Source organism: Neolamprologus multifasciatus, chromosome 4 (genome assembly GCF_963576455.1).
Source record: "Neolamprologus multifasciatus chromosome 4, fNeoMul1.2, whole genome shotgun sequence".
NCBI lineage: Eukaryota > Metazoa > Chordata > Actinopteri > Cichliformes > Cichlidae > Neolamprologus > Neolamprologus multifasciatus.
Genome location: NC_140442.1, coordinates 13,136,887 through 13,197,902, shown reverse-complemented (window position 1 = coordinate 13,197,902; position 61,016 = coordinate 13,136,887). Strand labels below are relative to the sequence as shown.

Below are 61,016 nucleotides of genomic sequence, written 5' to 3'. Positions count from 1 at the left end.
GACCCCAACATCTGCCAGCTGATTGATGACGTGCTAAGATAGTCAGAAATATGCGATAGTCACTTGAGACCACAGCAGAAACATCCAGAATGAGGTGGACTATTAAAAATAAAAACCATAGCTTTTTCCTAATTAGTGCCTATAAGTTAGGATTATGTCATAACCTGTTTTGGCATCTTAACTTCTCCATCACAGTGCACTTTAGGCTGAGCGGGGACACTAATTCAAGCAGATGTTAGCTGTTTTCCCCCTTCACACGACAATCTTTTGTGTAGCATTATGTAAGCCATCATCAAAAGAGTACTTTCTTAAAAAGCGTGTCTTTAGCTTGGCTGACAATCCCCCTCTACTGCACAACACTGGGCCACTGCCTGCAGTCTACTGGCATTGAGCTTTCTCGTCCTGGCGTGAAATCATAGGCCTCTGCCTGACACACTAGAGGCAGAATAGGCTGCTCAAAGTAAGCTTTTGTTGAACTGCACTGTTGACACTCGTGTTTTTTTTTTCTTTTAAAGCAATCAGAAAGATTCTACAAAATGAAGGAATCCTGTTCATCACGCACCCATTAAGGGTCACTGCCTTCCCAAAAATGTGCATTCACGGCAGTGTAATTACATAAGGACGTTTACACAAGCAGTAACTGCGGTGTTACTGCCACAGGCATACTTCAAGAGCAAAATGCAATGTCCTCGACTGAAAACTGCCCACACTAGGACGCAAGAGACGTTTAAGCAGAGTCAGAGGTGATTGAATTTTTTCCTCTGAGCAAAAACACTTAACAATAGATGTATGCAGTTGTCTCTCTTGCCTCAATTAAATTATATCCTGCACTTTACAGCATAAAGTGCAGGACGGACGTCTTGGTGACAATTGCATCAGTCGGCTTCTTTATCTCATGCAAGAGTGCATGGCTGCACAAACAAGTGTCTAAAGTGGAATTCTTACTAACATGCAAGTAAAAATTTAGATGCTTGTGGATCATACAGGCCCATTAAAGTGTACAGTGTACTGGAAGACAGATCTACAAAGAGACAATACTGGAAAACAAACAAACAAACAAAAACCCAACAAAACTCTTGACTGGACTCTTTCTGAAGCCTTGACTTTCACCAAGACCAAATTTACAAATGGACAACTTTTGCTTTTCCATTACTTTAAACTACCGAGTGAAACCTTAAACTCACTGAATGCTTGACATCGCCAATCAAGTGAGCAGCATTTTCCTTGTAGATAAAGAATCTTGTGTTTTGTAAACCAGTCGCTCACTGCTGGCAATTGTATGGAATTTAGGTTTAAGGCAAACAGTTCTAGGCTGCGTCCATCTTTGACAGACTGTTTGATTAGATGTCACTCCAAACAACTTTCTAACTTGTAACGTCTGACTCAGATTTAAACTTCAGAGCTGTGCCGTAATGCCTGCATTACCCTTGGAAAGTTTTATTGGTAAACGTGCAGGAATAATGACATGAAAGTTAGTTACTGAACAATAAAGCATTTATTTATTTATTTTTTTGTCTGTCCGTAGTTCAAGTTTGTCATTCCCACCCAGTGAAGAGGTGGCAAATAGAGTGAAGGAATAAGAGGTAGAGCAAGTGTTCCATTCTCATTGTGATCAGCGTAAAAGCTCACTTTTACACACCAAGGGAATGGCCATGCAAAGAAGGCCGAAAAAAACGAAAGAAAAAAAAACCCCACAGCAGCTTCTTTGTGGTGTTGCTAGCTTTTCCCTTATTCACAATCATAAATACTCCTAATTCACTGACTTAAAAGGTAGCACTACAGTGTAAACCAGAGGGGCAGCGAGTACTAGCCATGAACTGAGGCCCGGCAGTTATCGCCACCATCAATACCATCACCATCTCAGTCTCTTAACACTTGGGGGTGGGGAAACTGCCACATAACAAGTGCCTCTTGCTGTGTGCACATGGAGCTCTGCATAGGATGGTCTGAGAGAAACAATGATGGCTGCCCGCCATGGACTTAAAAAAAAAAATTCGGATCTTGGTCCAGTACTCATGAAGATGACCAGGGGGAGGGGGGAACAAGGAGGGGGGGGGGGGGGGTTGTCATCTTTGAGTACTGATAGGAGAGCGCAGAAACCTGAGTGGTGGAGCACATCAGTCCTGGCCCAGTCAGCTTGCCCTGTGAGTTTTGTGTGCATGCGTGTCACACTGCATTAAAACGAACTAATCCAACCACTCTACCATTCATCTACACCGGGACAGGTTGGGACAGTGTCATCTTACATTTAAAAACAAAACAAAACAAAAAAAGATATTTACATCTTCCAAACATAAATTATTTCCCTAACATACTGCCTGTGTAAGGCATAGAAAGATCTCTAAAACAAAAACAACCAGAATCAATAAGATAAGAAGGAACTGAGAGGAGGAGGGAGTGGGGTTAAAAGGGTGGTTGGGGGGGGGGGGGGGGGGGACGACAAAACAAAACACAGGAAAGAACAAATGAAAAAAAGAACACAAATTATTTAATGCAATAAGTCATGAGAACGATTTGCAAAATGGCACATAGAAGCCGAAGCTGTGAGCTTGATTAGGCAAACCCCTGAACACCACCAGGCAGTAACAATGGCAGCACAGGAGCCAAGTCTGTAATACCCAAAAAAACCACAATGCGGGGAGGGCCCACTGCATGGATCAGATCTGTGCGACTCGACTTATCCAGAATATGACCTTTGACATTTCTTGCGTTTTGTCTCAGCTCCGGAGCCTCCCACACAGTCTGGCCCACAACAACTGGAGCCTCCGCACTGATCAATCACACGTGGGCAGCAATCAGGTCAGACCTGATCCGAGCTGACCAGTAAGGCCCTAGTGTGGTAAAATTCACACTTTTCAATGAGCTACAGTATTGAAACGGATACAAACGGATATGCAAATATAGCTTTCAGTACAAGAACAGCATACACATTAACTGATGGTTTTGCAGATATAATTGAAAGTATGCATAAAATATGTGTCACAAACAAATAAAGGCTGGCTCTGTCTGCTTTAGAGAGAGAGTTAAAATAAGGATTTTTTGGAGGGGGACTGAACAAGATAAGAACAACAAATGAGTGGGGTGAGTTCATATTTTGTCGTACTGCATAACTGCTCACACAGGAAGCTTGGGAAGAGTGAATTAAAACCTCTCCAGTTGACCGTACAAGTTCATATCACCACTGCTGTCCAACTCCAGTGCTGTTGGGCTGCTGTCAGTCTTTGGGTCACCCCCTTTGTTGTGTGTGGGTGCATGAGTCTGTCATTCCAGTGAGATTTCACAAAAAGGTAGGCCATAGGTTCGTTTGCTGAGAGGTCCCGCCTATCCCCGATGAGGCGGAGCCTGGAGTGACCCCATCAGTCATCCAGGATGACCTTGACGAAACTGGCCACGTCTGTCTCTTTGGAGTCATGCAGGGTGAAAAATGGATGTTTCTGCATAAAAAAAATTATATATATACATATAAATAGAAAAGAAATAATGTTTCAGAATGGCAGGAAAACATTCTACTTACAGGTCTCTTGTTATTTACATGTTAAATGCACATAATTTAACAGGTTTGTTGGGTTAAAAGAACACGGCTGCCCTCTTGTGGAAAAAAAAGAATGAGACACTGATCTTCATGGCAGGAATGCTAATGGCGGCAAAACTGCTTGTTATATGACAGGTGTTTGGAATTTTTGAGAAAGTGATCAAATATTTACAAACAACTAACCATCAACTCTGTATAAGCCGGTCGTTCATTGGGCTTCTTTCTTAAGCTGTAAAACAAAAGAAATGCAAAAGTGAGAAAAAAAAAAAATTTATACAAAAACTATACAAAAGAAGTACTAAAATATGTGAGCATGGTCTCATGTCCTGTCACACACAGAAACTCTCCACCTCTTTCAGTAAAGAAATGGCAAACACTGACCCCTGCTGGATCTCAGTGTTTACTTCCTGTTTTTTTTTTTTTGTTTTTTTTTTTGTTTTTTTTTTAAAGCACAAGGTATTGATTGCCATCTAAGGTGAAACTCACCACTGAGAGATGAAATCTACAAATTCTGGGGAGAAACGGTCAGCAGGCAACTGTGGAGAAGGTTCATCCACCACCTGTTTGAGCTGTTGGAAGGGAGTTCCCCATGAGTCGTAGGGAAATTTCAAAATGGCCAGTTCAATCTAGGAAGAAAAGAAAGGAAAAATTCAACAAATACTGTACTCATTACAGCTCAACTTCATGATTACATGTTACATGTACTGGTTTACTTTCATGTTTGCAAAAACTCAGCACATTTTGCAAAATTTCTTTCAACAGAATTTGAATTTTGCACAATTGGAAACTTTTATTACGCTCACTGGCCACTTCATTATGTACACCTGTTCAATTGCTCACCAATACAAATATCTAATCAGTCACATGGCATCGGTGCATCCAGGCACGTAAACACTTCAAACCAAGCATCAGAACTGGATGGACATGGCCGTTGGTGCCAGACAGGTTGGTTTGAGTATTTAAGAAAACCCCCCCGATATATGGAGCAAAAAAATAAAAAATAAAAAATCCAGCGAGTTGGAATTCTCTGGATGGCAGAAGCAGAGCTGACAGGAATCCAAGTCAAACTCAAATAACCTCATTATAACCAAGATATGGAGAAGAGCATCTCAACACTTTAAAGTTTGAAGGAGATGGGCTACAGCAGAATAAGACCATAGTGGAGGCCACTCCTGTCAGCTAAGAACAGGGAACTTAGGGAATAATTCACACAGGGACACCAAAATTGAGCAACAGAAGGATTTCTACTTCATCATTCGATGGTGGGGTCAGAATTTGGCATAAGGATCCTAAAAGTGTTGCACTGGATCCCTTTGAATCAACTGAGCAGCATTAAAATGCCACAAACCACCAGAGTATTGCTGCTGACCATTTTTATCCTGTTATGATCTTCTGATGCTTCTTCCAGCAGAATAACTTAACATGTCACAAAGCTCAAACCATCTCAAGTTGGTGGTTGAACAGGACAAATGGCCTCCATAGTCACTAAGTCTCAATCCAACAGAGCATGTTTGGTACGTGGCGGAATGGGAGATTAATTTCAAGGATGCAAAGCTGGCAAACCTGCAATAACTGTGACGCCAACATGTCAAGACGAACATAATTCTCAGAGGAATGTTTCCAGCACTTTGCTGAAAAATTAAAGCAGTTCTGGAGCCAAAAAGGGTCCAAGCCAGTGCTATCAAAGTGTAACTAATAAAGTGGCCAGTGAGTGTAAATGCATTTCATGTAATTATACATGGTTTCATACAACATAAAAAATTGATTTAAAAAAATTTAATCAGCATTTGTCTTGAATTAGACCAATTTTTACTGAGAAGCCTGAAATGTATCCTTCATGTCAGAGCAATCAGACTTAAGAGTGAAAGTAAAAACGAGTTAATAAAAGTTCTGTAAGCCATTTTATATACCAATTGAAACCACCATAAACTACTATTATCAGCCGAATGAAATGGAATCCGTGTGGCTCGGTTATCAAAAGTGTAATGGTCACCGTGACTCAGCATTAGCTGGTAGCATTGTATCTCACCAAATGGTTAGTTACACAAATCAACCCGAGGCAGCCTGCCATTGTTTGCATATTTGTTCTCATGATTTCTGACAAGAAAATCGAATTTATCATTTTATTTTTGTGACATATTAACTGCTCTGATTGACAGGACAATGGACAGATGATTAGTGATTGAGTGTGGTGGGTGCCATCTGTGTGACTGGTGTGGATCCAAAATAAACTCGAAGCAGCAGAGCACATAAAAGCGTTCATCATCTAACAGAAAAAGGACGGTTTGCAACCTTTAAAAGTGGTTTTATCCGCATGCGAGTAAAAAGGTAAGTCAGTGGATGCTACGAGGCAGCACTACTTTTTGAAAACATTTCTTTGCGTGGAGGTAGAAAAAATTCACATTTCTATGTACAGCTCTGCTCACCATTGTGATACCGAGGCTCCATATGTCCGACTTGACGCTGTAGCCTTTCTGGTTGAGGTCAGGGTTGATCCGCTCAGGCTGAAAAAGAAAACATTAGGAACAGATAAGTGGTACAAATATTTGATCGTTACTTTTCTATTTTTTTTAATAAACAAATTTAAAAAATGAATCTCAAAGTCAGACATGAATTAGAATCATTGAACATTCTGAAGAATCCAAAATAGGAAAACCTTCAAGACCATTTAAAATAATGCTCTGGTTTTGTGAGCTGACATTTCAGGGAGGATGTCTGTAAGCTTAGACTGTTGGGCAGCAGAGGCTCTGACAGTCCTCACTCACCGCCATGTAGGGCTTGCAGCCTGCATCCATCGTTTTAGCCACTGAATCCACCAGGTGGCCACTAATGCCAAAGTCGCACATCTTCACTTGGCCCAAGGTGTTGATCAAAACATTGGAGGGCTTTACATCTGGTGAGAAACATTGTTAAGAGTGTAAGAGAGCACATACAAGATTAAAAATGATGAGAAAAATCTGTACATTTGTGATTTGATCTTTTGATTACCTCTGTGTATCACTGACAGGTTACGGTGCAGATGTTCTAATGCCTTTACAATCTGTAGAATAAATAACAAAATTTCAGAAAAAGTATATATATATATATATATATATATATATATATATATATATATATATATATATATATTTATTATGTGTTATGCTAGGACAAAAGGATATGGTGCTTTGCAAATGATTCATACCTAACATTTATTTGAACATAAAACATATCTGATATGGAAAATTTAAAAACAGGAGGTTGCGTTATGCTCATTTACAATTTGATGCAAACAAGTTTGAAAGCAAGTTGTGCATTCTCCCGCTGTGCTGCATAACTTTTAATAGTAGTGTTTGGTCAGTGTGTGTGTGTTGTGGAAACAAAGAGACCAAATTGCGTAGTTCTAAAAACAATAATGTCACAATAATGTAACAGTTCAGTGCCACATTTATTGTGTTTATGTTTTTATAATTCAACAAAGTTTCTCATGAGTCTTTTTAAAAGCTTCCTGGAGTTTTGCATAGCCCGTGCAGTGATTTCCACCACATAATCATGTCTATTTTCAATGCAACACTGTCCTTTGCATAAACTTTATTACTTTTAAACTTCTCAGTTTTTTTAAAAGGCTTCACAGCAATCAAACGAGGCTTATGCTCTGCAAAAAAAAAATTATTCAAATTTGCTGTTTAAACCATTTTCTTACTGTTGTATTTTTGGGGTTTTGCACACATTAAAGTTACAATTTTTTTTCCAAATCGTACACATGCAGAAATGTAAAATGTTTGCAGAACTGGAGGGACTTGTGAGAATTTTCTGACAAACGCTTATCAGAGCATCCATACTGAGCATCTCAAACTGTAGCTCTGCCTGACTGGCGACCTCAATGTGATGGCAAGATTCTAGAAAGTCTCTACGCCCAGCTGCTGTTCACCAGCAAAACCACAAACTGTCATTCTACTTATCTTCCTCTTAAGAAGAAAGTAAGCATTTGTTCTACAGAAAAGGAAAGTGAGCTACTCCTTTAAAGTATTTGCATGCACATGTGCATCCACCTAATCTTAGTGATACTGGCTTTAAAATGTCGAGGACGTGACTTACTGCTACCGTGATCTTGCCCAAGATGTCCTCGGGAATAGTTCTGCCCTTCTCAATAACTTTCTTATAGAACTTATCCAAAGATGTGTCCATCAGTTCCATGCAGATCCAAACATCACCCTAAAAAAACCCAAAAAGATGATCGACCATTAATAAGGTGAGAAACACACAGTGCACAGCACAGTCATACACGAATGACGTTTAAACACTGGCTTCACCTCTCTGAATAGGGCGCCATAGAAAGTCACAGTGTAGGAGCAGTCCACGGTCCTCATGGAAATGTCCAGGTCCATCAGCAGCCTCTTCTGCTCCAGAGTGTTGACTGTGGCACGGATCCTCTGGTGACACAAATATCATAGATTTGCAGTTTCAGCACCATTCAATTTAGCTTTATTTACACAGCGCCAAGGCTCCACAACAGTCACCTAAAGGTGCTTTACATTAAGGTAAAGACCCAACAGTGTCTGACAGAAAATCCCAACAATCCAACAAGACTCGCTACAAGCAAGCACTCTGAAATGGTGGGAAGGAAAATGTCCCTTCTAACAGGACGAAACCTTCAGAAGAACCAGGCACAGGGAGGGGTAGCCATTGACTGTGACTGGTTGGAGGATGAGGGGAAAAGAGATGGGACAAAACCCAAACTCAGGGAGACAGAAGGCAAAACTGCAATGGCATGCTGCAGTGGTGCATAAACACAGGTAAGTGGAGAAGTGCTCAGTACATCACATGAAGTCCTGCAGCAGGCTGACTCTATACCAGCATACATAAGGGATGGTTAAGGGTCACTTGATCAAGACCTAATTATAAAGCTTTATCAAAAAGGAAATTTTTCAACTCCAACCTTAAAAATAGAGAGCGTGTCCATCTCCCGAATCCAAACTGGGAGCTGGATCCATAGGAGAAGGGCCAGATAGCTGAAAGCTCTGCCTCCCATTCTACTTTTAGAAAAGTAAGCCTGCAGTCTCAAAGCAAAGTGCTCTGTTGGGGTAACATGATACTATGAGGTCTTTAAGATATGACACGGCCTGATTATTCAAGACCTAAGGAGAAGGATTTCAAATTCAATTCTTGATTTAACAAGGAGCCAATGAAGGGAAGCTAATATGGGAGAAATCTGTAATAAATGCATGAACAAGGGCAGGTATAGCTTAAATCAAATTGTCCATGGCGCTCTTTATATCTACATTGCCCCTCAAACATTGAGTCACTGAGTTGGAAGGCTCCAAGTGTTTACAAGCTGAGGTCATATACCGGATACACCTATCATTTATATTAGCATTTTAAAAACACAGTGCATTTACAGAGATGATACATCAGGTAGCCAGAGTAGTAGCTTTGCTGCCTACCTTGACAGCCATGATAACACCACTGGGCACATGTTTCATCTTGTCCACCACACCATATGCTCCCCTCCCCAGCTCTTCAATCTGCTCCAAGTCATCTGCCTTCACGACAAAGTTCTAGACCAAGAAGTGAAAAGTTGTGATATTGCATGTATTTAGCTCAGGAAAAATCAATAAAATTGCATGTTTCTGAGGAACACAGAGCCAGCTTTACCCGATCTCCAATTGTGACAGAAGTTATGGAGCCAAGATCTCGAGGGGGCCTGCAGGAAAACAACAAATAAATAAGCAACAGCAATTCTATGCTTAGTTGTAATGTAACTGAGATTTATCAATCCATTTGAGCCAACTTTGAGAAGCATGGCTCACTATCTCAATATTTAAAAATAGCCTTACGCTGTTACTTCTGGTGGTGGCGTTGCAAAAACTTCTTTGGCCAGCTTCAGCCCAGGGCTTTTCTTCTTCCCTTAAAACAAATGAATAAAACATTGCCATCTCAGTACGTGGTGATCAATAAAGCTGTATGCAGTAGAAACCACAGGTTGTATAATTAGCAGTCCTTCCAGTGGAGCAATTATTCATCTCTTCTTGCAAAACTTAAAAGGCTATTTGGCACTGAGTGTAAAGCTGCCATCCTCTGCACAACAAAAGATAAAAATTGAGGTTCAGAATACTTGGTTTCAACTACTGCCTTTTTATTAATAATCCACATTTGCTTATTGATATGGTTTTTTTTTATTCCTTTTCTGTTCTCGTAGTGAAGAGCACTTTAAAAGTCAATCACTTTGCTGTAGCCTTCCGCTTACGCAAACTATAGCAAATGACCTGTTATCTAACTGGAGATTAGGTGTGCCCAAAGCTAAGGCCCTTCCATAGAGAGAAGGTGGACTAAATGACTAATCAGCACTGGTATGATGACTCAAATGAAGCGGGGGTGTGAGGGGGTACAGTGGAATCAAGCCTTCCTTCCTGGCATGTTTTGCGTGTTTAACCAATACAATCCTTCCTTTTTTTCTTTACAAAAACAAATTTGAGTTCTTTGTACATTTTTTTGTTGTGTGGAGAGCAAACTATGGTCCAAACTCTGCAGCTGTGGGAGGTTCCTCTGCTAATTTCCTGACAGCCACCCATTCATAAACACAGTTTACCAGCAGCCTCTGAGACTTCCCACAAGAGGCTGCGAGTCTCTGCCAGAATGACACAGCTACCGAGCTTACGAGGAACAACAAGGGGGGGAAAATAGCTTTTGACTCCTCTTGACACTTGTGTCGAGCATGCTCGCTCTTGTTCCAGGCTTGAGAGGAGAAACAGAAGACCTTGTTGACTTTTATCTGCATGCGCTGGGACTGCGAGGCCACAGTTTCGCCCACTAGGATGTGACGTAATTGTTCTAACCATAGTTCAGAGAAACTAGTTCAATGTGCAAGTAAGTCACCTTCAGTTTTATAAAGGAAAAATAGCAACAATTGGCGAAAACTTTGATTTTTTTAGCTGTCGTTGTTACTTGCTTTCACTGAGTGAGTCACACCACTCCAGTGTGGAGGAAGTATGTCTGGGTAAACCCCTCCTTTGGTAGCTCAAGCTGGAAGGGAAGTGAACTTTCTACAACAATTTTAGATTTCTATAGCCAACCAATGAAACCTAGACACATCCATTTTGTGCTGCAACCCTAAAATAAGCCTGCAGTGTCTGGACAGACTACAGTAGTCTCATGTGGTAGGGAGAGATTGAGTGTGATTTACTCACACATGCTTGGTCAAAAATAGATTTTGCATTTCCTCTGCGTGGGATAAAGCGCGAGCACTCAGTCTTTTGATGACCTGACGAATAAGACAAGTCTGTCCCCATGCAACAAAATTAGGCCAACATTACTGACACATCTCAAATACCGAAGCTGATTTTAAGCTTTCGAATGCATTTAACAATGACCTCCTGCAGCAGACGAAAAACTACCTAAGCAATAAGATATATGTGCATGTTGTAGTTTGAGTTATGTGCAGTGATGTTTCAGTGGCTTTGGAATGTGATCTCCTGTCAGGTAGTCGTCCTTTTTGGGGACACAGCATGTGGTGTGCGGAGTGACCCTGTAGCAACCATAGGGCAATGGGATATGAGTCACAGCCAGTCAGACGGGACACATCCGCTTAAACACTCAAAAACTGTCAGGACCCTTTGGGAAATATGAGGTCATTTCAGTTGGCTCACTTGTTGTCCCTGTTGCAAACTGAGCCTCAGAGGACACAATAGTGCCATGACAATAAACACAGTCAATGTATATCAAGCTGCACGTGGAATTAAAAAAAAATTATGGAAACAGACATTTTCTCAGAAATGCTCTGAGTAGAGAGTGTTTCTAGGGAGGAAAAAATCCTAGTGCTTACCCAGAAACTCATGCCTTTTTCAGAAGTAAACCATAAAAGGAACCATGCCAGTGTCTGCACTAAAGACTTGCTTTATAAGCAAATATTAGAGGTATTCTGCTTTTTTTTTTTTTCATACACAGGAAGATGTTCATTCAGGTCAACCACTACAAACAGCATATTGAATTCTTAGAAATCCAGTGATGTTCAGTGGAAAATACCCAGAGAACAGCAATGCTATACATAATGTGAACAAGAATTTCTGGATTGTGCATGGGATCAAAGTGCCAATAGCTGTGCAGCGAGTCACCATCAGGAAGTTCCAGCCTTAGAGTGGGTCCATATAAAGACAATGATGACTCATGCCCAGATAATCTTCCACACAACCCTATCAGTGTTTTAGAGAGAACCCAATCTCGAAACATGCCTCCACAATGCCATGCAGCACTCTTAGACCCACACCACCACTGACCGGGGAAAGTACAACTCCTTGTAGTGGCCAAAAGAAAGGAAAAAAATCCTTCCACAACCCGCTTTGCACGCAGTAATAAGAGCACAGAACCTGTGTAGCAGCTATCTGCTTGCAGCAAATGAACTGTCAACAGACTGCTGCAAGTCAAAACATGCTATGGTAGGCCAAAGGCTGAGACTGTCTGAATAGCACCCAGCCAATCTAACCCGGCCGTCTCAAAAACACCGAGCACTCCCAGCCTTGGTAACGCTAACGCGATTGTGTAATGACACAAGCGGTCAACTTGAGATGTAAATTGACATCATCAGTATGATCATCATCACGCATTGTATGACGCAGAGGAAGAACCTTGATTTTTTTTCCAAGGTGTGTTTTTTTTTTTTTTTTTGTTGTTTTTTACTGTGTGTGATACTGGCCCTGGCTGCTTAGCCTCGCCGCCTGCTTTAAAAAGCAAAGAATTTCCACAGCGAGGGGGAAAAACTCCACAAACACACGCACAAAAAATACAAAAGGTATTTTCACGGACGCGAGGCTAAAAATACCTTTTGCGCTAACAGACTGACCAAAACAAAAGGAGACGAAAAATAGATGATTCATAAGTCAGGAGAGAGGAGGGGGGTACTAAAAATATAAACACCTGTAATCCCAGTGTGCTCTACTTTACAGAAACACGGGAGGTAAGCGCAGCGTTGTGATTTCCAGCTGAGGGGCAAGTTTGGCGAAAGTCCTTTTTTGTCTTAAAAAAATGCTGTTAGCTAACCACAACACGGGAAGTTAAACGAAGCGACGCGGTGGTATTCTTTTAGCCATAATACTAATCACATAAAGTATAGAGTGGAAGCGCCTTCAATATGTTAGTGATGAATACGCTACCATGAGATACCAGGATGTCAGGGGTGGGTATAACGATAGGAAGCTGAAGAAGAGACATGCTGGCTAGCTTCTTTTCCCTCTTCTCATACATGCAGCTCTCCACCTGGTAAGGTTACATTTCCTATACAAAGCTAGCTAAAATACTTCCCCACAAACTGCCCGTCGGCGTTTCCAATAAATGCACGGCTATTTATTTACTTAAGTATTTTTTTAAAGAGAGCAAAACAAAGACACTTACCTCCTTTGGACAGAGACATTTCCCCTTCGCTTTGATGAGGGGGAAGGGAAGCACAAAGACTTTTGCCTTTTTTTTTTACTCCCTCCCTCCCTGCATTTACTCTTACACCCGCTCAGTATATCGCTGGCTTGTGTTGCAAGAGCTAGCAGCGATTAAAAACGAGTCGCCTCGTCTTCGTGCAAGCTTTGCGCTTCAATCGCCAGCTTTTAAGCTCCAAAATCGGTTATCAGACGAATGCACAACTTTAAATAAAGTCGCAGAGTTCGCGTTAGTTTGCTAACAAAACCTGCAGGGTGGCCAAAGTCTGACAGCTGAAGGTTCCGATGACGTACGTCCGGCCGCGCGCAAAGCATCACGAGGACTGTAGTTTCCAGGCAATTTCCCGGTAATGTAAGATCCCCGACCCCCACCCCCCCAGGAAAAATAAAAGCACAAGAAAATATTACCTTAATTTTAGTTTATCAAAGTTTATTTTGGAAATCCTTACTAGTCACCACATACATTTTTTTTCTAATTGTGTTTTCTCATACAGATTTTTTTATTTGTTCCAGGAGAATCACACATGGACTTTCTTTAAAAGATAGGCAACATTCAAGCGTAACAATAAAAAGAAGAAGAAGAAGAAAAATAAACCCAAATGGCTGCAATTATCCTAAAGTCTCTACAGTCTTGCAAGTCAACTATATTATTCTAAGGAACACTCATAATGGGATTTCACTTCAGTTTCCACTGTTTGGCATGCAAGATCCAAACAGGGGCATATCACAGGAATTAGGTGCCATGTAGTAAATGTTTCTATACAGAGTACTGGATGAGAAAATGCATAAAAGTAAGATCAATAACATTTTATTTTAAAGGAAAACGTCTACTGGCCTATTCAAAAAACATTGAGATTGTATTCGCTTTCTTTTACCTGTTCCCGTTAGAGCTCACTACAGCAGATCATCCACCTCCATCTCATCTTCTCCCTAGCATCCTCCTCTACCACACCAACCCTCTGCATGTCCTTCACTACATCTAGAAATCTTCTCTGTGGTTTTCTCTTTTCCTTCTCTCTGGTAGCTCCATATTAAACATCCTGATGAAGCCACTATCACTCCTCTGTTCTAACCATGTCAGCCTTGCTTCTCTTACTAGATCACATAGATTGAATACATTTAAGGGGAAAACTGCCACACAAAAACAGATAAATGCAGTACAGTAACACTGTTTCTCAATATGGATGAAAACATGAAAAACCCATCATCATTACAGTAATAATCACTGCTGAGCAGTTTATGAGCTGTTATTTTGAGTCCTTTATTTTATGAGACAAATCCTTTTCTTACTAGTTGGAAGACAGGAAAATGCACAAACTAATCAACACTGGAATTGTCGCAGATTTGACACATACACATGTATTGTGATATGAGTGTACTTTGGAATATGTGCATGTGATTGTGTGGGTGGATCACCGATGATGAGGCCTCAGTGAATTCCTGTTTTTACTTCCTGGCAACAAGAAGGGTATGGTAGAGAGGTTTTATTACAATGTGCAGATAGAGGGAGCTGTCAATCAGGTATTCGGATGCACGCCGCTGCAGATCAGCATCCAGCAGAAAATCCCCAGCTTCCTCTGTGCTTTGGTGGAAGTTGTAGACATGCTTGACCACCACTTTTCCCTGCTGCTTTGTCATCACAATCACCGTCTTCTGGAAACTCACGCCGGCAAAGTCAGGGCTTGAAGTGGCTGGTGTTACAATGATGCGAGGTCGACCTCCCTCCGTGCGGGTGGGCTGCATAGCGCCCAGTTCGGTATAAGTTGACCTGGCACTGAGCGGGAGCCACCGAGGTGAGAACAGGGCGTTCCATGTCACTCTCTTACTGGAGTCATGGCCACTGGGTCCAAGCTGGGTCTGGAAGCTGAAGCTCCGGTCATCACGGGTGGGGTTGTTTATGATCCAAGGTGATCCCCAGGCAGAGGACAGGTAGTTACGGGGAGTAAAAATACTGCAGTTGACATCAAAGTACTTGGCAAGCTGGATAGGTGAGGCAGAGTGAAATTGGAAAGCTAGATAGAGGAGATCACGGATTGACTCATAATACTTCACCATGAGGGGGGAATGTTTCTGAAGACGGAAGAGATGCTGAGGGGGGATCATGCCATATCGAACGGCCCTCAGGGCACTCTCCACTGTCATACGAACAGGCTGGTTCTGGTTAATCCATCCCTCCAGTGCCTCGTAGAGTTCCAACTCACTCTGCAGAATGAGGTCAGAACGCTGGAGCAAGGAGAGGAGAAGGTCTTCACTGATGAAGCCCCATTCTCTGCTCTGCAGCACAGAAGACAGGTTCCAGGACAGGTACTGCAGACAGCTGTCCCGCAGGGTTATGTCCCCAATTTGTAGAGCATAGTTGTACCAACCAACCACGTGGCCTGTGGGTGAATCACTGGAGAGATGTTGAGTCATATATTGGGTCAAACCCTCCTGCAAGCCCCACACATGGTACTTGCTGGCCAACTTATGTAGAGAAATAGCCTGATCTAGCCGCAGAGAAATATCACCACAGTACAGATACCTGCAAAGAGATTTTTTGAAAGCATTGTTAAAAGAAAGGAATAATTCTGTGGGGCATACTATATTTTGAATCTTTTTTTCTGCACGCATCTGAGTCACTGAAAAAAGCCCACACTCTCTGATTTTAGACTGCAAGCCTCAAAGAGCAAGTGTAATTTTAGAATAGAGATGGAGATGGAACATTTTACTTATCTGAAAAGAAAGGAAAAATAGGAAACGTGTCTATCTTTTTAGTCATCTCCGATATGACCCAGTAACAAATCAGTCTCAATATATTGTGGCATCTGACAGTCCCGCTCACCTGACAAACTTCTCAAAGATGGCTGCACAGTCAGGCGTCTCCCTCAGAACCACAGAGCTGGTGTTGCGGCTGAGCAGCAGCTCCTCAAACACATCACTCTGCAGGGTAAGAACCAGGCTGTGTGCCTGGATCACCTTCACTTCGTCCGTGTTGATGGTCTCCACACGGAGAGTGACATCACTGCCGTTTCCCAGGGCCAGCAGGGTCTCCATACGATGCACTAAATTCATTGTATGATTTAGCACTGTGGGTCCACTATCCAATGCCACATCATGCTTCAGGGCAGCTGTGGGGAAAAATAGTGCAAGATGGTTTCCACTTGTCAGAAACTCAACAATCACTTGAGTTTTTTTTTTTTTTTTTAGAGAAAATGTATTATTCATCTCTGATTACAGATTGATTATTTCTCTATCTTTTTTCTTACAAGTTAAATCATATTTGACACATCTAGAACTGGAATAGCACACCTCTTTCGACTAAACCACAACTGGCAAAATGCGCCGGGGGAAAAAGCAGACTTGCACATCCTTCTCTACCTCTCTTCTCAATTAATAGGGAGCAAGAGCAACAAGCCAGGTGGCTGACTCAGACAACATCAGATACCAGGTGCACCAAAATGAATCCTGAGTTTGCAGCCCCATTGTAGATGGCTTCTTCTATGGGTCCTCTTGAGCATAAATACAAGTGGCACATACTGGAGAATCATACATGAAAGACTCAGCATGAGAAGTCGCTGATTCCATTCTGCTCTGCCACAGCCATCAGCAGCCTTCTTGGCCTGTTAACTGGGGGTTTAATGAGACACAAGGGGGAGCACACTTGGCTTCCCGGGATGCATCACAGTCTTTATTTCTCCACTGCAATCAAGAGCTCCCACTTCAAAGTAACATTTTTCCAATTAGCCAGCCAGCACTGTGATCCAGCTGAGTATATGGGAGTGTGTATTGACAAATGATTCTGGCATGGTGTGATCAATTGGAAAAATATAAATCCCAAGACCCACAATGGCTGTTACATCTTTTTCCAGAATTTCTTTAGAAAAAGAATAACAAATGTGAAATTCAGTTAAAAGTAGACAACTTAAAAAGTAGTGCCTCTTCTACTAAAGCTTGAAAAAAGCTATCGACGTGAATTGGTTTATACACATTAATAAATAAGGATTAAATGAGTCTGTGTACACACATCAAACAGCAGCATAATGTGGCCTTCGATAACTTTTGTCACAATCAGCCCTTCTTTTAAGGAGTAGGGGAGTTTTCCCTCTCAGCACTTGTACTCTGCTGTACTACTGTGCTGGCACAAAGCCTAGTGGCAAATGGACTTGCCCGTCTTTCACTGCACCCGGCACACAAACAGATGAGGACAGGATGAGTGGAATAGATAAATACCCCTCCATTGCCCTGAGGCTGGGCACGAGCCACACATTCATGATGTGCCCTACTACCCATGACTGTATGGGGGGAGCTGGACTGAAATAGAACAATACAGCTTCCCTTAGAGTGTAGGATGTGGAAAAAAAAAAGATGTAAAGGCAAGAAGACTCTTTAGTAGCAAAATTCAAACTACTGATTTTAATTTGCTATCTTACCTCCGCTAACTGTGACAGAGTGGATCAAGAGTAGCAGGGTGCCCACACAGACCCAGGCAGGAATCTCTTGTTCACATGAGCGTACCATATCTTCTTAGTTATTCCCTCCTTCTCTTCCTTTGTCCTTTTCTCCACTCTTCCGTTCTTCCTGACCCTTGTTCTTCTCACTGCTTTGCCTTTGTCGTATGTGTGTGCAGAAAGGTGTGTTGCCCCGTGTGATGCCCGGCTCCCTGTCCTGGACTCTTTATGTAGGACGCTGGCCTTTCCCCGGCGCATCTCACAACCCCACGGACTCCATTGATTGGTGGAATCTGGCAGGGGCGTTGCTATAGCGACAGCTTTGATTTTGAATTTCTCCCTTTTGGATGTTACATGGCATTGATCCGCAACACCGGGCCAGCCAAGGACTCAGCTTAATGTTTTTTAGTTTAAAAGTCAGTGGGGGTTAGCCACTATTAAGAATCAATAACAACACAGTTTCACATTTTAATGGCACTTAAACTGCAGCAGATCTCTGGGCTGAAAATTTTGTTTTATGGTACCTAAGTTCAGTATAATCAGAGCCGTGTAATTTATCAGTTAATTACTGCAGGTTGCATTGAGACTATCTGTCAAAAGTAATTGAGTTTCTAATGTGTGTGACCAACTGCAGTTAATCAAATTTCGTAATCCATTTATTAGACCATTTTTCAGCTGAGTGCAATTATTTCTTTGATGGCATGTTAATCATACTAATGTGAGGATAATTTCATTGGTGCTGGGTCTGCGCATCAATTTGAGGCAAGCTTTGTCTATCAAACTCAAGTGCCAATCAGGACTTTTTTTGCATGTGCTTTGGAATTTCTGCTCTTCGTCAAAGGGCATGTAAAATAAGCTTTTATGAGATTTCCCAGTGCATCATTAAGTACTTGTAAAACTTTTCCTTGTTCTTCCTTTTCAGGTGCACTCAGTGCACCATAAAATGTGGCGCACTTATTGAGAGTATCTAGTATAAATACCAGCTAGATATGGAGGTAATGGTTCGCTGCTTGCAGGGAACGTACTAACCTCCCATCTATAAATCAATATTAAATGCTATAATGATTCAAAAGTGAGCTAACCACGTGACAGTAGAGAATTACAAAAAACACAGAGTAGGTGGGGTACACCTATATTCAGTAGGTTCTGATGTAAGATAGCAACCATGACAACAATATATAATTCCTTCAATAATATCCCCTGGGTTCAAAGAGATGTTTGCATTCTCATCTAAATTAACCTTTATTTAACACTCAGCTAGTACTGAGCTGCTTGTCAGTGATGGGTCTTTCAATACTGAGATCTCTACTAAACTATTCTTGAAAAATATATAGATTGGGTGTTTTTTTGATCATTGCAAGATCATTAGTTGCGATATTTCAGTGAAATACAACAATGTGATGAGTGTTTTTAATTATGCCCATCTACCTACTTTGGGAAAGACGAGGAGAGCGGCCATTTCAGATGGAACTGGGTTGTGGTGAAGTGCTGAGGGCTGCCAGGCTGCAATAAAAATGTAGGAGAAGAGATGTCCTGTGAGACCCAAACCTGAGCCACTTCTATGAATAACCTGACATGTTCTCAAAGGAGAGCAGTGCAGCTGAGGTGTCCTAATGAGGTCTGCTGCAACAAACTGGACAAGACAATACAGAGAGGGTACAGGATAATATATGGTAGCATCTCATCATCTCAGTCTGTTTTAGCTTTAGACAGAAAATATAGACATCACACTCAGGAGTCTGTGGATCCAAATAATGTTGTTGCATGTAAATATTATGAATATTTTTATGTATTAATTGGGTTTCACTTGGTTTACCAGTTCAGGAACTTGGTATATGCAAGCAGAATTCATCTACAGTAAAGTAGGCCTAAAGCTCTGAAAAGTGCATGTCCTTCATTTAGGTCACATTGCTTTCTCCTTCGATCTAACCTCCTATTAAGAATCTGAGCGGACCAAAATGCAAAAGGATGGATTGACAAACTGCTGGATTTGTGAGAGCACCCCTGGGGACAAGATCCATTGAGAGATCAATGCACCATGGGGGGCTCCATCACGGAGTATAAACAATAAGTTAAGTACAGGCTGGATGCCAGAGCCGGCTTTAGCAAGGTGCCCTGGATGACCTTACCCTTGTTCTAAACAGGGAGGGAAAGCATCAGTTAGCCAGGGTTTCAAACAAGACAGTCATGAATGATCAAGTTAAATGAATGTAAATGCATAAAACTTTCATATGCTTTAATGCACAAAAGTTGACTATTTCTGAGCAAGAATATGAATTACGTCTAAGCAGATAGAGACAAATTCAGAAACAAATGAGATGACTCCACTCAGGCACGTCTGCTGGACCAGATGGGGTGAGTCCCCATGTCCTCAAGGCCTGTGCAGTCTTTTATAAACTGTTCATGATGAGTCTGAGTCTGCAGAGGGTCCCATTACTGTAGAAGACGTCATGCCCATTTCCTGTACCAAAGATGCCACGTCTCAGTGGCCCTCAGGATTACAGACCCGTGGCACTGACTTCCCATGTCGTGAAAACCCTGAAAAGACTTATCCTTGAACAACTCCCACCTATTGTCAGACCACATCAGGATCTGCTTCTGTTCGCTTACCAGCTCCACCTCGGAACTGAGGACACCATCATCTACCTGCTCAATTGTGTCTATGCCCATCTGGACGAGCCGGTGAGTACTGTGAGGATCATGTCTTTCGATTTTTCCAGTGCATTCAATAGTATCAGGCCAACCCTCCTGGGTGATCAGCAGACAGCGATGCAATAAATGCCTCTCTTGTGTCCTGGATTGTTGAGACTTCAGCCACCACAGAGACCTGCCATCTTTAGAAGTTTTCTGATGACTCTGCGGTGGTTGGATGCATTAGTGAGGGTGATGTGATGGAGTACCGGGCTGTGGTGGAGTCCTTTTTGTCATGTGGCGCGAGCAGAATAATCTGCAGTTCAACGTGACAATACCAAAAAAAACTGATTGTGGACTTTAGGAGGACAAGGAAACCTGTGAGCCCTGTTTCATTCTAGGGGGTCGATGTGGACAGTGTGGAGGGCTATAAATACCTCAGAGTACACATAGATAATAAACTAGACAGGGATAAAGCGCCAGTGCACTCTACAGGAATGGAGTCATCTCTATTTTCTGAAGTGGCTGAGGTATTTTAACATTTGTCATGATTTTCTCTGAGGTGGCAGGTTGACTCAATAAATCTGATGTGCAAGGCCAGTAATTTTGTGGGGATAGAGCTGGACTCCCTTAAGGTGATTTCGGAAAGGCGGATGTTGTCCAAGATGAGGACAATGCTTGACAATACCTCCCATCCACTCCATGACTTGCAAAGGAGCAGGTTCAGTGAGAGGCTGAGATTACCCAAATGCAAGACTGAAGAACACAGGAAATCACTCATCCCTGTACAACTCCTCCATCTAATGCACAGTACACAGTACAATAGTTGCAAAGTTTTATAGTTTTCAGTTTAGGGTAAAATGTCAATCATATTTAATCTTGATAATATTCTGGATATTTCTAATTGAGCTATTTGTATATATTAGAGCTATTTCTTATATTTAACTTTGAAATATATTTTATTATTTAATTTAGTTCAGTCTGTTCTGTACTTACTGTAACTATATAATTTCCTTTGGGATTAATAAAGTATTCTGATTCTAATTTCTTATGTCACAGCTCATCCACTTGTGTTTCTTTTATCTGAAAAACGTCACACCTCTACTGTCAACCAATAATTGTGAGCATTTATTGCAGACTTCAGTTTTCTCCTGCTTTGATTATTGTAGCTGATTACGTCCTCCTCCTTAGTTTGTCTTCAATAGGTCCACATTGGTACTTGCCAGTGAAGCCAGTGAGGAGACGCTTACTATTGCACTGAATTAAAAAAAAAAAAAAAACTTTATTACTTTTTAATTTTTTTTATAGTTTATTAAAATTAGAGGAGAAAGAGACTGCTTTTAAAAAAAGAGTGCAAACAGAAACACAACATTGAAAACACGTTTAATCCCCTCCACCCAAAATCATGTTTATGTCTTATAAATTGTCAGATCTGCAACCACTTAATAGTTGAAAACACAGACTATGGCATAAAACACCACTGAATAACTTTCAGGAATGGGGGGAAAAGCTACTGATGGAAGATAAAGGAAAGCAGAGCTTTTTGAAAAACTGACAGTCTAAAAGCTTAAAATCAATTCCTTCACTAATGTGCTTATTTATCTTATGGTTTTTAACTGGCATGTCCTACTGTACAACGGATCAATAGAAAGATCTATTTTGTTGTGTAATCCAATTTGTTTGAAAAACACAGGACTCAACCCGGCCTTGATGCCACCAGGTGGCTCTGCTTACCATACAGTCCCTCCTGTAACTGTAACTGCTCTAAAGTAGCCTAGATATATGGACAATAATAATAATGGTATATTTCAGAAATTTGATATGCAGTATTGGATTTAATCGTCTGAACCAAAATACGAATGTGAGTCATTATATTCCACAATAGGAGCGCAAAATAGGCAACTGTAAACGCTGCTGTATGCGCAGGAGTTGAGTATTTCAAGGCTAATCTCAAAATTGACCTAATTACAAATTACCTGTTAAAGTCATCGACGATCGGCGTGTTTGCATGGGTCATACCACTTCGCATAGCCTGTATACATGAGTGCTCCCTTTGTTTGGATGTAAGCTGCCTGAAATAAATAAGTAGGCCGGGTGCTAATCTCAAAGAATATGCAAAGCTGTAGATACCAGAGGCTGGGGAAGGAGCAGAGTGGTTTGAGGTGAGTCGTTAGAGAACTTTTACAGAATATTAATAATAACTAAAAGAAGCAACTACTTCGTTGGAACTACCTGTGAGGTCACTATAAGATGCCTGAATAAAAGAGGAGTGGCCGATGGAGGTCCGTTTCTGATCCCGCCCGAAAAAAACAACAAAACAAAAGTCAACACCTGACGCACAGAAATTATTGGTCGAATCATCAAGAAGTGTTGTAAAAATGGAGAAGAACTACTACCACCAATAAAAAATTAACTCGTTCGTGCAAGGCAAGTTTCTTTTCGGAGGTCAGTAATCATTATCGGACTGAATCTACCTGTTACCTGTTGGAGAGGCTAGCAGAACAGCTCTCATTGCAATCCTGGTAAGAGACTCGTGTTATTACGCAAAGATACCTGATTGAACCTTCGTTTACTCTTTTTATTTTTTATTTTTATAACATCATAACTGTCTCCCCCTCTAAGTCTCTCCGATTCTGTTATATAAATAATCATAAACAACTTGTTGTCCTTTAAACAGCATGTCCTGTTTTTTTTTTTTGTTTTTTTTTGTTAATTAACTAAGCTAACTCACTGGGTCTAATATAATTATTAAATAAGCAGCAGGACGATGTTCTTATCGCACACAGGCACCTTTATCTGAAATCTTCACAGTCAGAAAGTTCGCATAAAAAGCATATTAACTTTTTAATGTCGTGTCCTTTAATTATTATATTACAGTTACAGTCAGAAGAAGAGAATAAACAATAATTAAGTTGCCGTTCAATAATAGCTGGTTTAAAATGTACACCTACAACTATACATTCTGCTATTAAAATACATATGATTCCTGAATGACACCTGTGTGCGTACTGGAACAGGGATACTGTGTGGAAAAACTCATTAGGTGTCATGGTAAAATGCTGAAATTATGCTTTTCCTAATTAGCTGGTCTTAGCAGGCTATAGAGTGATCGGTGACTAAAGCTCTGTGTAGAATGACTCAGTTTTGTAATTACAGCCAGGGGATGCAGTACATAATTCCAGGATTCTTTAGAGACCTGAATGAATATTTGAATTTACAGTAATTAGTATGGCACATTAAAACTCCATAAAAGAGAAATTAGGTCATTTTCAGATTGAAACTCCAGTGGAATGGCACAGCTGTGTATGCATGGCACTATTTAACTTGCTCACACAGTAATATTACTGTGTGAGCAATATTAATCTATTACAGTAATATTACTTGCAATTTAAACCAATAGTTTGTTTTGTAATAATCAGGGATGTTATTAATCAAATCTGTAACTTCAATATTAACATGTATGTTGAAGTAATCAAATTATTTTTGTTTCTTTTTTTTTGGTTGCAGCATTTAAACGAAAATCTGCAGTGAAGCGATGGACCCAACTAGTGCTCCAAAAGGATGTGGTGGTGATGTGAGCTCCATATATTATAATCTGTGTGACCTGACAGCAGTATGGGGCATCGTAGTGGAAGCTGTTGCTGCTGTTGGTGTGCTGACTGCCTTTATCTTGTTCGTCATTCTCATGGCTAGCTTACCGTTTGTGACAGACAAGAAGAGAAAGGGTATGGTGGGCCTGCAGGCCAGCATTTTAGTTTTCACACTGGGTCTGTTTGGACTTAGTTTTGCCTTTATTGTGGAGCAGTATTCTACTACCTGTGCTGCACGGAGGTACCTGTTTGGAGTACTGTTCTCAGGCTGTCTGGCCTGCCTGGTGATGCATGGGCTGTGGCTTGCCCTGCTGCAAAGGGGAGGCCAGGGGCCCAGGAGCTGGATGTTATGGCTGGGAGCCCTGGCTCTCTGGCTTGTCGAGGTGATCATCAACACCGAGTGGCTTGTCATTACTGTGGCCAGGAGCCCACTCAGAGGTCTCGGTGTTCCTGACCTGGCCTGCAGCTTTGTCAGCCGGGACTTTGTGATGGCCCTTATATATGTAATGGTTCTGATAGCAGCTGTGGTGCTAACGTCTGTGCCCTCACTAACACACAAGCAAAAGCACTGGCGCCGTGATGGAGCCTTTATCCTGGTCACAGGAGTCCTCACTTTGGCACTTTGGATAGCTTGGATTGTCATGTACATCTATGGGAACCGAGCACTTGATAATTCCAGCTGGGACGATCCGACTATGGCTATAGCCGTGGTGTCAAATGCCTGGGTGTTCCTCTTGTTCTATGCAATTCCAGAAATTTGTTTATTGACCCAGGAGGACCCAAACAAGGAACAACCCGATGGGGAAGAAGTCTATCCTGCTAGAAGCCTGGTTTACGACAACATTCTGAAGGAGCCACAGCCCACCCCGCAGCATGTCTACGTAGAAAATAAAGCCTTTTCTATGGATGAACCAGGTACAGCATAACACATTATGGTCAGCCATTAACTTCACAGTTCAGCAGTTTAACACTGTTTAGGTGGGTACAGAATCACTAGAATGAATACATTTTATTAAGTAGTAATTAAGTAATCAATAGGAATTAATTTCTAAATTTTATTGAGACACGTTTGATTATTCCAAACTGATAACAAGCACTGCGTGGTATATTACATAATGCATCAGTGTAGCAAATGAAGACCCACACTGGCTACAGTACACCTTCTCCAGTTTACTGTTTTGTAATTTTGAAAATTGCTGTTTTTGTATACCACTTTCCTATTTATTCACAACCCACATTATCAGCACAAAGCATATTGCCATTGCGAAGAATCACTGCATTGCAATATGAAGTCTGTTGCTTGCAAACCTTACATTCTCAACACACTAAATATTGAGATCAATGATCAGGTTTAACTGTTGGACCCCAACTGGTATCAACCGATACCAATACAGGATACATTATACTGTTATCATTTAAAGTATGTGGCACATGGTACAGATTGCTTCAATGTTAGGAAATATCTATGGTGTGTGTGGTGCCTAATTTTCCCAAGTAATGCTGAATATATTGATTCTTCTCACTGTACAATTTCAAACAACAGAGGTATTAAATTGTGCCATTTCAGTTGTTAATAATGGTTTAATAATGGTTTTTAGGTTTAAGTCTTGAGCCACCTCATATGATTGTACAAACATACATGCCAAGACAGTATGTTAGCCAAAGTAGCACAGTTCTAACGAGTTTGAAGGAGAATGTTTTGGATCACCATCTTTATTCTTCAACAAAGGCTGGATTCTCTTAGGCAAACGTTCTTGTCATTTCTTTAAGTAGACTTCAGAAATACTTCTCCATACTTCTTGAAGTCTGACTGGATTTACTTTTTCCGCAGTCTTGGGCAGTGTTCTGTCAACAGTGCTGTGCGGCTGTACCTTATTTGTACCTTGTTTGAATGTTGGCTGGCCCAAACCCAAACTGCTTCAGTAATGTTGAGGCTCAGACCACAATATTACTGAAACATATAATGTCCCATTCTGTTTTTCCATCCACGTCAATGTCGGTTTGAATATAGCAAATTTCGTTACATACATGCACATACACATATATGCTTATACCATGCTGAGATATGCAAAACTTCTGGCTAAAGGCACTTTGGGTATCAATTTGTTTATTATTTTTTAAAAAACAAAACTTCAGAAAGAATGGACAACTGATGCTCAACATCACTTGGACAATTTTAAGAAAGTGTAGCTCCTTGGAAGCGCAATAATTTTAAAAAATTGGGAGTGGCTTTAGGTTTTTGCAACAGATTGTACACAGACAACAAAATGAATCCAGTAATGACTGTAAAATGACATTTCTTATGACAGAATCCACAAATCCAGCGTCTCCATATGGGGTTTACAATGGTCAGGCACGAAGTTGTTTATACCAGCCCACTGAAATAGCCTTGATTGCCAAAGGTCTGACAAGGGTGAGTGCTATTTTTAACCACGAAACATCCCGTCTTCATGACATCACATGTGAAAATAATCCATATGTGTATTTTCACAGAAGGACCAAGACTCAGGGATACTTCGAACCACACCTGGCCCTTTGAATATGGGGAGCTGCAGCTCCCAGTCGTGCTCAGTGGATTCCTAAACATCTTCAGGACTATCATAAGTTAGCAGCCCGAGCCGAGCACATTGCACTGAGCTTTTCCATCTCACAGCTCCAAGAATCAGATATTTTATATCTCTGTTTTCTCTTAAGCAATAACAGAGTGAATGTCCAGTAATATTCAGTATATGACTGCTTAGTTTCCATTAATGCTTATGCAATGCTTGCTCTATGTACATCAAAACCACACATTATAATAATGATGCAAACCACACTGGGCTTACAGAGGAAAGATTATATAGTGAAATACAACAAATACAAGATATGTGTGTATATATATATACAAACAAATTCTAACACGTTCACACATATATGTGTGTGTAGGCGTTAGAATTTGTTCATGATCACCACAGTATAACATACTTAGTTGTAAATTTGTGTAACTATAATGGTGTAATCATATGCAAAAATGTGGCTTTTAGCCATGAATGAAATAAATGTGAAGGTGTAAATTCTAAGGTGTCAGCCCTACAAACTTCAGTTAAATTCTCTGGCGTTTTGGATTGCAGAAAGAATCAACTAACAAGGAAAGGTACTGTATGGTAAAAGAGGAAGTGTCATCATGTCAGCAGAATTGCTAAGTTTACTGCTTCAAATATTTACATATGTTTGCTTGATAAGCCTGGCCTGGCACCTAGCACGACATCCAGGGGTTGGCTCTGTGATGCCCGAGTTTGTAGTTCCGCAAGGGAGACCGCTGTGATAGTTAAGCTGATGTTGTTGTAATGCTGCTGAATCCAACCATCAATCACTGTGGTAACAGATTAATATTTCGTACGTATTGCTGCGAAAAGTATCATCTACAACTGCTCTGACTCACAAGAGGTAGTCTGTCTTCTCTACATGACAAGCACAATTATTTTAATATAATTTATCTCACTCACACACACTCACACATCTTTAAAAGCTTCAGTCAGCAGTGGCTGCCTAGCAGCAGGCTTAAATATCTCTCTCCCAATTACTCTTTCCCATCCTGTACTGTCAGCAGCCATGGGTACTTGATCGGAAGATAAATTGCTCACTAACAGGAAATCAGACAGCACTGAACAACAACAGAACACATAAGCAAATGATGTTTTCCTCTGTAATAACCTTCAGTATCACCTTCTTGATCTGGCTGAAAAAAGGCGGAAAAAAATAAGCGTTGCACAATGTCCAAAATGAAACACTGCATGTGGACACAAACAGAGCAGAATATTTCCAATGAAACTGCTCAAGTCTGGTTAGATTTCATGCTTCCCAGCGGACCTTTGGATGGTTGGTAAAACATTTAATACAGAGAACTTACAATGTGTCACATTGCACTAGAAATATTTGACTATATAAATACACTAACATGATCGAAGCTTTGTATATTACGTAACTCCGGGGTCAGTAAATTCAACTAAAAGAAGAAGAAGAAGGTAAAAAAAGCAGTATCTTAACATCCTAAGTGAAAAACAGCTGTAAAGCTCTGATAATGTGAACTGCTGTCTTGCACACAGGTGGAATATAACCAATGGCAAATGTGCTCAGCTCAAGGGAGTCGGTGCACCCAATCACCAGCAGCTGTCCCCACTTAATACATTTCCGTGTCACTGTGACAACCATCAGAGGACAAACATGGACTGAGGGTTTCACCAGTCAAGCTGATTAAATAGCAGTGATTGGACCCACGAACCAGATAAGAAGAATTCAGTATTGACATCATCTGGTCATATTATTCAGTTGATCACTATTGCATTATATTATCAATGTGTTTAATTTTCTTCTTAGATAGCACGCTTTGAAAGTTTTTGAACAAAGATTTGAATATGCGCAGTCTGTCTCATATGCAAATATTTAAACAATGGCTTCGTTCATGAGTGTAAAGCCTTTGAAGGATTACAAATATAAATAGCTGTGCCAGGCTCTAATAAATGTTGCACATTTAAAAAGGTTAATGGCTCATTTATCCCAAGACCGAGGCTATCACAGACGTACTAACAAAAAACAGCAGCTGGAAAGGACTTTAAAACCCAAGAACAGCTAAAGAGGTCTCATGAGGATATTTGTTTTTTTCAGCTGGTGTTTCTGAACATCAGTGTGGATGACAATTCCAGATTTATCCAAATGCTCTGGAAAAAAAAAAACAGTGAATATGACAACAAACAGGGAACATCTGCTGAGGAGCATGGAAAAAAATCAAAAACATCTAATAATAAATAACCTCATGGTTTTTCTCAACGTGTTATTTACATTTTCTATATAAAATGCAGTCATTACCACTCAACCATTTAACAACAATATAAAATACTTCAATATATAATATGGCACCAACAATGAGCAAGTTATGTCGGCTGTGTACAAGAGGAGTGCCATCTAGTGGGACCACTAAAAACAGAGGATCATCTTTACTTTGAAATAACCTGATGGATGGATTTTACTGTCCATCACATGACGGACGACTTCAGAATTTGGTTATCTGAACATGCAAATGTGAAAAAACTGTAAATACAAATGATGAAATACGCAAGCGTTCCAAGGATGATAAATGAGCATAGGCAAAATATCTCCATGTATTTTCCATCGGACATGGGAAATGACTCTGCAGTGTTACAAAGCACTTTGAAAGCCGTTCACTCTTTTAAATTAACAACGTTGTGAAAGTGGCAGTGTTGTTTAGTGTACCTAAAGATAAAATGGAATTATACAGTGCCCTTCTAGTTTTCCCAACCAACCGCTTTACACAAGGAGCCACATCCACCCATGCACACACAGACATTTGAATACTACACATTTCCCCCCTCTTTTAGACAGTGTGGGTGGGGGAGTGGTATGTTGCCAGTTTCATGAAAAGCAAACAGCCTGCTGTACCTGTTGAGCTACAGGAGCCTCCAACAGTGGTCTATGGATGCAAAAAGTTCCCCCAGATATTAATCTCAACTGTGGCTAGCTCTCCATCTTATTTAGACAGTTTCTACAGATCACTGCTCAGCCCGGCTGCTGCCAGGAACACTGACTGCAGATGAGCTGAGTGAAAAGCGACATCAATGAAGGCTTTTGAGTTTTCTCATGCTTGCAGTCCTAGCTTCATACTGCTGCTGTTTCTGTTTCTTCAGCTGACGGTATGCCTCTACTGCTCGTTCCCGCTCCTCCTCCATGATTCTCTGTTTGGCCATGGAAGGCTTTGTAGTGGAGACTGCAGTATGGCCAAGAAGAGAGTTTAGGAGCAGCTCCTTTGATGCTTTCTGCACAGTGAAATGGAAAAAAAAAAGGAAATAGGATTTTATGAACCATCTGCATGGTTCGATGAGAGATCATGTGATCAATGCACGGTGTGATTACCTGAGATTTGACTTCAGCTTTCCTTGGTTTGGCACTCAAAGATGGAGGGGCCATTGTAACTTCACCAAAAGGAACATCATCTATGAAACAAAAGCCATAATTTAACTACAGGGAATTTTTTAATGACTACTCACCGTTGCCATGTTACGCTGCCTTAATTAAATACTTCTTGCCATTTTCCATGTTTGCATAGCCCAGCAACTTTTAACCATAACACCTGATTTACACACTGGTCACTTTATTAGCTACACTGTCCTAATAACGGCTTAAACTCGTTTTGCTTTCAGCACTGCCTTAATTTATGGCACAGAGAATTTGGTGCGTACTAACATCGCAGCATCACGCAATTGGTGAAGATTTGTAGACTGCACATCCATAACATTTCCCGTTCCATTATGAGTCTATTATGAGTTCTGAGGACTGTGGAGGCCATGCGAATACAGTGAACTCATTGTCATATTCAAGAAACCGGTTTGAGAGCTTTGTGAGCGAGCATAAGATGCGTAGAATGCGATTATACATAGATAGATAGATAGATAGCCTACCTATCTATCTATCTATCTATCTATACACACACACATATGTATGTATATATATATATATATTTGTTTTTGGAACAGTCTCTGTAAACCCCAGAGATGCAAATGCTCTTCCCACTTTCTGTGTAGGAAACTGTAGATTTATGAGGGCACCGACAGAAAAGATGAGCATAAACGGTAACTTTGTGGTTGTTTTTTATGTCAACTGAAGGCATTAAACACTGCATCCATTGTGGCTTACACCAGGAACACATCATCTAATCTACTTGAATTTCACGGAGAACTACAACTGAGGTGATTTGGTTCTGCGTCATTTGGTTTTACTCTGCCTCAGACTGACAAATTTTTAATGTTTGTTTTGTTCTAACAGCTGAATCTGGGATTACTTCAGATAGAGGTTTGAACTTTCCTCAGAGAGAAGTGATCAGGACAGTACTGCAAAAAAAAAAAATGCTTTACTGAAAGAATATCTCACAGCATGTCCTCCATCTGCACCCTTGTTTACCTAGTAGATAGTGTACTACGAAAAAAGAAATGCTACTGAAGCAAGTTCTGTGTTGAAGACCTTTAGTGTTTTAAATATGTCAAAAAGTCCCAGACTTTCACAGAAATGTTGAAAATAATATCTGGTAAATGCTACCTCTTGCTATTAGTACCAAACAGAGTGATAGTCAAAGACAGAGCCCATCTCCTAAAGAACAATGCACCAAATTGTGGAACACTGTTTGCATCTATAAGCACATTTCCTTGTAAAACCTTCATTCTTACCTACAAACATCTGTTCTTCCATCTTGTCCTCTTGTTTGTTCACCTTTTTCTGCTGTAGCTTCTGTAGCTTCATTTTACCATACCTGCCAATAGAAAATCAGTAGGCATTAAAAATGTAACACTTGACAGTCGGGCTGCAGCTATCGATTATTTTAGTAATCGAGTAATCTATTGATTGTTCCATCGATTAATCAGATAAGAAATACTTTTGTCTTATTAATGAGCAATAATAAATATTCAAAAGAGAAAAAACACTTTCTTTCAAAATGAACTGTTCATTAGTTTCCATTTTAGAACTTGCAGTGTTTAAAAGTTTAGCTGAACACAACACCTGTCAGAAAAACAACAAAACATAAACCCATTGACTGCATTTACATGTCAGATCAAATTAAGTTTTTTGGAAAAAAAACAACAACAACAACAAACAAAACAAAACAAAATAAAAAAAACCCCAACAGTAACATTTTCTTAAATGCAAAAGCACTCTCTGGCAAAGCTTTATTTCTGAGATGAGGTAGTTCATGTTTATGAGTTTTTGTGCATGTGTGTCTGCCTGTTTAAGTATGAAGAAGTCAAGCAAAGAGCGAGTTTGTGTCTGTAAGGCTTTAAATGAGAATGTGGTTGCTGCAATGAAGAGCAGCAGGTAAATCAGCATTCTGAAGTTTGCCCTCTGCATTCACGCAAAGTTTCTGTGCTGCTGAAAACAGATGTTATAACGGTGTTATAGACTCACAAGATGAGTCTAACAGATCCCCTTAGGTGGGCAACTCAAGGCATCGAGGGCCGGTGTCCTGCAGGTTTTAGATGTGTCCTTGATCCAACACAGCTGATTCAAAGTGATATCTAAAACCTGCAGGAGACCGGCCCTCAAGGCCTGGAGTTGCCCACCCTTGCCTTAGACTCACCCCTGTTTGGCGCAGTTATTTCTTCTATGTAAAATAGGACAGCTGCCCATTCCATATAAGCTTTTATATAGCATTCTGTAAGCTGAATAATATAAACACTGTATTAGGCTAAGTTAACAGTTCATCTGCATGTTTTAATAAAACTTCTGGAGGATTACTGCAGATTTTTTGCTGTACAACACAAATGGTGATGGATGGAGCAGCTACAAAGTTCGCTTTTCGTCATGTCATGAGTTTGTGGATCAAGAACTTTGATAAAGATTTACATATTGTTTCAATACTTTACTGTTATTCAATCCATGTCACGCATATAAAAATATTAGTGCCAAAATACTAAAAAAGAAACCCAGCCACAAATCAGAATAAGTGAAGACAAGCTATGCCATGAAACCTACTAGATAAGGATGGGGTTTAGTGTAAAGTTAAAGTGTACTCACTCCTTCTTTTTATCAGATTTGGTGTGTGCAGGCCTCTCTTGTTTGCTTGCATCCATTTCGGGCTTCCTGTCTACTTGGTTTTTGGAGAGGAACATGACATGTTTTGTCTCACGCTCCATCCGCTGCACGTAAGCTTTCACGCTTTCCCGTTTGCCCCTCTTGAAATGTGGAACAGGTATGTCTCCATCTAGAAAATACTCTGATTTATCTTCAGGTGAGATGGGTAAAGACACAACACAGTCTTTATTAGTTATACACGACAGTCATGAGACTAAAATGAATATTTAGAAACATTTTTTATACCCTTTTTCGGCTTTTTGACTTTTAGGGACCCAGTTTTCATTCTGTCCTTAGCCTTCATTATTTCTCGTAGTTTGAAGGGGATGTGTTGAATGTGGTCCACCTCTTTGGCTTTCTTGGGGTTACCATCTCTCTGGAGCTTGGCTTTACTGAAATTTGGACACAATACAGACAGGAAAAAACAAAAAGCAAACATGTTTGGTTGCAGACACGAGTCCCCACTTAAAACTTTAACAACTCCGGTTTAATCTGATCGCTCACAACTTGGGTTGGAGCGCGTATCAGCTAGCTTCTGTTGCTAACTAGCTTAACTAGCACATTTTCCATTACGTATTAGCTTCCTCATGGTACCTTTGACGTTGTCCAGGTTTTCCCGCTTGTTTTCCCGAATCGGGCACTTTATTTTTCTTATTCTTCCCCATGCTACAATAATTAACATGAATGCATAACAAAGCAAAACAACACACGTGGAGCACTATGCTCAGACTTCAACCGAAACTCTACCAGTGGCACGTAGTAGAGGACAGACATCTCACTCCATTTTTTTTCAGGTACCAAAACATGATTTACAAGTTTGGCGTATTGAAACAGATTGAAAGCTTCGTGATGAAACTCTTGCTTTGTGAAAAAAAACTGATATAATCAAATTAAATATGTATTGTCAATTTTTTAATCGCTGTAATTAATGAGACGTACAGTAATTTTATTGCAGAGTGACACACATGAGACATAAGACGATCTTTGGTCAAACCTAATTGGCTCAAGAGACGCTTCCTGTCAGAGTCAGTCATTGGTCACTCCATTCAACGACTCTGCTTCCTGCCACCGCTAGAGGGCATCATTACACCTGCTTTAGCCAGCAACTGTAGAAAACATAGGCCAAACTAATTTAACGTCGTTCAGACAACTCGCTTTGTCTTTAAATAGGCGGGAATGGTGAATATCCCTCTCTCTCAGTGTAAAGAAGTTTAAATGGAACCTTGCAATATGTCAGTATAAGAAAAATAAGAGAGTGTAAACATACACGGCAGACCCAGTGGCATTTTGATGCTTTTTATCAATGCTTGACGGTTGCTGTCCACAATACTCACAGAGCTGCAGCTCTCCCGCTGCCCGCTCAACATTGTCACAACAACAACCCCAACCACAGGACCCAGTACAATATTTAATTCGGCGGGGCGTGATTGCGGATGCCGTGCAGGTGCGTCCGCCTCCTCTGCACGGCACCGCAGCCCACGCCCCGCCACAGAGAGATTTCTACAATTAGTCTTAGTTTTTCTACATCATGGTGATGTACTTTTGATAAAAGAAAAATCTGCCAGCAGAGTGGGCTTAAATTAATATAAATAAACAGATAAATGTGTAAAATTACAAAAAAATAAAAAATAAAAAAAATTGTTCATTACCCAGACTGTCCTGTAATTAAACTGCCTCTGGTAAGAGTAGATGTTACAATTAGGTGATGAATGTGGGCCCTTGGGAAAATTAACTGCCCACCCCTGATCTAGACCAAGCTCTTTATCATTTATGGTTGGAATCTACAAAGTTGTGCATATCATTTGGACAGCAGTCACATAACATGTAATAGTCACGCAGATCAATAAGTGGCTCTGTCCAGTAAACAATGTGAAGAGTAAACTCTACATTTCTTCAACAGAAATAAATACCATTTGATTGATCAGCTAGACAAAATACAAAAATACAAAGGAAAAAAGTCATGTGTTTCTCATAATGAACATAATAAACAAGCTTCAATGAAACAACCTTCAATTAAACTACCACAGCTGGCTCCTTAGTGTACTGTAGCTAGACAGGTTTGCTCTATTGAATATATCTACTAATCTCAGACATTTGAATCTTTTTTGTACAGGTGACATGAGGAGTTAGTGTCCATACATGTGCCTGAACAGCATGCATCAGCAGTACAGATTGCAGAGCGACGCTGTAGTAAATCTTCACATGAATGGAGCAGGTGTGTTTACCTGTGTGATGAAAGGAGGCTGGGCTGGATTAGCAGCTATAATGCAGCTCAATCTGCAAGACTGCTGATGAAAGGAGAATGTCACGGTTCATGCCAGTAAGTTCTCGGCTTCAGGTGTTACATAATATTTGCCCATAACAGAAAAACAGTGATAATAATAAGCTATATCATGAGAAAACTCCAGAACTCAGTGGTTACATTTGACCATATTTGAAGAGGTTATGGATAAAATACTCAAACAATTCCCGTTCAGAATCATCAGCATTTGTGTCTTCAGGACAGTCTCAGGAACAGGAAACTGCTGCCCCCTCCTGCTGAATGCCAGTCGGCCAATCCCTCATCAATGATCTGCTTGGGTACAAGTGGCGATAGAATCATCAGTTTGTTGGCAGGTGGCGTCATAATCGTCTCTAAGTCTGTGGTGTATAAAAGGACTGCACTAATGCAACTTAATGCAACAGCATTTAACAGCCACTCAGACCTCTTGGACACTACAATCATAATCAACTACCAAAAGAAGCACCACAAGCGGTGAGTTGAAACAACAGGTTAAATCTTTTTTGAATGCTCTTTCTCTTTTTGGACTTATTTTAACACATGCAGTTTATTATTGTTATATAAAAGTTTCCATCTTTATTTGGACTTTACCTCTTAGTATGTTTCTGTATCCATCCAGGCATGTAGTATCAGATTATTAATTAAAACGTAGGTATTTAATAAATAATATGAATGTAAAATTAATCGGAATAGAAATTCAGTCTTTCCTATAGCCTAATATATTCTTAATACAGTTAATGAGGTGTTAATTCTGTCATATGGAAGACTAGATTATATCAGGGACATTATAAGAAGCATTGAGGTGCTTTTTAATTGTTTCTAATTTTCTGTCACACCTTTGTTTTGCATAATGGAAGGACAACAAATGAGAGTCGCCAAACAATATATGACCGCCTTTAACTATGACCTGAATTTCTAAGAATGATTAAAAAAGCTGAACTTATGAAATTGTTCATTAGAGTGATCATTGTGTGTATTTGTGTAACCATGACCTTGCTTATTGTTTATGTAGTCATGTTTTGTACATTATATTTATTGGACTCTTTCGGCTTTGCATCTGTTTTTTGTTCTTTTTTTTTTTAAATATGTGGTTACATCTATGCACATTTACATACAAATTGCATTGCTATTTTTCCATTTTTTAACTGTGAAAATAAATAAATAAACATTTCAAGCTATTGTCAGTGTAAACCTAGAGGCCACTTCAGCACATCCTCACAGTAATCCGATTATGAAGGCGCTTTCAAGCTCGAAGGTATCGCAGTGTTTGATTAGTAACATGAGCACACGGCTTGTCTTTATATGAGGATAATTACGTCACAAGATTTTATAACTGTTTCATTCATTGTTGGGCATTTTAATGACACGGTGACTTTTACAGTTGAAACTACAGAAGCATGAATTTGGAGGTGGCCAAACCCGAAGGAAAGACTGGCAACAAAGCTCCCCTCAGAGCCACGGCCCCCGGCTCCCCACGCAAGTCTGCACCCAAGTTCAAACAGAGGAACACGCGGCAGTTCAAGAGCAAGCCTCCCAAAAGAGGAGTGATTGGGTATGTCTCTTTCTGATAACCTCCCACAAGTCATTTAAGTTTGTCAGATGTCCTCCACTAAAGCTTGTTATTTTCTTTCTTTACCAGATTTGGAGAGGAGATCCCAGGAATGGAAGGTCTTGGAACTGGTAAGTAAAAATATAAAAGTCAGGTGGTTACATAACCAAAACATGCACATGACATGACCTTTTCTTCCTTTAAAAAACAAAAACCAAAAACCAAAAAAAAACCCCTCAACAACTCAAAGTTTTCTTCTCTTTGTTTTTTTTTCATTTTAGACATCACTGTAATCTGCCCGTGGGAGGCATACAGCCATCTAGAGCTACATGAGCTTGCCCAGTATGGCATCATCTGATCATCTCCGCTGTGAAGTTGTTTTAAATAAATGTGGCAAATTTTGAATTTCAGTATTTAGTTTCAATAATCTGGATCATTAATACTGGCTGAAAAGGTGTCTTTATACGTCTGCATGCTGTGAATGCTGTTCTTTTTTCTTATATATTTTATATTGTAAACCTAATTTCATAATGATCTCAAGCTGCCATGTTCACAAAACGTGTATCTCGAATGTGTTCTCGTGTCATTGCTTGAGTCTGTGGTTTTAGCTAGAACTCTGTTAGCTTGGTTTCTGCACAATTGCCAGCACTGTCTTTATCATATTTAATCTAACTCTTGAATAAATGTTGACATTTTTAACACAATTTTTTTTTGATTTTGTCCTTTTATTTAACGGTTATTTACTGACCCACACTGCGCACGAGAGATTACATAATTCCCATCATAAATACCATCTGTAATCATCATTATTTATTCAATATTTGTTAACACTCAGAACAAAAAACTTGCTTTTAGCAAACTAGTCAGTTCATTCAAAACAGCGCAGGAAACCTTTGCATGTGTGGGACGTGCACATGTGTTTCACATATTTGCAGCAGGTTGTCCACTGTCAGTCACTGAAAGGTGCTTTTACAATCTTACTCTAATCATTCTTCTGAGCTGTTCCATTTATTCTGATCTCAGCTCAGAATAAATGAATTCCATTTTTGTTCATTGGTTATTTTGTTACATTGTAGGTGCTTGTGATGAAGATGCAGATCTAATCTGCAGGACCTCTACTCCCCAGGTGACCCATTTACAATCACTCCTATGCTGTTGAACTGTTTCACCATTTTGAGATCCTCCAAGAATCCTTCAAATATCAGGAGGTGTGTGTCTTTGAAGGATTTGGGCACATGTGGTGAAAAAAAACCACGTTTTGGTGATTGTGTCACTACTGTCCCATAAACACACACACAGATACAGTTTCAAGACTTTCCTTGGTCCGACCCACATTGGTGAAGTTAAAATCTTTCAAATCACACCTGTTCCCTATTCAGACTGATTTGATATTTCAGTTAATGAGCAGTTCAACAAGTGTACCTAATGAAGTGGCCAGTGAGTACATGTTCTTGAAAAGTGGAGTTTTTTTTGTTTTTGTTTATTAACACAAAAGAGGTGATAGCTATCGCCAAGCTGCAGTTAACTTTTAACTGAAATACTTTTTTTTCTTAAACTCTCTGGCATTTTTAAAATGTAAAACATTTTCTGTGGATAATTTGTGTTGGAATTTGCTTTCCTCGTTTAAATTATGTCTCATTTCCATTTGCAAAAGTTCAGTCTGTGTGTTTAAGGTCAGGTTGTTTTAAATAATTGACAAATGAAGCCAGAATTTTAGCACAGCCAGAACTCATTAAACCCCAACCAGCATATTGCTGTATTCGTCACTCCGCGTTATAGCTATACTTTATGACGATTAATGCGTTCCAGCAGTCGTATGGTAATAAATAATATCAGAATCTGGACCCCAAACACGACAGTCACAATTATTCCTATCAGGCCCTCGTGCTGCTCGATCCATCGAGAGATTTCCCCCAGACAACCTCCCAGGAAGATCACACTCTGAGCAGTAAACTCATCCAGTAATTGGGCTCCGACACCACACTGAGAGTTCCACACTGTGCCGTTCTCCAGAGGATCCACGCAGCATGTTGCAGGGACACCGCAGGCCAGCACTCCTGGAGCTGAGCAGTTGTAATATCTGAAGAAAGGGAAAAATAACCCAATAAAAAACTTCACAGCTCATTAACTTCTTCAACACATTCCTACATCATGACCAACTGGCTTTGATTTACTTTCAAAAAAGTAAAAAAAACAAAAGATTTCCAAGTTGCTCACATGTTAATCTCCCAGTCTCTGTAGTTGTCCGCCCCACAGCACTGCAGATTTGACTGAATCTCGTCTGTGATGAACCTCAGATCCAGATCATCTTGGTACCGTGCGATGGCAACTAACATCCCGGATCGCAAGTTACCTTCAATCTGGTCTTGTAGAGTATGGGCCACAATGGCAACGATGACTTGAGCCACGATGAGCACCAGCACCGTGGCTGAGAACAGCTTCAGCAAGCAGCGATTCTCTCTTAGGGCACCCACACAGCCTGACAGGCACAGCACAGTGAGCAGAAAGCCCATGCTCACAACTACCAGCATTGGGTCAGTGCCAATGCTGCTGATCTTCTCCTGAGCAAAGGATTCCTTGCTAATGAGACCCCAAACCCCCAGAGCAAGAAGCAGCAGGCCCAGAACTGTGAACAACAGATTGCATATGATAAGAAAATATTTTAGGAAATAGTCCATGAAAGAATAACCGTAAGAGGGATCTATCCTGGCATCTGTGGGACTGTTGTGTTGCTGTCCGCTGTTTGTCCCTGCTTGAAAATCAGTAGTGACCAAGGCAAGCTCCTCAGCATTGTTTGTAGATCCTGCCTTTAGACACACAAGAATGCCACAAATTTAAAGCCACCCCAGAAATGTAAATACAGGTGAACAGAGGAACACAGTATTCTCAAACTAACCCAGTAACACACCTACCTTTGGTAAGAGTGGACTGGTCTCATTCGGAGTAGCATCTCGTCTCAGCCATGGCCAAGGGAATCTTTTTCTAGGCAAAAATCTCCTCATCTTGTCAACCACTGGGAAACATCAGCTGGTCAGAATGACACAGGATAAAATGTAACACAGGGCAATCATTTGCTACAATACAGAAAAGCATGTGAGCTGAGCTGGAGTAACCATTGCTGTGCTTAGCCTCGGGGGTGGGATTTCTTCATCATGTGAGAGTCACAGTGAGGGGATTAAAAGGGTATCGCAGCATGTCAGAGACACACACTCACACAAAAGTGGGCATCCGAATAGAAGTAGGTACTTTTTATTAAACTCATGTGCAATAAAGCAGGACCTGGATAATATATTGCCCTACAGTGGGACCCATGGGTCAAAGACTCACAAAAATGTCTCCTGATGGGGATTACCACAAAAGGAAGAAAGTAGAAGACATATTTTAAAATCCTTGCTTTAATTTTCCAGAAACCTGGAAAATGTGTTTTAGGCCTCAAAAAAGAAACAACATTGTAGCAGCTGGGCAACCACTAAAACCAGTTTCAGAATCTACATAGATTCCCAGCTTTCGTGCTTTTTATAATGAGGATTTTCCAGGTGCATTGGGTTTCTTGCTGTGTATGCAACTTAACATTTATCACTGGATTAACAGAGACTAATCATATCATATCTGTCAAGGTAAACGTTCACTAGTTAGAGCTGGTTGGCCATGCAGTCAGGTATCATGCACGAGAACTTATAATGACAGTTTCTTCTAATGTTTACAAAAAGTTCAGAAAACCGAGACTCTTCTAACGTATGGCATGAATAATCCCAGACAAAGAACAGAAAAGCAAATGAATTGTCATATTTATTAAAAATAAAACACGCTTTACTAACCAAGAGGAATTCAACACTTCTTAGAAGACTGAGTAAAATGTTTGGTCCTGGAGTTTTTAATCAGAAACAGCATCTTGCATTCCTTTGTGAATGACCTTAGTTGTGTTCAGAGTAACTTCTATATGATATCGTGTTGCACAACAAGTCAGCCTCTAGTAATGATGCACGTACCTCTTTAAGTCCACAAAACACATGAAAGTCTTTGAAATGTGTAATCTTTTTGGCAGGTTTGTAAAAATGTTTAAAGGAAGCTATTGTATGGGTGAAATATGAATCCATTGTGAAAGATTGTGCTTACTTACTTAAAAAAAGCAAATATGTATGTTTGAACTTTATACTTAAAAGGTTTATGAAGACAGCTTCTAACATCCCAACATTAGCAAATTACTTAGTGCTCCACATTTTCTTCCTAATATAGTAACCCGTGGCTCCAAAATACCAACATGACCACAGCTAGAATGCTAAAATCAGCCTTCAAAATATGATGAAATCAATGGAGGAAATTACAGGAGCATGTTTTACATAAAGTGAAAGAAATGTAGAAGTGTCAATTCAGTTATAGTTAAATTTAAAATGTTTTAACCTAAAAAGCTTACAAATTATTCCTTGAAAATAATCCCTCGAATTAACTCCCTGCCTCTCAGACTTATCAGGGTTTTTGTTATCAGTCAAATGAGATGAAACACCAACCAAACACAGATGAAATGGTCATAGATTACCTTCTATAACAAATAAGGAGAAATGCAACAGTTCTCATTGTGGAGCTTCTGTTTGTATTTAACACCTGATATATTTCACAGTAAAAATCCTCTGTTGTTCTGATAAAGTCGTTATGAAGTGATGTGCTACTGAAAGTCAATAACAAGCAGCACATGAGAGAGCAGATGTGACACTGAGTGAAAAAGCAGAGGGAGAAAGCGAGGCCTGGTTATCTCACTCTCTGGCTCTGCTGGTCCACTGCGCTCATTCTTTCCTCTGGCTGTGCCGAACTGAGCTGCAGGGAAATGGAAGGAAGATCTGCTCACTGCTGCAGGCACTGACTGATGATGGACTCCAGGCTTGTAAGGCTTGGCTTTAGTCCTTCCAGAAATTTGATTCCATATCCATATGATTAATAAAAAACAAAACAAAACATAGACATGCTCACTTATACTCGCTAGAAAATTATTTGTGGGTAAGTTGTGGGAATTTATCAGATAAAGTTTTAGCTTTTTACTGGGATGGATGAGTGGTGGAAAATAATTAAATAATTTTAAAACTAATTACTTTCATTTTATGATACCTTTTAATCCGATTTTTTTTCACAGGTAACTATTTTAATGCTGCTATGTATATTTAGCAGGTGTACCGCTGCTGAATAGTTGATGACGCTGCACAAAAAGATGAAAAAAAGCAGAATATTGTCTTATATACTTTTATTTCTATATTTAAATCCCATATAACCTACTTTAAAAATAAAGAAAGAAATAAAAGATCCGAATACTTTTTCCTTCATTGCACATTAGGCAACTTTCACTGTTGGCCCTGTGGTTTCTCAGGTCATGGAAAATCTCACTGGGGAAAATGAACTCCAGCTTGTTAGGGTCAGCAGACAAATAACCACTATCAAAAAATGGTTTTTCATTTAGTTATAAATTATGAGCCTACGTTCAAATAAGAAAATATATTTATCGTGACTGATTGTTGGCAGAAAAAAAAAGTTGGATGTCATCTAGTCGTTATTAAACAAATCTTCCTGTTTCCTTTTAAATCTTTTGGGAGGATGGAGATTTAAAAAGTATTTAGTTCCTGCCTGTCAGCGCTGAAGATGTATGGTCCGTGTGACGTGATGTTCATCCCACCTACTGCACATACAGTTTGGTATACAGTCTGTGTGTGTAAAGGTGTTGCAGATGGCAACTGCCCAGTTACATTCCTTTTCAGCAGTGATGGGTGCACCTCCGCTCATATATCAGCACAACTATCTGCAGACATCTGCAGACATCAGCATACCCAGCGGCACATCTTTCAAACAGAATGAGGAACTCTGATCTGAAATAAATCAAAGCTGGAATTTTATAAAAAAAAAAATCTGGGACAGGAAAAAAGCACTAATGTTGTCCAATATTTTCATATGACCTGAAGCTGCTGGTTTTTGAGTAGAAGAAGAAGTAGAAAGATAAATAGCTGTTTGAAGAGTATATAGGTTATAGACTGGGTGCACTTGCCTGTGGAAAACTATCCAGAGTATGAAATCCATCTTAGCCATGAAACTACATGTCATGTGTTGCATCACTGCACATCGAATCTAAACCCACTTCCACAGTTATGTAGATTTATTAAGGTTGGCTCACATCAGACTGAGTGAACTAATGCAGTAAATCACACAGCAGCTTAGTAAAGTTAGAAATTAAGGCAGCTGAGGTGTCAAGGAATATCTTCAGGGCTGCATAATTTTAATTTTTGCTATTTTAAAGTTATTCTGGGACTCTAACCCCTTTTCTAATTCTGTGATGCTTTTGGATATTCTCCTTTTTTCTATTAATATGGTTGAATGTGTGTTTTTTATTGTCCCATTTGCATCAAGTGAGTGCAGCTCACCAAGTTTTGATCACCCTTGACGGTTAAAGTGTTGCTGGCTGGATTTGTCGTAGCCCAGATGTTGAGCAGATTGTATTACAGTAGGCAGTAAGAATGTTATCCTGGAGCCATACTTCTACATCAAACACCTTCTCTGGATTGGAGCCTACGGGGAGCACAGTTGTCACATGCCACCCACACAACCTAAAAGACATGTGGAGCAGAGATGGGGCATCAGAAATGACCTCCTATTATGGTTATTTTAGAAGATGCACAGTCTATAAGATACGAGAGATAATGCAAGAGTGGGACGCATATGTGTGCGAGTGGGTTTAGGGAGATTTTGTTTTTTGTGCACGTGAATGCTGCAGTGTGCACACATGCTAAAAGAACTGAGGATGTCACCGCCCTGAATCAGTGACGTGGATGGGATCAGGTGGGGAAATTGCTCCGGGAGTTTGGGGAAAGAGTTATAAGAGAGTTCTGCACAACTCATGTTTTCTCAGTGTGTCACTGCTGTAGGATCATACAGTACAGAGAGTGTGTTCTGGTGCTCTGATCTGAGAAGAACCCTGGCACTTCTTTGCAAAAAAGGTAGTGTAAAAACCCTCTTTTTGGAACAAAACAAAACAATTTTTATGGCTTAAAAAGGTGAACAAAAGCCAAACTTATGACTGAACTAATTTCTCATCAGCTTTTCTTCAACCGAAAGACTGTTTAGTATTTTTGTAACGTGGCTTGGCAGCACTTTTCGGTGAGCTTGCTCCTCAGCAGCACCCACAGCCTATATTATTGTGTTTGTTAGATGAAAACGAAGAGGATGAAGTTGGCTCTCATTATGCTGTGCATGATCTCAGCGTGTGGAGCTCAGAAATCGAAACAGGAGACATCACGCTGGGAACCTAAAGGTCTGAAAAAGATTTTTAGTAATGTGACCTTTGACCACTGAGGTTGTGTTTCTAAAACTTGGAGTGAATAATGACCTGTTTGTTTATACGGTTAAACTCTGTGTTCAGCAGTACAGACTAGTGCCAAGACTTGCTCAAACCTGACTCAGGTGCTGGACAACTGGAAATTTGCTATTCTGACCCAAGTGAAAGACTTGCTGATCAATGACCACGCTTCAGTCCTTCCTGAATATAACAGGTGAGTTATATCAGCTTCTGATTAAACTGGATGTGCACAATGATAGCAGACAGACGAGTCTAAATGTTAAGTAAGAGTAACGTCAAACGTCCAGGAAAAACAACGCTCGGTGATGTCAGTGAACATTTGTTTATTGAAATAAAGACTTATGTAATCTGCTCTGTGCTGCACATGAATTGTCAGTGCCAGTAAAGCGATCAATGATTGCTGTTGTTCACATGAGGCCAGCTCCGCTTTGTAAATGACCTCAGTGTACTTACTGTGCCAAAATACAATAGTGGGTGTTTCATCATGCTCTGGCAGACATTACTCCAAGTCAGTGAACATTTCATCTGGTGATTAGATTCTGAACTGTGATTGCAATACTTAGGATCACAGTTCACCAGAACCTTTCCCAGTAAACATCTAAGGTCAGCCCAAGCCCGTCTCTACTGGGCCAAAGCTCTGCTATGTTTTGCACTTTCATTTTTTTCAGGGGACTTCCGACCTTTACGTCTGCTATCCTGATGTTTTCCGTCGACAGTGAGACTGTTTCCACTTAACAGCATGTCGTGACTTTCCTGTTTATGCTGCCAATTAGACTTGATTCTCTTCTTAGTTATGTTTTGCCAATAAACAAGGTTCCTGTTTCATGAACTTACAGTGCCAAAGTTCTTTGAATGGTCATTCTGATACTGAAACCATTTGCTTTTCCACATGTCCTCTTTTATGTCCAGGATTCAACCTCTTTCAGATGCTCTGGGAGACCTCTACCGGCAGTTTAACACTTTAAAGGATGAGCTGGGAAAGTTTACCACAAAGCTCGACAGAATGGAGGCTTTCGTGGATGAGCTCAGGGACGGCAAATACGCCCTGCCTCAGCGGCCTGTACATAGGCTCCAACCGAGCTTTGGTCTTAGGTCTCCTCTGCGTGCACAGATGAGGGGTCCTGAAAGGAGGATAATCACTAGCCCAACACTGAGAAGGGCAAGGAGGAGAGGACCACAGCAATCTTAAACATGTTGGGTTTTTTGTTTGGTATAAATGCAGATTTGTTGAAAATAAATGTTTATATATTTTTCAGAAGAAGAGGATTGTTTTATACTATTTCTTTGATGAGTATGGTCAAAAAAAGCTAAATAAAATGGTTTTAATTCAACTTTATTAAAGCAAACTATAGCCACCTGCTGTTACAAAATCACAATAAACCACAAGGTGGCAGCATTTATCAAATTATCTTCACTATATGCTGTTTTTGCATCAACGGGCTGGACTTAAAGTCAAATAAATGGCTAAACATGTAGTTAAGGAGTGTTATATATTACCTCATTATGATTTTTTTTATTACTTTAATTAGCATTGCAAGCCATTGGTTTGTATTTGATTTGTTTATCCAAATACTTATTAAATTATAGATTCAGTGCAACTCCTTGAGTGTACTTGGAGCATTTTTTTTTTACAGATAGTATTTTACAATGTGTTATCGCTTCATAATCACAGCAACAGTAGCAGTGCTGCTATGCAAAATACTGCATCTCGTGAAACACGGAAACTTTCAGGTGGAGTAACTACCTTCGGAGAAAAACTTATGAACCACTAATCACTTCAACCAGGAAAGAATATAACTGCAGAGCTACAGGATTACTTCAAAGAACTACTTGTTAAACAATAAAATAAAGATGAAGATCACATGTTCAAACTCTGGAGGCAAAATATACAAAAAAAGTTACAGGCCCACAACAAACACTGCTCAGCTTAGTTTCCTGTCAAAAGTTCTTGCTTATTCTCAGGTCGTTCATACCCCCAAAATTCTAACAGCCAGACGCATCAGTGGTCATATGTCCTCTTACACAAGTCTGGTGGTATTTGACTGACCAATAAACTACTGGGCAGATATTCAAAGGAGCATGTTTTATCAAAGGGGTTCAAAACGAAAAAAACAAACAAAAAAAACACAGTGACTATCCATCCATTTCTCCTTTCTAGGGTTGCTGGAGCCTATCTGTCATAGGGCAAGAGGCAGGGTACACCCTGGACAGGCCAGTCTGTCACAGGGTGTAACACATAGAGACACAGACAACCACCTGCATGTCTTTGGATGGTGGGAGGAAGCGGGAGCACCCACGCAAACATGGGGAGAACATGCAAACTCCACACAGAAAGACCCTGGCCTGAAGATGGAATTGAACTCAGGACTTTCTTGCTGTACGGCAACAGTGCTAACCACTGTGCCACCGTGCTGCCCAGTGAATATACCCTGCAATATGAGCAGGATGCTAGCTTTCAAAACCCTGCCCATGTGATTAATGATATTATATAACGATGTACATATGTCTGCTTGTTACCTGCTGAAACACCTTGACTGTTTTTCATTCACCCAACCTTTGGTATTCACCTTGATTAGCAGAACAAATAATAGCAATGACAGAATTGTGCTGTTAACAGAATCTTAATTCCAACAAAATTGATCAACAGTATATCCTGAATTCAAATATATATATAAAATAAAACGGCTCTAAAATGAAAACACATTTAGATTTATTGTAAAAAAAAACTCAAACATTTACAATATTTGAAATAAGTTAGATTTTGATCTAAATATGCAAATTCTTAGAGTTGAGTTGTGATCAAAAAGTTTTTAGTATTGAAGCTCCTCCTCCTCTGCTTACTCTATATAGGCCTCAGTCTCTTTTCATTATTCAGTTCAGCTCACCTCTCAGCTGGACAGTACAGAGAATACGCTATACTTTCAACATGCTGAGAACCTTCTGTACTCTTATTGCTATAGCATGTAAGAGTGGCTACTGGTTCATTTTATAGTCTGTATTTAGAAACATAAAACTTTATTTAAATATTAATTCATTTAAACATTCTTTTTTTCTCTGTCAGGTGTGGATGCTGCAAAAGTGTTGACCCAGACACCACCTGTCCACACAGGACAGGAGGTTCTGCTCAAATGCAACATTCAGAGAGATGAAGGCAATTATGTCTACTGGTACAAACAGGTCCCTGGTTCTACTCCTCAGTATGTTCTAAGATTTCATCATTCTAGCAGTTCACCCAGCTTTGGAACAGGATTCTCCTCAGACCGATTTAACTCTAAAGCCTCATCAGACATTGATTATCAGTTTATCATTAATCGGGCAGAAGCAGGAGACTCTGCTGTGTATTACTGTGAAACATGGGATAACTCCGCTCGGGAGAGAGTATCACAGTGATTTACACTGTGACAAAAACCTCTGTACAAAGTACTTCTGCTTTTAGAGTCTTTGACGTGTCATTTAGACTGTTTGTCTGCAGCTGCCAATAAAAGGTAGGGTTTAATTTTTGTTTCAATTATCTACTTGATATCACTTGTTGAGAAACTTAAATCTATCTTTAAATTCTGAAAAGGGATCAAGTTAAAACACTGCAAAATCATCATGAAGGACATGAAAAGATTGTAAATATTAAAAAAGAAAAAGAAGGAAAGAAATAACAACAAGAAGATGATGATGCTAAAGACATTACCAAGTCAAGTCAAGATGAAAAATATACATATGTATTTTTAAGCTCCTCCTCCTGTTAGTCGTATTAAAAGGCTCCTTCAGCACCTCCTCTCTTCATCCTACAGAAGCAGTACAGCCACTTTAAAGTTACAAATTAAAAGTGCATTCTTAGCTCACACCGATAACATGCTGGTGACTCTTTGTGCTCTCATCACTGCTCTGACATGTAAACACTTTGACTTATATTGCACATATTTAAACTAATGTCAGTGTGTTTCTCTTGACTTCATGTCTTCTTGTTGTTTGCAGGTGTGAGTGGTGTGACGGTGCTGACACAGAAACCTCCTGTTTTATCAGTGAGGAAAGGAGAGACAGCCACCATGGACTGTAACCTGGGGACTGTTACTGACAGTGCTGCTCTGTGGTATAAACAGATTCCAGGAGGAGTTCCTCAGTTTGTGCTGTATTTTTATCATAGCTATAGTTCTCCACGCTATGGCTCTGGGTTTTCCTCTCCAAAGTTCACATCCACTCATCAGTCAACATCAGATTATCGTTTGATCATCAGCAATGTGGAGGAGGGAGACTCTGCAGTCTATTACTGTCACACATGGGATGACTCTGCTAAAGAGGAGGTATCACAGTAATTTACACCATGACAAAAACCTCCTCACTGTTACTTCTGCTTTTTTTTTCAGTGAGCAGTGGGATCTCTACCAGCACTGCTGTTCCGACACCAGCACAGACTTTCCAAATCAGCAGTGTCTTTGTGAAAACCATCAAGACACCAGAATGTCACACTTAATAGATACTTGTGTAATGCATGTACTGTTTTCTCATTTGTTTACATTTTAGAAATCACAAAAAAGGTAAAAAGTTTAACCCACATGTGCAGACTTATGCACAGATGTAACTGTCTGTTTCTCTTGACTCCAGGTCTTCTTCCTGTTTGCAGGTCTGAGTGACACAGAAACTTCCTGTTGTATCAGTGTGAAAAGGAGAGACAGCCAGCTCGGACTGTAACCTGAGGACTGCAACTGACCTGCTTGCTGGCATAAACATATTCCAGTAGGAGACAATCAGCATGTACTGCAGTTTCCTCATGACTGGAGTTCTCAAAAAAATATTGTTCAGGGTTCTCCTCTCAAAATTCACATCAACTCATCAGTCAACATCAGATTATTATTATCAGTGTGGAGGAGGGAAACTCTACAATCTATTACTGTCAGGGGACAGCTTCACATGGGATGCTGCATCACTAATTTACACTGTGACATAAACCTTTTCATAGATACTTCTGCTTGTTCATACTTTATACTGATCACAGAGCTGTCAAACAAACTCACCAGCTGCACACAGTTGGAGATGTGAGTCCTCACTTGTTCTGAGATGTGACCATTCTGACGGCTCATCCAGCTTTACAACAAGATTATCCTCAGACTGATTCACCTCTATTCAACTTTATTACCAAGCAGGCAGAGGCGGGAGACTCTGTTTGCTATTTGGTGGCTGTGCTGATGAAGCTGAATCACATTGATTGAGGCTGTGACAAAAAAAACTAAATTGGAGACATTACAGTTTAAAAAAAATCCAACATTACTCATCTCAAATCATTAAATCTCGAACAAAACATGTAATGGGATTACATTAGTTGTTGGAGGCAAATGGCATTTCTGCTTTCTGCTAAGTATTTCTGTCAGAAATGGGATGACTCTGTAAGTTAAGATGAACAGTGACTCAGACTCTGACAAAAACCTGAGATACACAACAACTTTCATGATATCTGAAAAACATCAAACATAAACACACTTCTTTTCAAATTATTTTCAGCTTTTATAAGTATTACATTAAGTAATCCTCACTTTTTGTTTAAGGTAGGGTTTAATTTTTGTTTCAATTATCTAATTGATATCACTTGTTGAGAAACTTAAATCTATCTTTAAATTCTGAAAAGGGATCAAGTTAAAACACTGCAAAATCATCATGAAGGACATGAAAAGATTGTAAAAATTAAAAAAAAAAGTAAAGAAATAACAACAAGAAGATGATGATGCTAAAGACATTACCAAGTCAAGTCAAGATGAAAAATATACATATGTACTTTTAAGCTCCTCCTCCTGTTAGTCGTATTAAAAGGCTCCTTCAGCACCTCCTCTCTTCATCCTACAGAAGCAGTACAGCCACTTTAAAGTTACAAATTCGAAGTGCATTGTCAGCTCACACCGATAACATGCTGGTGACTCTTTGTGCTCTCATCACTGCTCTGACATGTAAATACCTTGACTTATATTGCACATATTTAAACTAATGTCAGTGTGTTTCTCTTGACTTCATGTCTTCTTGTTGTTTGCAGGTGTGAGTGGTGTGACGGTGCTGACACAGAAAACTGTGCTATCCGTGAGCAAAGGAGAGACAGCCACCATGGACTGTAACCTGGGGACTGTTACTAACAGTGCTGCTCGGTGGTATAAACAGATTCCAGGAGGAGTTCCTCAGTTTGTACTGAGGTTTTATCATGGCTCGAGTTCTCCAACCTATGGCTCTGGGTTCTCCTCTCCAAAATTCACATCCACTCATCAGTCAACATCAGATTATCGTTTGATCATCAGCAATGTGGAGGAGGGAGACTCTGCAGTCTATTACTGTCACACATGGGATGACTCTGCTAAAGAGCATGCATCACAGTATTTTACACCATGACAAAAACCTCCTCACTGTTACTTCTGCTTTTTGAAACCAACCCACTAACTGTTAATAAACAATGAATTACTTTATTTTAAGAGTATTATTTTCTCTCTTACCAATTCCTATTTTTCATTGAGGGACTCTCAATTCTGTTCACTATCTAACCTTCTATTACCACATGACTTTGACATAATATACATTCTGTTGACATTCTCCCCAGAGAGAACCCAGAGCCAAGCAGCAGCCATAAATGCTGATGCTTGGTATTTCTGTCAGACATGGGATGGCTCTGATATATAGACATAAATAAAATAGAAGTAAATATCTCCGTTGTGTGTGTTTTTAGGAACACCTCTTTATATCATATGTTGTTTTAAAAGAAGAATGTCAACACTGTGACAAAAAACTAAATGAGAGACTCTACAGATTTTATAAATAAATTCTAACCATTTGAAATCATTGCATTTTTTTTTACTTTGACTTGTTTTGTTAATTTGTTGTTGTACTGTGCATTTAAAATATAGAGCAAGCTAAAAAGATAATGCTGCCCTCCTTGCATCTGTGTGTACTAGTTGGTAAATAGGCATGTAAAATGTATTATGTATTATTTTTAGATTTGATGAGGCAAATCTAAAAATAGACAATAGTGCTTACCTTGTCAAAACTATAAGGTTAAAGCTGTGTAAATGCTGACCCCAGCCCAGCAGCCAGACTCTAAACTTCAACAGGTAACAAAAGCAGTGATGAGCAGTCAGACTGCAGCCTGCTTTTCTACCTGTTCATGTTTCTAAAGTAGAATCACAGTGACGACTGCTGTGCTGATGGCTTTGAGTTCACACCTAAACACTAAGAGAAAAATCATGTGTGTCCTTCTTAGGATATGGATTTCTGTTGGTGCATGGGGCTGTAGCCTCAGGTGTATATTGTTCACTGGCAATTATGAGACAATGAATTTCAGGCCATTTCATGGAGAAATGCAAAAGTAATGTAACTAGTAGTGTAAAGAATTACTTTCTACTGGGAATAATTCAGTCATGTGCATTATTTGTGCCTTATCTTTAAGAATAGTAATGAGTAATGTATACAACATTACTTTTTTTGAGTAATAACCAAACAATGATCACAGCAAAGAGGGGAAATACCTCTAACAAGTTCAAATGTTTGACCACAAAGCGTGCAAATAATTTTCATGAATGTAATGTGTTTAATGTGCTTTTCAGTGATGTTGGTGACTCTAGAAGCAAAGCCAGTGAGAATTCAGTGAGACTCAATAAAGAATCGAATTGATAAATAATATTGATAATCACTAAATTCTTATCAAGTCCCATCCCTACTTTGTGCTGTATTTTTATTATATCTATTTTTTCACTTTATGGGTTTGGCTTCTTCTCTCCAAAATTGACATGTACTCATCGGTCAACATCAGATTAGCATTTGAACAACAATATATGGGGAAGCGACACTGACAGTGAAAGTTGGTCTCAATTGGATGTTTCAGTTCCTCTCCCCTCATCAGTGACAGTCAGGAGGTTTTTGTACAGCCATGTATACAAACTGAATCACTGTGGTATTCGGACAAGGCACCAAGCTGATTGTGACAAGTAAGTACTTTTAAACTGATCATGAAACAGGAGGTATTTTGTGTTTATGCTTAGATTCTCTAATTTTCTCATTTCTCATATACTTAGATTTTTCTTTAGACTTTTTTTTTTGCTGTTTCATGCAGTCTGCAAGCTACAGAGTTGATCACATGTTGTAATGTGACTTAAGTTCTTCATTATTGCACAGACACAGATATTGAACTTGATTATTCTTATAAAATGATAGTATTATCTGCCTCTCAGAAAACATTTTTTTAAATAATATTTTCTGGAAATTATTCCATGTTCTCTCAGTAGTAACAAACATTTGACCAAAGGTGGAAAACTGACTATAATTGAACAATCTGACCTTAACCTTAGTGTTGCTTGGTTTTAGAATTAAACCTAGTTTGTCTGCAGTTTGTCATAGCTGGTATTGTTTTTTTTCACACGGATGAAAAAATAATTTTCTGGTTTTTAAAAAAAATCTTTTTTTTGTTCTGCTTTAGATGACTATTCCTTCTTTTTTTCCCCAGATGTCATTGTCTTTAATGCGAGTTGTTTATTTTATAATTTATTTTATAATAAATATCATCTTCATCCAATACAATACTTACTAAGACATAACTTTTATGTATTTTGGAGAAGTTATGCTAGCTATTTTGGGAGTTAAAGTATAGTATTTTTTCTCAGCCATTACTTTATATTGATCCATTCTCATCCATTTCTAGTTTTTATTTATTCATTTTTTAAAATGGTTTTCATGTATTTTCAGGCTCCAGCCTCCCTCCTCCTGTCCTGACAGTCTTCCCTCCGTCCAGTGCTGAGCTCCAGTCCAACACAGCTTCTCTGGTCTGTTTGTCCAGTCAGTCTGTGCGTTTTGCAGATGTGAGCTGGTTGGCTGGTGGGAGTCCAGTGAGCAGTGGGATCTCTACCAGCACTGCTGTTCAGAGACCAGACCAGACTTACCAAATCAGCAGCTCTCTGACCATCCAGACATCAGACTGGAACATGGATAAGGTTTATACATGTAAAGTGTCTTTGGGCTCACAGACTTCAGAGAAAACCATCAGCAAATCAGCCTGTAGCACTGACTAGCAGACGGGTCAGAATCAGCATAAAAGTCTGCTCTTCAATCCTTTTGGTATTTTTTTGTGTGCCTGTGTACATGTAAGAAAATACTAGCAGTTAATGTTTGCTATGCATTTATTCTGCAAAATGTTAATAAAAAATATTGCAAGTGAACATTGGAGGCAATGTAGCATTTTCTTCTTCTGCCAGTTTGAATTTCCTCAACTCTTCTGTATGTCTATGTGCTAGTGTGTGCATGTCCATAAGTTCTTTACTTGTGGTGAGGTTATCATTGCGTCATGTTAGTCTCCAAACTTCCACCTCAAAAAACAAAAGTAAAAAAATTCTCTGATCATATATATAGAGAATTGGAGTGCCTGGAAAGATAATTAATATTTTATGTTCTGGTTTAAGTTTCTTGCAATAAAAGTGGTTTGAAAAGAAAACCCCCCAAAATGAGTAGTAACTGAAACTATCTACACCTCCCCCTCTGTCTTCCAGGATGCACCTGGAGGCTTCTTCTCTGAATTTAGAGTTTTATGCAAATCAAGTCCTAAGTGAGAGGGGACTGTCCCTGACTGGAAAAATAAAAAAAAAATGTGAACCTTTTCATTACTTTACAAATAACCATTGTTGCTTTTAAACCTGGCTTATTTACAAAAAAAAGGAGAAATCCTTCGTGATGATAAAATAATATGCAAAGACCAGTAATTGATGCCACTTTTATAAGTGAGGTTAAAAAAATACCTATGACTGGAACCTTATCACCCTTGAATGTTATATGAAGGCTCAAAGATGTTAAATGGTAAATAACTATTCAGATAATATAAGAGTCAAAAGTTTAAGTCTGTTTTCATTTTTCTAAAGGTGGAAAGGCAAAAATGCTGAAAATCACTGATGCTGAAAGTCATATAGATAAGTTGGTAAGTAAATAAGAAAGAAAATAGATGTGTAAAAAATAAATATAATTGTAAAATGAATATATTTTCCCCACAAGGGGGAGTCATTGTCCAGTCAGTCTCAGCCACTGAAGAGTGTGATTTTATTTAAAAGTATTGAGGTAATAGTAGTTGATATAAAGGAATTCCTGTGAACTACTGCATTGTGGTTTTGCTTCAAATTAACTTAAAGCTTCATTATATTTTGATCTGTGGAGGCTTATTAGAGGAAATATGAATCAGATGAATCGTCTGTGTGAGAGTAGACACAGTTTCCTGTTGTTAACTGACAGGAGTGACACCAGGTCAGTGCCTGCTGCTGTATCTCATTTGCTTCAAGGTTTGATGTGTGTCTGTTCAGTGATGCTCTTCTGAATATCTAGTCTGTAAAAGGTTGTTGACAGAGTTACTGTTACCTTATCAGCTTGAAGCAGTCTTCTTTGACTTCTGGCATCAAAAAGGCATTTTCTTCCAGAGAACTGACACTTACTGGATATTTAATTTTTTTGGGACCATATGACTATGTAAACCCTAGAGATGACTGTGCGGGAAAATACTAGTAGATCAGCAGAAATAATTTGGAAATAATTTAAATTAACATAAAGGTTTTTGCTGCACATCAGTTTGTGTCTTCTGTATATTCTGGGAAATTCCTCATCTTTAGAACAGCAATCTCCACAGAAAGACTTTGGGATAGGGTGACTCGGTAAATAAAGCACAGCAACTCAATATTGCAAGGAAAACTTGAATTAGACACTACAGCTTTCATGAATTCTGAAAAACATTAAATATTTCCAGTCATTCCATAAGGAGTGAAAAAATACTGATAATGAATGAACTTCTTCTTCTTCTTTTTTTAATTACCTTCACCTTTAACAACATTACACCTCAATTAGTTAGATGAGCCCAGTGTTGCTACCACTAATATTACCACCAGGTATAATTAGTCAGTAGTAGTGTCAGTATATTATTTGATGATAAATGTGAAGAAAAAGATACCTATTAAGAGCACTTGACATTATTTATCAGAAAATATAGAAAATATAGAAAATTTAAGAGAATTTAACGAAGGAAACAATTCAGAGAGAGAGAGCGCTGTAGCTCCTCCTCCTCCTAGTTGTATTAAATGGCTACATCAGTACCTCCTCTTCTTATCTTACCGTAAAATCTCAGCTGACATTGACAACATGCTGGTGACTCTCTGTACTCTGATCACTGCTCTAACATGTAAAGAGTCTTATACACCAAATTATACAGCAAGAATTATCAGTCAGTGTGTTTCTCTTGACTTCATGTCTTCTTGTTGTTTGCAGGTGTGAGTGGTGTGACGGTGCTGACACAGAAACCTCCTGTTCTATCAGTGAGGAAAGGAGAGACAGCCACCATGGACTGTAACCTGGGGACTGTTACTAACACTGTCTATTGGTATAAACAGATTCCAGGAGGAGTTCCTCAGCATGTGCTGTATTTTCATTATAGCAATAGTGGTCCAAGCTATGGCTCTGGGTTCTCCTCTTCAAAATTCACATCCACTCATCAGTCAACAACAGATTATCGTTTGATCATCAAAAATGTGGAGGAGGGAGACTCTGCAGTTTATTACTGTAAGACATGGGACAGCTCTGTTAATGAGTACGCATCACAGTGATTTACACTATGACAAAAACCTCCTCACGGATACTTCTGCTTTTTGACATTTTTACGCATATTTTTACAAGATGTCTTTGTTTTTACGCAAACAAAGACATCTTGGAAACTCAGTGTAAACACACTACCTGTTATTATTTTTTTTTAGTGACAACCATCAGACTATACAAATATTCTTTCAACATATTATTGACAAATACACAAAAAAAAGTTATTGACATATGGCTCTTAAATTAGTTTTGGATGAATCAGAAAGTAGATGTGTGAGGATAAGCATATTACAGATAAACATTTGTTCCTATCTAACTGCTTTTATAAAAACACTTTTCATGTCAGACATGTGAAAATGAGTATGAACCAGACTCAGTGATGATAAGGGTTCAAACAGATTTTTGTACTTTCCCTTTCCCTCCTGAAGATGGAAACCCTTTAATATTTCTCTTTCTTTTTAAAATTGCCACCAATTATTTTTGGTCATCACATTTGCAAACCTTCATTCATAATTTTCTGAAATTTAGTAAGTTGCGTGATTGCAAAATTTAACAAAGGATGGTTTACACTGAACTAATGCTGAAACAACTTGATTGGCACATTTTGAGAAACTTTAAAATCTAACAATACTTGATTTAAAATCTGAATAAAATCAGAAAGATAAAGTGTTAGATATAGCAAATAAAAAATTCTTTCTTAAGTGGTATATGAGTATAAAAGTGATTATAAAAAATAAAAAAAACAACTAAAAAAGAAAGAAATTAAGATGATCACATTCTAATGGAGTGACAGAAAGGAGACATTGTCACCACCAGCTGTAAATGTAGTCAAGACAAAAATTATACATATTTTCAAAGCTCCTCCTCGGTTTGTTGTTTTATAAAAAGGCTCCTCCAGCACCCCCTCTCTTTATCCAACAAAGGTAGTAGTGGCTCTCGACCTTACAAGTCTGTCTGTGCTCTCATCCAGTCACTTTTCCCCCCAAGTTCCTTAGACTGCCATGACCTGGATGACTGACAACCTACACAGATGTGTTGGTAAATAATGATATAATTTCTCGACATATTCTTGTGTAAATGCTAAGAAGTCATCAGTCCATATTTTAACAAGAAAATATATTTGTTTGAAGTTGTTGGTTGTAATAATAGTATTTACTGAGCAAGCTAGAGACTGGCCACATCTTTGCTTGTGTAACGAGACTCCAAGTTTGCAATCTACAGTAATGGAAACTTGTTGCATAGGAGTGTCTGGGGATTTTCGTGTGCGAGAGGCGTCCAGGCCATCCTCCTGGCGTGGTTTTCAGCACCTCACTTGCTCCTCATCCAGGAACAATCAGAAGGAGGATTTTTAAACCGGCACTGCCTACTTCTCATCGCCAGTTTGTCCTGCTATCTCTGGTGCTAACTTGGCTTCCTAGTGGACTGATCCATGGTCCTCCGTCCTTTATCTAACGCTGCTCTATGTCCTCAGTTCCTACCAGATTATCCTCCTGCCACATTCACGCTTCAGTTCTGGTCCGTATTGCACCAACTACTACAGTCAGATCCCAAACTAAGGACTTCCACCAGACTTTCACCCGCCTGCCTCCTGCCTGTTGTCACTCCTCTGGGACTGGATATCCTTCACCGTGCTCACCCAAGTAGACACTCTCATAGACACTTCCCCCAGGACTCACCATCTCCAATGTGCAAGTGAACACACCCCATGCCAGTACGTACTCACCTCTGGTCATTCACTTGCCTTCCTGCCCAGTAACCTCCCTCTCTTCTGTTGCAGAGTTCCCTGTTCCTTGCTTCTCCGTGTGCCTCCTGTGTTTAAGCATTTCAGTGCCCTCAATCTTCCTGGGCTCTAGCTCTGTTTAAGTTTCAGTTTCTAGCCATGTTCTTTTTTAAGTTCACATTTTGTAAATAAACCTTGTAAATAGTTCGACTCATGTACTGAGTCTGCTCTTGGGTCCCATTCTCGTATTTCAATTAAATACAGAGATATGTATAGACACATAGTGAGGGAGAAAGGTGACTGAAGAAGAAACACTCAGTGAATCATAGGAATCCCCCAGCTGCCTTGATATATTGCACTGTAAAGGGAGGATTCAGGGTCACCTGATCCAGTCCTAACTATATGCTTTAGCAAAAAGGAAAGTTTTAGGTCTAATCTAAAGCAGAGAGATGCATGCAAATAGATATATTCAGAGTGAGTATGAACAACAGGAAACAAAAAGGTCATTAAAAAAGAAAGAAAGAAAAAAGAATAATGTTGTAATGGGTTGATAGGTGGGAGACCAACACAAATAGACATAAATATAGTAAAGACAAAAAAATGTTGCATATACATTTTTGAAGCTCCTCCTCTTGTTAGTTGTTTTATAAAATTGCTCCTCCAGCACCTCCACTCTTCATCCAACAAAAGCAGTACAGTCGTTTCACAGCTGCAAGTCTATCTTTCGTCAAACAGTGACAACATGCTGGTGACTCTCTGTGCTCTCATCGCTGCTCTAACATGTAAACACTTTGACTTATATTGCACACATATATACCAATTTCAGTGTGTTTCTCTTGACTCCATGTCTTCTTGTTGTTTGCAGGTGTGAGTGGTGTGACGGTGCTCACACAGAAACCTCCTGTTCTATCAGTGAGGAAAGGAGAGACAGCCACCATGGACTGTAACCTGGGGACTGTTACTGACCAGTCTGCTCGGTGGTATAAACAGATACCAGGAGGAAGTCCTCAGTATGTGCTGAAGATGTATCATAGCTGGAGTTCTCCAGAATATGGATCTGGGTTCTCTGCTCCAAAATTCACATCCACTCATCAGTCAACAACAGATTATCGTTTGATAATCAGCAATGTGGAGGAGGGAGACTCTGCAGTCTATTTCTGCCATACATGGGACAGCTCTGCTAATGAGCATGTATCACAGTGATTTACAGTGTGACAAAAACCTCCTCACTGTTACTTCTGCTTTTTGAGATTTACACATACTGATAACAAAGACATAAGTGAAAGCTCAGTGTACACTCACCACCCACAGAAAGCATTTTTAAATAAATGTTATTTTTCTTAACAAACGTCAGAATACAACAATGTTGTTTCACGATATGATTCACTAATACACACAAAAAAGTCAGTCATATATTGCTCTTAAATTAGTTTTGATGAATCAGAAAATTTAAAAATTTAACTAAGTACTGTCAGCATACTGTCTCACATATGAATACTTCATCAACATTTTCACTTGTTTTTCCTGAAGGTTTTACTCCTGTTGCTTAAAATAACAAATAGTAACAAACAAGAAGAAATCAAATTTCACTGTTTGTTTATTTCAGTATCATTCTGTGACATCAAGCTCTAGGCAGTACATATTGGTTGATATTTTATATATCTATAATTATATTAATTTGACAATAAAATATGATAAATAACCTTTTAATTAAAAAGGTGCTGTTATCAAGAGAAACTCCAAAAGATTTCAGCGCTGTACTAAGCCCCCAATGTTTAAAGTCTTTCAATGCACCTGAAACTCCTGTTTCAATGTTACCACCAGTTTGCATTAGTCATAGTCACAGTAATGGCAGTATTGCTTTTTTATATGAGTTTTACCAGCTTCCTTTTATTTCAGATATATAAACTTTACAAAAGAATGGTCCATACTAAGCAAAAGCTTAAATCTCTACTTGATTTTATTGAATGATAAATGTGAAGGCTCAATCTAGTGGCAGTGGTAAAAAGATATGTAGTTAAATCAGAAATGATAGATAATTTAATAGAATTTAATAAAGGAAACAATCCAGAAAGAAAGAGATAGAGAGAAGCAGAGAGAGAGAGAGAGAGAGAGAGAGAGAGAGAGAGAGAGAGAGAGTGAAAGAGAGAGAGAGAGAGAGAGAGAGAGAGAGAGAGATTCCCAGCTCCTCCTTCTCCTGGTTATATTAAATGGCTCAACCAGCACATTTCTTCACATTTTATTGTCAATTCTCAGCTCACATCGACAACATGCTGCTGACTCTCTGTACTCTGATCACTGCATTAACATGTAAAGAGGACTTATGCGTCCAATCAGACCTCAAGAAAGATTTATTAGTCTGTTTGTTTCTCTTGACTTCATGTCTTCTTGTTGTTTGCAGGTGTGAGTGGTGTGACGGTGCTGACACAGAAACCTCCTGTTCTATCAGTGAGGAAAGGAGAGACAGCCACCATGGACTGTAACCTGGGGACTGTTACTGGCAGTAATGCTCGGTGGTATAAACAGATTCCAGGAGAGGTTCCTCAGTTTGTGCTGAGGTTTTATCATAGCTGGAGTTCTCCAACCTATGGCTCTGGGTTCTCTGCTCCAAAATTCACATCCACTCATCAGTCAACAACAGATTATCGTTTGATCATCAACAATGTGGTGGAGGGAGACTCTGCAGTCTATTACTGTAAGACACATGACAACTCTGTCGATGAGTTCGTATCACAGTGATTTATACTGTGACAAAAACCTCCTCAATGTTACTTCTCCTTTTTGAGATTTTTACACATACTGATAACTAAGACATCAGTGTACACTCACCACCTAAAGAAAGTATTATTAAATAAATGTTATTTTTATTGACAAACATCAGACTGCACTAACGTTGTTCCACCATATGATTAACTAATATATTTTATATGAACATTTTTTATGTCAGACATGTAAAAATGATTATGAACCAGAAACACTGATGATATGAGTTATAGTTATTGTTTTGAACACTCATCTAAATAAACTAGGAATATAATGTGACTGACATTATAATGCTCAAATTTTAAGGTGGAAACACTTATATAGAGATATATTTCTCTTGCTTTTTATACTCACTGTCAACAGTTTCTAAGTTATCATATTTGCAAACAACCATTCATTCTTGTTTTTGTGATATTTAAACAGTTATGAGATGTCACTACACGGTTTGACAAATCTTCTTTTTACCTTAGAATTCCCAAATAATAAAGGATGGTTGAAATTACTTGACTGGCACATACTGAGAACCTTTCTGTCATGTGTAGCTGTGTGGTGTGGCAGAATGAAGGATCCAAATTAATGAATCACAAGAAACCAATGAATGTACAGGGAGCACATAGGGTACTGATACAACAACTGCAATAAGAAAAAAAGAAAACACAGGGTTTAAATATAACAGGGGGTAACGAGGGAATGGGAAACAGGAGGGAAACACAGGTGGACTAATCTGACATAACAAGGATGGGGAGGAAGCAAGACTGAAAACACTGCACACAGGACATAAGACCGCCAAAGTAAAACAGGAAATACAAAAAAGGCACGGAGACTTACAGACAGATAAGGAGACATGGCTGACAGGGAAAAGTGAACATGGAGCACAGAGAGAAGAGTAACTAAACATGAAACGTGGAACACAGGGAAGGGAAGGTAACAGAAACCCAAGGACTATAACTAAGAATGTAACATAAGCAGAAAACAATAATGGGAATAAAACCATGAAAACCAACAAATCAAAACATAACCAATCAGAATCAGCATACTTTATGAATCCCTAGGGAAATTATGTAATTGTATAACTAATAAAACTAATCAAAAACACAACACGCTGGGTTCCAGACCCAGTAGCATGATACTTTCAGCTTTAAAATCTAACCATGATTGATTTTATATCTGAATAAAATCGGAAGGTTAAAGTGTGAGATAATAAATCGTATCCACTGCTTCAGCTTAGTCTTATGAATAACAAGTTACAAATGTACTGTGTGATGCAGATGTGGATAAAGACATGAGAAAAACTGCGTTGCTCACATCTCAATCTGATTTGGACTTAAAAAAAGGAAAAAGAAAAACAAACTTGAATGTGACAGTCAAGTAAAAGCTCAGTCATTCAATGTGTTATGAAATATAAGCAGACTGATGAGGGGAAAATAAAGATGACAGTGAAAGTTGGCCTCAACAGGATGTTTCAGTTCCTCTCCCCTCATCAGTGACAGTCAGGAGGTTTTTGTACAGCCATGTATACAAACTGAATCACTGTGGTATTCGGACAAGGCACCAAGCTGATTGTGACAAGTAAGTACTTTTAAACTGATTATAAAGTGGGAGAGATTT

General features: G+C 39.4%; 9 protein-coding genes across 16 annotated transcripts in view; 5 read left to right on the top strand and 4 right to left on the bottom strand.

The window, feature by feature from the left end:
• Positions 1-1,476: 1,476 nt before the first annotated feature.
• On the bottom strand, positions 1,477-13,030 carry LOC146519986 (dual specificity mitogen-activated protein kinase kinase 6-like). The gene is made up of 12 exons (XM_085157999.1): positions 12,896-13,030; positions 9,349-9,418; positions 9,167-9,215; positions 8,956-9,069; positions 7,825-7,944; positions 7,610-7,726; positions 6,521-6,572; positions 6,298-6,425; positions 5,959-6,036; positions 4,019-4,158; positions 3,716-3,761; positions 1,477-3,434 (listed from the first exon to the last, which is right to left on the bottom strand). The coding sequence occupies exons 1-12, from the start codon at positions 12,912-12,914 to the stop codon at positions 3,357-3,359; spliced, it is 1,011 nt and encodes a 336-aa protein (XP_085014125.1). The 5' UTR covers positions 12,915-13,030; the 3' UTR covers positions 1,477-3,356.
• btbd17b (BTB (POZ) domain containing 17b) lies at positions 12,891-17,614 on the bottom strand. Its single transcript, XM_085157989.1, has 3 exons — positions 17,343-17,614; positions 15,755-16,040; positions 12,891-15,454 (listed from the first exon to the last, which is right to left on the bottom strand). The coding sequence occupies exons 1-3, from the start codon at positions 17,428-17,430 to the stop codon at positions 14,380-14,382; spliced, it is 1,449 nt and encodes a 482-aa protein (XP_085014115.1). The 5' UTR covers positions 17,431-17,614; the 3' UTR covers positions 12,891-14,379.
• A 4,146-nt stretch (positions 17,615-21,760) lies between these two features.
• LOC146519984 (G-protein coupled receptor family C group 5 member C-like) lies at positions 21,761-26,465 on the top strand. Of its 3 annotated transcripts, XM_085157997.1 has the most exons (4): positions 21,927-22,513; positions 23,499-24,496; positions 25,891-25,994; positions 26,075-26,465. In XM_085157997.1, the coding sequence occupies exons 2-4, from the start codon at positions 23,527-23,529 to the stop codon at positions 26,162-26,164; spliced, it is 1,164 nt and encodes a 387-aa protein (XP_085014123.1). In that variant the 5' UTR covers positions 21,927-22,513; positions 23,499-23,526; the 3' UTR covers positions 26,165-26,465. The 3 variants fall into 3 exon arrangements, with proteins under 3 accessions (XP_085014122.1, XP_085014121.1, XP_085014123.1); XM_085157996.1 differs by having other exon boundaries at positions 21,761-22,153; positions 25,891-26,465; XM_085157995.1 differs by having other exon boundaries at positions 21,764-22,513; positions 25,891-26,465.
• A 966-nt stretch (positions 26,466-27,431) lies between these two features.
• ccdc137 (coiled-coil domain containing 137) lies at positions 27,432-32,971 on the bottom strand. The gene is made up of 6 exons (XM_085158003.1): positions 32,789-32,971; positions 32,441-32,586; positions 32,138-32,345; positions 30,796-30,878; positions 29,489-29,568; positions 27,432-29,391 (listed from the first exon to the last, which is right to left on the bottom strand). The coding sequence occupies exons 1-6, from the start codon at positions 32,857-32,859 to the stop codon at positions 29,191-29,193; spliced, it is 789 nt and encodes a 262-aa protein (XP_085014129.1). The 5' UTR covers positions 32,860-32,971; the 3' UTR covers positions 27,432-29,190.
• A 1,762-nt stretch (positions 32,972-34,733) lies between these two features.
• LOC146519982 (retinal cone rhodopsin-sensitive cGMP 3',5'-cyclic phosphodiesterase subunit gamma-like) lies at positions 34,734-36,728 on the top strand. Its single transcript, XM_085158011.1, has 4 exons — positions 34,734-34,949; positions 35,857-36,027; positions 36,115-36,155; positions 36,306-36,728. Exons 2-4 carry the CDS (start codon positions 35,873-35,875, stop codon positions 36,380-36,382), a joined length of 273 nt encoding a protein of 90 aa, XP_085014137.1. The 5' UTR covers positions 34,734-34,949; positions 35,857-35,872; the 3' UTR covers positions 36,383-36,728.
• Positions 36,283-39,369, bottom strand: tspan10 (tetraspanin 10). The gene is made up of 3 exons (XM_085158002.1): positions 38,937-39,369; positions 38,242-38,831; positions 36,283-38,104 (listed from the first exon to the last, which is right to left on the bottom strand). The coding sequence occupies exons 1-3, from the start codon at positions 39,024-39,026 to the stop codon at positions 37,804-37,806; spliced, it is 981 nt and encodes a 326-aa protein (XP_085014128.1). The 5' UTR covers positions 39,027-39,369; the 3' UTR covers positions 36,283-37,803.
• A 1,810-nt stretch (positions 39,370-41,179) lies between these two features.
• Positions 41,180-44,955, top strand: LOC146519980 (uncharacterized). 2 transcript variants are annotated; one of them, XM_085158009.1, is made up of 4 exons: positions 41,180-42,995; positions 43,207-43,309; positions 43,421-43,547; positions 44,264-44,955. In XM_085158009.1, exons 2-4 carry the CDS (start codon positions 43,207-43,209, stop codon positions 44,541-44,543), a joined length of 510 nt encoding a protein of 169 aa, XP_085014135.1. In that variant the 5' UTR covers positions 41,180-42,995; the 3' UTR covers positions 44,544-44,955. The 2 variants fall into 2 exon arrangements, with proteins under 2 accessions (XP_085014135.1, XP_085014134.1); XM_085158008.1 differs by having other exon boundaries at positions 41,185-42,995; positions 43,418-43,547.
• Positions 44,956-46,860: 1,905 nt separating this feature from the next.
• LOC146519979 (immunoglobulin lambda-1 light chain-like) lies at positions 46,861-53,082 on the top strand. Of its 2 annotated transcripts, none has more exons than XM_085158012.1 (4): positions 46,861-47,240; positions 47,324-47,646; positions 51,264-51,300; positions 52,055-53,082. In XM_085158012.1, the coding sequence occupies exons 1-4, from the start codon at positions 47,201-47,203 to the stop codon at positions 52,375-52,377; spliced, it is 723 nt and encodes a 240-aa protein (XP_085014138.1). In that variant the 5' UTR covers positions 46,861-47,200; the 3' UTR covers positions 52,378-53,082. The 2 variants fall into 2 exon arrangements, with proteins under 2 accessions (XP_085014138.1, XP_085014139.1); XM_085158013.1 differs by lacking the exons at positions 46,861-47,240; positions 47,324-47,646 and adding exons at positions 47,836-49,284; positions 49,368-49,690 and having other exon boundaries at positions 51,267-51,300.
• Positions 53,083-57,314: 4,232 nt separating this feature from the next.
• Positions 57,315-61,016, top strand: part of LOC146519978 (immunoglobulin lambda-1 light chain-like) — a 7,076-nt gene continuing 3,374 nt past the window's right edge. For 2 of the 4 annotated variants that reach the window (XM_085158385.1, XM_085158386.1), the window contains exons 1-3: positions 58,876-58,955; positions 59,047-59,376; positions 60,948-60,977. In XM_085158385.1, coding sequence (XP_085014511.1) covers positions 58,916-58,955; positions 59,047-59,376; positions 60,948-60,977 — 400 coding nt within the window. In that variant the 5' untranslated portion in view covers positions 58,876-58,915. Of the gene's footprint in view, positions 57,428-57,510; positions 57,841-58,875; positions 58,956-59,046; positions 59,377-60,947; positions 60,978-61,016 lie in introns of those variants that run through there. The other 2 variants (XM_085158387.1, XM_085158388.1) reach the window with 2 other exon arrangements.

What these genes read in the sequence shown, in the direction of transcription:
- tspan10 (XM_085158002.1), bottom strand. Translation starts at nt 39,026, where the DNA reads ATGAGGAGATTTTTGCCTAGAAAAAGATTCCCTTGGCCATGGCTGAGA. An exon ending in CCAGTCCACTCTTACCAAAG is followed by an intron (nt 38,832 to 38,936) that starts GTAGGTGTGTTA and finishes GTGTGTCTAAAG; the next exon opens with GCAGGATCTACAAACAATGC. An exon ending in AGAGACTGGGAGATTAACAT is followed by an intron (nt 38,105 to 38,241) that starts GTGAGCAACTTG and finishes CCCTTTCTTCAG; the next exon opens with ATATTACAACTGCTCAGCTC.
- LOC146519980 (XM_085158008.1), top strand. Translation starts at nt 43,207, where the DNA reads ATGAAAACGAAGAGGATGAAGTTGGCTCTCATTATGCTGTGCATGATC. An exon ending in ATCACGCTGGGAACCTAAAG is followed by an intron (nt 43,310 to 43,417) that starts GTCTGAAAAAGA and finishes CTCTGTGTTCAG; the next exon opens with CAGTACAGACTAGTGCCAAG. An exon ending in GTCCTTCCTGAATATAACAG is followed by an intron (nt 43,548 to 44,263) that starts GTGAGTTATATC and finishes TTTTATGTCCAG; the next exon opens with GATTCAACCTCTTTCAGATG.
- LOC146519982 (XM_085158011.1), top strand. Translation starts at nt 35,873, where the DNA reads ATGAATTTGGAGGTGGCCAAACCCGAAGGAAAGACTGGCAACAAAGCT. An exon ending in CCCAAAAGAGGAGTGATTGG is followed by an intron (nt 36,028 to 36,114) that starts GTATGTCTCTTT and finishes TTTCTTTACCAG; the next exon opens with ATTTGGAGAGGAGATCCCAG. An exon ending in AATGGAAGGTCTTGGAACTG is followed by an intron (nt 36,156 to 36,305) that starts GTAAGTAAAAAT and finishes TTTTCATTTTAG; the next exon opens with ACATCACTGTAATCTGCCCG.
- btbd17b (XM_085157989.1), bottom strand. Translation starts at nt 17,430, where the DNA reads ATGGTACGCTCATGTGAACAAGAGATTCCTGCCTGGGTCTGTGTGGGC. An exon ending in CTCTGTCACAGTTAGCGGAG is followed by an intron (nt 16,041 to 17,342) that starts GTAAGATAGCAA and finishes TTTTCCCCACAG; the next exon opens with CTGCCCTGAAGCATGATGTG. An exon ending in ATCTTTGAGAAGTTTGTCAG is followed by an intron (nt 15,455 to 15,754) that starts GTGAGCGGGACT and finishes ATCTCTTTGCAG; the next exon opens with GTATCTGTACTGTGGTGATA.
- LOC146519979 (XM_085158012.1), top strand. Translation starts at nt 47,201, where the DNA reads ATGCTGGTGACTCTTTGTGCTCTCATCACTGCTCTGACAT. An exon ending in GGGATGACTCTGCTAAAGAG is followed by an intron (nt 47,647 to 51,263) that starts GAGGTATCACAG and finishes AACTGAATCACT; the next exon opens with GTGGTATTCGGACAAGGCAC. An exon ending in CACCAAGCTGATTGTGACAA is followed by an intron (nt 51,301 to 52,054) that starts GTAAGTACTTTT and finishes ATGTATTTTCAG; the next exon opens with GCTCCAGCCTCCCTCCTCCT.
- ccdc137 (XM_085158003.1), bottom strand. Translation starts at nt 32,859, where the DNA reads ATGGGGAAGAATAAGAAAAATAAAGTGCCCGATTCGGGAAAACAAGCG. An exon ending in AGTCAAAAAGCCGAAAAAGG is followed by an intron (nt 32,346 to 32,440) that starts GTATAAAAAATG and finishes TCTCACCTGAAG; the next exon opens with ATAAATCAGAGTATTTTCTA. An exon ending in AAGCTGAAGTCAAATCTCAG is followed by an intron (nt 29,392 to 29,488) that starts GTAATCACACCG and finishes TTCACTGTGCAG; the next exon opens with AAAGCATCAAAGGAGCTGCT.
- LOC146519986 (XM_085157999.1), bottom strand. An exon ending in TGGGCAAGATCACGGTAGCA is followed by an intron (nt 6,573 to 7,609) that starts GTAAGTCACGTC and finishes TTTATTCTACAG; the next exon opens with ATTGTAAAGGCATTAGAACA. An exon ending in CGGCTTATACAGAGTTGATG is followed by an intron (nt 3,435 to 3,715) that starts GTTAGTTGTTTG and finishes TTTTTTATGCAG; the next exon opens with AAACATCCATTTTTCACCCT.
- LOC146519984 (XM_085157996.1), top strand. Translation starts at nt 23,527, where the DNA reads ATGGACCCAACTAGTGCTCCAAAAGGATGTGGTGGTGATGTGAGCTCC. An exon ending in CTTTTCTATGGATGAACCAG is followed by an intron (nt 24,497 to 25,890) that starts GTACAGCATAAC and finishes TTCTTATGACAG; the next exon opens with AATCCACAAATCCAGCGTCT.